Here is a 72,089-nt window from a genome sequence, read left to right as displayed (position 1 = left end):
AGAAACACTATTTCAGCATTACTGGACTCAGAAAGCTGTAAACTGACAATCTTGATCATTGAAGTCCTAACATTAGTTTTTGTGCATATAACTTCTAACACATTAAAAACTGTCTTACAAGCATTGCAGAAAACATTGTACTTCATAAGAAATAAGCTTGTTTCAGTTTGGCAAGATTTGCACTGAATACTGAATGAAACAGCTTTATCTAATAGAGAGAAAAGCTTTTGAGCAGATTTGGGCTTGATTTCACTTCATTTCAACAGAAACACTATTTCAGCATTACTGGACTCAGAAAGCTGTAAACTGACAATCTTGATCATTGCAGTCCTAACATTAGTTTTTGTGTATATAACTTCTAACACATTAAAAACTGTCTTACAGCATTGCAGAAAACATTTTATTTCATAAGACATAAGCATGTTTCAGTTTGGCAAGATTTGCACTGAATACTGAATGAAACAGCTTTATCTAATAGAGAGAAAAGCTTTTGAGCAGATTTGGGCTTGATTTCACTTCATTTGAACAGAAACACTATTTCAGCATTACTGGACTCAGAAAGCTGTGAACTGACAATCTTGATCATTGAAGTCCTAACATTAGTTTTTGTGCATATAACTTCTAACGCATTAAAAACTGTCTTACAGCATTGCAGAAAACATTGTACTTCATAAGGCATAAGCTTGTTTCAGTTTGGCAAGATTTGCACTGAATACTGAATGAAACAGCTTTATCTAATAGAGAGAAAAGCTTTTGAGCAGATTTGGGCTTGATTTCACTTCATTTCAACAGAAACACTATTTCAGCATTACTGGACTCAGAAAGCTGTAAACTGAGAATCTTGATCATTGAAGTCCTAACATTAGTTTTTGTGCATATAACTTCTAACACATTAAAAACTGTCTTACAGCATTGCAGAAAACATTGTACTTCATAAGACATAAGCTTGTTTCAGTTTGGCAAGATTTGCACTGAATACTGAATGAAACAGCTTTATCTAATAGAGAGAAAAGCTTTTGAGCAGATTTGGGCTTGATTTCACTTCATTTCAACAGAAACACTATTTCAGCATTACTGGACTCAGAAAGCTGTAAACTGACAATCTTGATCATTGAAGTCCTAACATAAGTTTTTGTGCATATAACTTCTAACACATTAAAAACTGTCTTACAGCATTGCAGAAAACATTGTACTTCATAAGACATAAGCTTGTTTCAGTTTGGCAAGATTTGCACTGAATACTGAATGAAACAGCTTTATCTAATAGAGAGAAAAGCTTTTGAGCAGACTTGGGCTTGATTTCACTTCATTTCAACAGAAACACTATTTCAGCATTACTGGACTCAGAAAGCTGTAAACTGACAATCTTGATCATTGAAGTCCTAACATTAGTTTTTGTGCATATAACTTCTAACACATTAAAAACTGTCTTACAGCATTGCAGAAAACATTGTACTTCATAAGACATAAGCTTGTTTCAGTTTGGCAAGATTTGCACTGAATACTGAATGAAACAGCTTTATCTAATAGAGAGAAAAGCTTTTGAGCAGATTTGGGCTTGATTTCACTTCATTTCAACAGAAACACTATTTCAGCATTACTGGACTCAGAAAGCTGTAAACTGACAATCTTGATCATTGAAGTCCTAACATAAGTTTTTGTGCATATAACTTCTAACACATTAAAAACTGTCTTACAGCATTGCAGAAAACATTGTACTTCATAAGACATAAGCTTGTTTCAGTTTGGCAAGATTTGCACTGAATACTGAATGAAACAGCTTTATCTAATAGAGAGAAAAGCTTTTGAGCAGATTTGGGCTTGATTTCACTTCATTTCAACAGAATCACTATTTCAGCATTACTGGACTCAGAAAGCTGTAAACTGACAATCTTGATCATTGAAGTCCTAACATACGTTTTTGTGCATATAACTTCTAACACATTAAAAACTGTCTTACAGCATTGCAGAAAACATTGTACTTCATAAGGCATAAGCTTGTTTCAGTTTGGCAAGATTTGCACTGAATATTGAATGAAACAGCTTTCTCTAATAGAGAGAAAAGTTTTTGAGCAGATTTGGGCTTGATTTCACTTCATTTCAACAGAAACACTATTTCAGCATTACTGGACTCAGAAAGCTGTAAACTGACAATCTTGATCATTGAAGTCCTAACATAAGTTTTTGTGCATATAACTTCTAACACATTAAAAACTGTCTTACAGCATTGCAGAAAACATTGTACTTCATAAGACATAAGCTTGTTTCAGTTTGGCAAGATTTGCACTGAATACTGAATGAAACAGCTTTATCTAATAGAGAGAAAAGCTTTTGAGCAGACTTGGGCTTGATTTCACTTCATTTCAACAGAAACACTATTTCAGCATTACTGGACTCAGAAAGCTGTAAACTGACAATCTTGATCATTGAAGTCCTAACATAAGTTTTTGTGCATATAACTTCTAACACATTAAAAACTGTCTTACAGCATTGCAGAAAACATTGTACTTCATAAGACATAAGCTTGTTTCAGTTTGGCAAGATTTGCACTGAATACTGAATGAAACAGCTTTATCTAATAGAGAGAAAAGCTTTTGAGCAGACTTGGGCTTGATTTCACTTCATTTCAACAGAAACACTATTTCAGCATTACTGGACTCAGAAAGCTGTAAACTGACAATCTTGATCATTGAAGTCCTAACATAAGTTTTTGTGCATATAACTTCTAACACATTAAAAACTGTCTTACAGCATTGCAGAAAACATTGTACTTCATAAGACATAAGCTTGTTTCAGTTTGGCAAGATTTGCACTGAATACTGAATGAAACAGCTTTATCTAATAGAGAGAAAAGCTTTTGAGCAGATTTGGGCTTGATTTCACTTCATTTCAACAGAAACACTATTTCAGCATTACTGGACTCAGAAAGCTGTAAACTGACAATCTTGGTCATTGAAGTCCTAACATAAGTTTTTGTGCATATAACTTCTAACACATTAAAAACTGTCTTGCAGCATTGCAGAAAACACTGTACTTCATAAGACATAAGCTTGTTTCAGTTTGGCAAGATTTGCACTGAATATTGAATGAAACAGCTTTCTCTAATAGAGAGAAAAGCTTTTGAGCAGATATGGGCTTGATTTCACTTCATTTGAACAGAAACACAATTTCAACATTACTGGACTCAGAAAGCTGTAAACTGACAATCTTGATCATTGCAGTCCTAACATTAGTTTTTGTGCATATAACTTCTAACACATTAAAAACTGTCTTATAGCATTGCAGAAAACATTGTACTTCATAAGGCATAAGCTTGTTTCAGTTTGGCAAGATTTGCACTGAATATTGAATGAAACAGCTTTCTCTAATAGTGAGAAAAGCTTTTGAGCAGATTTGGGCTTGATTTCACTTCATTTGAACAGAAACATTATTTCAACATTACTGGACTCAGAAAGCTGTAAACTGACAATCTTGATCATTGCAGTCCTAACATTAGTTTTTGTGTATATAACTTCTAACACATTAAAAACTGTCTTACAGCATTGCAGAAAACATTTTATTTCATAAGACATAAAGCATGTTTCAGTTTGGCAAGATTTGCACTGAATACTGAATGAAACAGCTTTATCTAATAGAGAGAAAAGCTTTTGAGCAGATTTGGGCTTGATTTCACTTCATTTCAACAGAAACACTATTTCAGCATTACTGGACTCAGAAAGCTGTAAACTGACAATCTTGGTCATTGAAGTCCTAACATAAGTTTTTGTGCATATAACTTCTAACACATTAAAAACTGTCTTACAGCATTGCAGAAAACATTGTACTTCATAAGACATAAGCTTGTTTCAGTTTGGCAAGATTTGCACTGAATATTGAATGAAACAGCTTTCTCTAATAGAGAGAAAAGCATTTGAGCAGATTTGGGCTTGATTTCACTTCATTTGAACAGAAACACTATTTCAACATTACTGGACTCAGAAAGCTGTAAACTGACAATCTTGATCATTGAAGTCCTAACATAAGTTTTTGTGCATATAACTTCTAACACATTAAAAACTGTCTTACAGCATTGCAGAAAACATTGTACTTCATAAGGCATAAGCTTGTTTCAGTTTGGCAAGATTTGCACTGAATATTGAATGAAACAGCTTTCTCTAATAGAGAGAAAAGCATTTGAGCAGATTTGGGCTTGATTTCACTTCATTTGAACAGAAACACTATTTCAACATTACTGGACTCAGAAAGCTGTAAACTGACAATCTTGATCATTGAGGTTCTAACATTACTTTTTGTGTATATAACTTCTAACACATTAAAAACTGTCTTACAGCATTGCAAAAAACATTTCATTTCATAAGACATAAGCAAGTTTCAGTTTGGCAAGATTTGCACTGAATACTGAATGAAACAGCTTTCTCTAATAGAGAGAAAAGCTTTTGAGCAGATTTGGGCTTGATTTCACTTCATTTGAACAGAAACACTATTTCAACATTACTGGACTCAGAAAGCTGTAAACTGACAATCTTGATCATTGCAGTCCTAACATTAGTTTTTGTGCATATAACTTCTAACACATTAAAAACTGTCTTACAGCATTGCAGAAAACATTGTACTTCATAAGACATAAGCTTGTTTCAGTTTGGCAAGATTTGCACTGAATACTGAATGAAACAGCTTTATCTAATAGAGAGAAAAGCTTTTGAGCAGATTTGGGCTTGATTTCACTTCATTTCAACAGAAACACTATTTCAGCATTACTGGACTCAGAAAGCTGTAAACTGACAATCTTGATCATTGAAGTCCTAACATAAGTTTTTGTGCATATAACTTCTAACACATTAAAAACTGTCTTACAGCATTGCAGAAAACATTGTACTTCATAAGACATAAGCTTGTTTCAGTTTGGCAAGATTTGCACTGAATACTGAATGAAACAGCTTTATCTAATAGAGAGAAAAGCTTTTGAGCAGATTTGGGCTTGATTTCACTTCAGTTCAACAGAAACACTATTTCAGCATTACTGGACTCAGAAAGCTGTAAACTGACAATCTTGGTCATTGAAGTCCTAACATAAGTTTTTGTGCATATAACTTCTAACACATTAAAAACTGTCTTGCAGCATTGCAGAAAACACTGTACTTCATAAGACATAAGCTTGTTTCAGTTTGGCAAGATTTGCACTGAATATTGAATGAAACAGCTTTCTCTAATAGAGAGAAAAGCTTTTGAGCAGATATGGGCTTGATTTCACTTCATTTGAACAGAAACACAATTTCAACATTACTGGACTCAGAAAGCTGTAAACTGACAATCTTGATCATTGCAGTCCTAACATTAGTTTTTGTGCATATAACTTCTAACACATTAAAAACTGTCTTATAGCATTGCAGAAAACATTGTACTTCATAAGGCATAAGCTTGTTTCAGTTTGGCAAGATTTGCACTGAATATTGAATGAAACAGCTTTCTCTAATAGTGAGAAAAGCTTTTGAGCAGATTTGGGCTTGATTTCACTTCATTTGAACAGAAACATTATTTCAACATTACTGGACTCAGAAAGCTGTAAACTGACAATCTTGATCATTGCAGTCCTAACATTAGTTTTTGTGTATATAACTTCTAACACATTAAAAACTGTCTTACAGCATTGCAGAAAACATTTTATTTCATAAGACATAAAGCATGTTTCAGTTTGGCAAGATTTGCACTGAATACTGAATGAAACAGCTTTATCTAATAGAGAGAAAAGCTTTTGAGCAGATTTGGGCTTGATTTCACTTCATTTCAACAGAAACACTATTTCAGCATTACTGGACTCAGAAAGCTGTAAACTGACAATCTTGGTCATTGAAGTCCTAACATAAGTTTTTGTGCATATAACTTCTAACACATTAAAAACTGTCTTACAGCATTGCAGAAAACATTGTACTTCATAAGACATAAGCTTGTTTCAGTTTGGCAAGATTTGCACTGAATATTGAATGAAACAGCTTTCTCTAATAGAGAGAAAAGCATTTGAGCAGATTTGGGCTTGATTTCACTTCATTTGAACAGAAACACTATTTCAACATTACTGGACTCAGACAGCTGTAAACTGACAATCTTGATCATTGAAGTCCTAACATAAGTTTTTGTGCATATAACTTCTAACACATTAAAAACTGTCTTACAGCATTGCAGAAAACATTGTACTTCATAAGGCATAAGCTTGTTTCAGTTTGGCAAGATTTGCACTGAATATTGAATGAAACAGCTTTCTCTAATAGAGAGAAAAGCATTTGAGCAGATTTGGGCTTGATTTCACTTCATTTGAACAGAAACACTATTTCAACATTACTGGACTCAGAAAGCTGTAAACTGACAATCTTGATCATTGAGGTTCTAACATTACTTTTTGTGTATATAACTTCTAACACATTAAAAACTGTCTTACAGCATTGCAAAAAACATTTCATTTCATAAGACATAAGCAAGTTTCAGTTTGGCAAGATTTGCACTGAATACTGAATGAAACAGCTTTCTCTAATAGAGAGAAAAGCTTTTGAGCAGATTTGGGCTTGATTTCACTTCATTTGAACAGAAACACTATTTCAACATTACTGGACTCAGAAAGCTGTAAACTGACAATCTTGATCATTGCAGTCCTAACATTAGTTTTTGTGCATATAACTTCTAACACATTAAAAACTGTCTTACAGCATTGCAGAAAACATTGTACTTCATAAGACATAAGCTTGTTTCAGTTTGGCAAGATTTGCACTGAATACTGAATGAAACAGCTTTCTCTAATAGAGAGAAAAGCTTTTGAGCAGATTTGGGCTTGATTTCACTTCATTTGAACAGAAAAACTATTTCAACATTACTGGACTCAGAAAGCTGTAAACTGACAATCTTGATCATTGCAGTCCTAACATTAGTTTTTGTGCATATAACTTCTAACACATTAAAAACTGTCTTACAGCATTGCAGAAAACATTGTACTTCATAAGACATAAGCTTGTTTCAGTTTGGCAAGATTTGCACTGAATACTGAATGAAACAGCTTTATCTAATAGAGAGAAAAGCTTTTGAGCAGATTTGGGCTTGATTTCACTTCATTTCAACAGAAACACTATTTCAGCATTACTGGACTCAGAAAGCTGTAAACTGACAATCTTGATCATTGAAGTCCTAACATAAGTTTTTGTGCATATAACTTCTAACACATTAAAAACTGTCTTACAGCATTGCAGAAAACATTGTACTTCATAAGACATAAGCTTGTTTCAGTTTGGCAAGATTTGCACTGAATACTGAATGAAACAGCTTTATCTAATAGAGAGAAAAGCTTTTGAGCAGATTTGGGCTTGATTTCACTTCATTTCAACAGAAACACTATTTCAGCATTACTGGACTCAGAAAGCTGTAAACTGACAATCTTGGTCATTGAAGTCCTAACATTAGTTTTTGTGCATATAACTTCTAACACATTAAAAACTGTCTTACAGCATTGCAGAAAACATTGTACTTCATAAGACATAAGCAAGTTTCAGTTTGGCAAGATTTGCACTGAATACTGAATGAAACAACTTTATCTAATAGAGAGAAAAGCTTTTGAGCAGATTTGGGCTTGATTTCACTTCATTTCAACAGAAACACTATTTCAGCATTACTGGACTCAGAAAGCTGTAAACTGACAATCTTGATCATTGAAGTCCTAACATAAGTTTTTGTGCATATAACTTCTAACACATTAAAAACTGTCTTACAGCATTGCAGAAAACATTGTACTTCATAAGGCATAAGCTTGTTTCAGTTTGGCAAGATTTGCACTGAATACTGAATGAAACAGCTTTATCTAATAGAGAGAAAAGCTTTTGAGCAGACTTGGGCTTGATTTCACTTCATTTCAACAGAAACACTATTTCAGCATTACTGGACTCAGAAAGCTGTAAACTGACAATCTTGATCATTGAAGTCCTAACATTAGTTTTTGTGCATATAACTTCTAACACATTAAAAACTGTCTTACAGCATTGCAGAAAACATTGTACTTCATAAGACATAAGCTTGTTTCAGTTTGGCAAGATTTGCACTGAATACTGAATGAAACAGCTTTATCTAATAGAGAGAAAAGCTTTTGAGCAGATTTGGGCTTGATTTCACTTCATTTCAACAGAAACACTATTTCAGCATTACTGGACTCAGAAAGCTGTAAACTGACAATCTTGATCATTGAAGTCCTAACATAAGTTTTTGTGCATATAACTTCTAACACATTAAAAACTGTCTTACAGCATTGCAGAAAACATTGTACTTCATAAGACATAAGCTTGTTTCAGTTTGGCAAGATTTGCACTGAATACTGAATGAAACAGCTTTATCTAGTAGAGAGAAAAGCTTTTGAGCAGATTTGGGCTTGATTTCACTTCATTTCAACAGAAACACTATTTCAGCATTACTGGACTCAGAAAGCTGTAAACTGACAATCTTGATCATTGAAGTCCTAACATAAGTTTTTGTGCATATAACTTCTAACACATTAAAAACTGTCTTACAGCATTGCAGAAAACATTGTACTTCATAAGGCATAAGCTTGTTTCAGTTTGGCAAGATTTGCACTGAATATTGAATGAAACAGCTTTCTCTAATAGAGAGAAAAGCTTTTGAGCAGATTTGGGCTTGATTTCACTTCATTTCAACAGAAACACTATTTCAGCATTACTGGACTCAGAAAGCTGTAAACTGACAATCTTGGTCATTGAAGTCCTAACATAAGTTTTTGTGCATATAACTTCTAACACATTAAAAACTGTCTTACAGCATTGCAGAAAACATTGTACTTCATAAGACATAAGCTTGTTTCAGTTTGGCAAGATTTGCACTGAATATTGAATGAAACAGCTTTCTCTAATAGAGAGAAAAGCTTTTGAGCAGATATGGGCTTGATTTCACTTCATTTGAACAGAAACACAATTTCAACATTACTGGACTCAGAAAGCTGTAAACTGACAATCTTGATCATTGAAGTCCTAACATAAGTTTTTGTGCATATAACTTCTAACACATTAAAAACTGTCTTACAGCATTGCAGAAAACATTGTACTTCATAAGGCATAAGCTTGTTTCAGTTTGGCAAGATTTGCACTGAATATTGAATGAAACAGCTTTCTCTAATAGAGAGAAAAGCATTTGAGCAGATTTGGGCTTGATTTCACTTCATTTGAACAGAAACACTATTTCAACATTACTGGACTCAGAAAGCTGTAAACTGACAATCTTGATCATTGAGGTTCTAACATTACTTTTTGTGTATATAACTTCTAACACATTAAAAACTGTCTTACAGCATTGCAAAAAACATTTCATTTCATAAGACATAAGCAAGTTTCAGTTTGGCAAGATTTGCACTGAATACTGAATGAAACAGCTTTCTCTAATAGAGAGAAAAGCTTTTGAGCAGATTTGGGCTTGATTTCACTTCATTTGAACAGAAACACTATTTCAACATTACTGGACTCAGAAAGCTGTAAACTGACAATCTTGATCATTGCAGTCCTAACATTAGTTTTTGTGCATATAACTTCTAACACATTAAAAACTGTCTTACAGCATTGCAGAAAACATTGTACTTCATAAGACATAAGCTTGTTTCAGTTTGGCAAGATTTGCACTGAATACTGAATGAAACAGCTTTCTCTAATAGAGAGAAAAGCTTTTGAGCAGATTTGGGCTTGATTTCACTTCATTTGAACAGAAACACTATTTCAACATTACTGGACTCAGAAAGCTGTAAACTGACAATCTTGATCATTGCAGTCCTAACATTAGTTTTTGTGCATATAACTTCTAACACATTAAAAACTGTCTTACAGCATTGCAGAAAACATTGTACTTCATAAGACATAAGCTTGTTTCAGTTTGGCAAGATTTGCACTGAATACTGAATGAAACAGCTTTATCTAATAGAGAGAAAAGCTTTTGAGCAGATTTGGGCTTGATTTCACTTCATTTCAACAGAAACACTATTTCAGCATTACTGGACTCAGAAAGCTGTAAACTGACAATCTTGATCATTGAAGTCCTAACATAAGTTTTTGTGCATATAACTTCTAACACATTAAAAACTGTCTTACAGCATTGCAGAAAACATTGTACTTCATAAGACATAAGCTTGTTTCAGTTTGGCAAGATTTGCACTGAATACTGAATGAAACAGCTTTATCTAATAGAGAGAAAAGCTTTTGAGCAGATTTGGGCTTGATTTCACTTCATTTCAACAGAAACACTATTTCAGCATTACTGGACTCAGAAAGCTGTAAACTGACAATCTTGGTCATTGAAGTCCTAACATTAGTTCCCTTTCGAAGGGAACTTCGACAATACGTCAACGACGCTATGGGGAACGCCTCAGGTGTGACAGGTGTCTGAAATCAAATATCAACTCACAGCAATCATGCTGACCGGCGACAGCCGTGAATCATCAGCTTGATTGATGAGCGTGCGACCTGGATATAAAAAGGGCGCCTTGAAACCATGACAATATCCTTTTCGTCTTCAGGGACTGTTTTGTCTGATTTAAACGTCTGCTTACAGCGGAAATGAAACGCACATCTAAGGCAAGTCCTAAAAGTTTTGTGAAATGTGCTGACCCGTGCCCAAGATATTTGTCGCCGGGTGACACTCACGAGATGTGTGTGTACTGTTTGGGTGAAGAGCACGCACGGGATGCTCTTGAGGGAGCGTCCTGTGCAAATTGTGAGCGTTTTCCTATGAGAACGCTCCGCTCTCGTCTGGCTCTCTTCTCGAGGGAAGAGAGTTCAGCGTCTGGTCCTCGCGGATCGGGTCCCGCTCGTGCCGAGGCAGAGCGGCGACGCGCTTCATGGGGCTCCCAGATGGAGCTCGCTGACAGTCTCGAGGGGGGCGTTAACCTCTCGGACGCGTCATCGGCTGACGAGAGTGAGCTGCAGGGGGATGACGGAGACTTTTCTCCTACTAATACTGCAGCGAGTGCTCTTCAGGCCGGGCAAGAGATGGCTGAGGAGGATGATTTAGATCCTCAACCTCGTCAGCCATCCTGCCCCGTGTACGCAGAGTTGGTGGAAGTTATGGAGCGCGCCACTGACAAACTTCAGTTGCCATGGCGGCGCGCTCAGGGAGAGATCGTTCGCGGTCGTTTGGATGATCGGTTTCTCCCTGAACATAGACCACCAGCTCAGCAGAGCCTTCCATTCCTTCCTGATCTCCATTCAGAGATCGAGAGGGCATGGAAGAAACCGTACTCTGCCCGTATTCATCGACATCAGCGGGGTAACTTCGCTGATGTTGAGGGGATCGGTGAGTACGGTTATGTGTCGATGCCGCCCGTTGACGAGACGTTTGCGAACTATCTCGTTTCTGGGCGGGTGTCGACACTAAAAGCTCCGACTCTGCCATCCAAGCCCCTTAAAACCACGGCTCGCTTGAATGGCAGAGCGTACACGGCAGCAGGTCAGGCTGGTGCTGCCCTTCATACCATGGCAGTGCTCCAAGCCTACCAAGCTGACCTGCTGCAGGATCTCGACCAGGGGGCAGGGCTGTCCCCTGAGGCGGTCGCTGAGCTGCGCCGGACCACAGATTTGTCCCTCCGGGCCACTAAACAGACTGCTGCCGCGATCGGCCGATCGATGGCGGCGATGGTGGCCACAGAGAGGCATCTGTGGCTCAACTTGGCTGATATCGGGGAGAAAGAAAAGTCCCTTCTCCTTGATTCACCAGTTTCGCCTGCTAAACTTTTTGGCACCTCCGTTGAGGCGGTGGTTGGGAAGTTTAGGGAGGCGAAGGCGCGCTCGGCTGCATTTAAGACCTGTATACCGCTGAGATCCGGGCCCCAGCCCAGGCAGGCGGGAGGACCTGGTCCGTCTTGGTCTGAGGACCGTAGGCAGGACCAGAGGTCTAGTGTCGCCTCTCGTGCCCCCCCTCCATGGAGGAGTAGGACACAGAGGAGGCGAGCCTCCCGCAAAAAGAGGGACTTAAGGGAGGTCATTCAGCACAAGCGCTGCAACGCTCAGCGGAAGTAGGGTCTGATCTCCCTGGAGGGCTTTTTCTACCAGCCCTCTCCCTCTTCTTGACTCCCCAGGCGTTTACGTTACACCAGCCCTGGGGATGGGCCTTATGATGAGAACTATGTTCTGATGGGCCGCCGTAGCAACTGGTTGATGTGAGCGCCTCTTTTAGGCATGTAAAAGTGGTGGACCCCAGATTCATTGAGAACTCTCTGGCGAGTCTTCACTCCGCACGCCGCAGGTGAACTTTTGGTTTGTAAAATTCTGTGTGTATAACTAACACTGATTGTATTTCTCTACAGACCCTGTTCCCTGTATAGACCTAGGGGGTCATTCTTAGAGGAGCAATTAAAGTATGGACTTTAGGGCCCTGAAGCCTCCCCCAGTTGGTGGCTAGAACGAATTAGGAAGAAGCTCAAAGAAGATTTGGCTTCTGTGCTGAGTATGTGATGGCCTTCCTGTCATAACATTTTATATGCGTGGTGGGCCACCGCTCATTTCTGTTTAGCCTCAGGGCTATTAGCCACCCAGAGGGTAGAGTAGTTGGTCTTCCTAGAGAAAAAAAAAAAAAAAAAACTTTTTTGCTTTAGGTTTAGACTGACGCTGGCGCTTCAGATAGATCTTCAGATAGATGTCCTGCCTATCGGTTTGTGACATTGGTATCCTGAGTACTCACTCCCCTGAGCTCTGTTGGGTTTCAGTAGGTTGAGTGTTTTCACGGCCTCTCAATCAAGTAGGCTGTGGCTCCTCCGAGCCCTCAGGTAGATCTATGCTTGTAGGTCGACCCTCATCCGGGCCGCCTCTGTAGCTGGCCTAGGCTATGCTAGGGATGTTGGAGGCGTGTTGCTAAGTATAGCTGCCACATTCATTATGTGTTAGGCTTCCTCCCCTTGATTTCAGCCTCCTCCCTTAAATGGGAGTTGTTGGCCAAGGCCCGCCCCTTTCTCTGCATTCAGGGGTGATAGAGTAATGCAGGGTGGTAGCTGAGGTAGGATCAGTCTGGCAGGGTTAGGCCATCTTTCGCTCTGCGAAGTGAGAGTTTGTCAGACCCTGCCGAACAGAGATGTTTTTGGGCCTCTAGAGCTGGCTCCACTCAGCCCGTTGAGCTAATCGCTCGACCGATGGGTTGAAGTGGGTTGGCTTGCAATTTAGCCCCCCCGCTCCCCTAGGCTGGGCGCAGGACAAATCCCTGTCACCCTTTGGAGCCACTTGCAGGCCTGTTCCCTGTCTAACATTGCAGGGGCATATGGTTGTTACTCCCCCGCTAACTCAGGGTAGTTTTGAGTAGTCCATTCTCAGCTCTGTATGTATCTACCTCACACCACGATGGCTCCGGTTGAGCAGGGAGTTCTAAACTACATTCCATTCCGGTTTTTGGACTCCGCTCCCTTTGAAGCCAGAGCATTGCCATGGGCTGATGCCTATGCATTTAGTAGGTAGGCCCCTAATGGGGCCTCCACTAGGCAGAATGGCGTATGTTGTACTCCCCTGCTATAAGGGTATTGCTATTTGCTGAGTACACTGCCTCTGGCAATGTGATTAGGTACCAGGATGCTGTAGCAACAGATTTCTGCCGCGAAGGCTGCAGTTGGGTAGTAGGCCCCAGCAGGCCTCCTTGACGGAATAGCCCCCAATAGGGCTCCTAGGCCAGCTCACCTTCGATGGTTGGCCCTGGTAGTTCGGGCAGAAGGCTCACTGCTGATTAGTAGGCCTTAACAGGCCTCCTCTGAGGTGGGTCGCAACATTGTGGAACATACACTTGGACAAAACTATAGGAAAAGTTTTTAATAGTATGGTTCCAGCAGTGTTCGGTAAAGTAGCAGAATAGACTCGCTATCAGCTAGCAGGCTCGCCCAGGCCTCCCTGTTAGGCGAGTCCCCAGCAGCAGTTACATCCAGCTGATTAGACTGTTTCAGGTAGTAGGCCTCTTCAGGCCTCCCTGAAGGTGGGCTCCCACATTTTGTGGTGGTCAGGTAGTAGGCTTTACTAGGCCTCCCTGAGGGTTTGATCCCACATACTGTGGTTACTAGGTGGCAGGCCCCACAGGCCTCCCTGGAGTTGAATTCCCGCTTCTTTGAACTGTCAGGCAGTAGGCCTCATAAGGCCTCCCTGAAGGCAAAGCCCCAAAGACAGTCAACTGGACTGCCAGTCTGGCTCCCTATCAGCTATGGTTTTCAGGTAGTAGGCCTCTCCAGGCCTCCCTGAAAGTAAGCTTTCCTGCACTGTGTTTATCAGGTAGTAGGCCTCACTAGGCCTCCCTGAAGTTGAGCTCCCACATACTGTGGTTGTCAGGTGGTAGGCCTCACCAGGCCTCCCTGGAGTTGAGTTCCAAATGACTTTCAGTTTCCACTTAAGGTGGTTATCTGGTAACAGGTAGTAGGCCTCTCTAGGCCTCTCTGTAGGTGAACTCCCACATATTGTGGTTATCAGATAGCAGGCTTCACCAGGCCTCTCTGAAGGTGAGCTCCCACATACTGTGGTTGTCAGGTAGTAGGCTTCTCCAGGTCTCCCTGGGAGTAGTTTCACGGTGATGCTGGGTTTCGTAAGCTAGTGGCCACTTACTTTCAGTTTAGCAGTCCTTATCAGGCAGCTACTGGAGGTGAGTTTGCGCCCTGGCTCGGCTCAAGTTTTTATTCTCTGCTACGGGTTCCCTCCTGGAACCTTTTTATCCTGCTACAGCCTGGTTGCCTACCAGGTAGATCTTATGCTCCCCTCACTGAGGGTCAATGTGAGTATGTGGTCTCCTGAGTCTGGTCCGTCGGTCGTAGGCCTCTCATGAGGCCTCCCAGTTAGATCAGTCCTAAGGCCCTCACAGGCCTCCTCAGTGTTTTTGAAACACAAACACTGGGTAGATCCGTGGATCGAGTAGAGAAACTCCCCTCGCTGGCAAGGGTTGTAAAGCACTACGCTGAGTCATACTCTCCAGGATATCCCGTCTCTGAGATCCGGGCCGAGTGGTTCACTGCCTGCTCCGCAGTTCCTCGGGCTGGATGCCTTCCTAAAGGCAAGTGTCCAGAGGCTCTGTCTTCGGACAGACAGGAAGTGGCCAGTCTGTAGTGTCTTATGTAGTGACACCAGGTCAGGCCTGCCTGGTGGCTTTTCAGGTGGTACATTCCCCTGAATAGTGACTGGCTGGGGTTCCCTCGGGTTCCCTAGCCACATTCCCTAGAAGGGACCCCTTCTAAGAAGTTGAAGTTGTGGTCCTAGGCCCTTGAGCAGGCCCAGGTAGACCTTTCACTAAACTATGTTTATGGAGGTTTTCTGTGGTATCATATAGCTTGGGCTATGACCGTAGGGAGTGCTGTCACTGACAGCCCTGTGTGACCTGAGGGTGAGTGGTTCTAGCGTTCACTGAATGCTGGTTCTGACAGTTGTCACTGCCATTGGGCATGCACTCCCTTTAGCATGGCGGCGTGGGTATTTCGTTCCCCATAGCGTCGTTGACGTATTGTCGAAGTTCCCTTCGAAAGGGAACGTCTCAGGTTACAAATGTAACCTTGGTTCCCTGAGAACAGGGAACGAGACAATACGTCTCCCAGCCATGCCTCAGGGTCTGCCTGCCAAACAGTCCCTTCAGACGAAAGGATATTGTCATGGTTTCAAGGCGCCCTTTTTATATCCAGGTCGCACGCTCATCATTCAAGCTGATGATTCACGGCTGTCGCCGGTCAGCATGATTGCTGTGAGTTGATATTTGATTTCAGACACCTGTCACACCTGAGGCGTTCCCCATAGCGTCGTTGACGTATTGTCTCGTTCCCTGTTCTCAGGGAACCAAGGTTACATTTGTAACCTGAGACGTTTTTGTGCATATAACTTCTAACACATTAAAAACTGTCTTACAGCATTGCAGAAAACATTGTACTTCATAAGACATAAGCTTGTTTCAGTTTGGCAAGATTTGCACTGAATACTGAATGAAACAGCTTTATCTAATAGAGAGAAAAGCTTTTGAGCAGATTTGGGCTTGATTTCACTTCATTTCAACAGAAACACTATTTCAGCATTACTGGACTCAGAAAGCTGTAAACTGACAATCTTGATCATTGAAGTCCTAACATTAGTTTTTGTGCATATAACTTCTAACACATTAAAAACTGTCTTACAGCATTGCAGAAAACATTGTACTTCATAAGGCATAAGCTTGTTTCAGTTTGGCAAGATTTGCACTGAATACTGAATGAAACAGCTTTATCTAATAGAGAGAAAAGCTTTTGAGCAGATTTGGGCTTGATTTCACTTCATTTCAACAGAAACACTATTTCAGCATTACTGGACTCAGAAAGCTGTAAACTGACAATCTTGATCATTGAAGTCCTAACATTAGTTTTTGTGCATATAACTTCTAACACATTAAAAACTGTCTTACAGCATTGCAGAAAACATTGTACTTCATAAGACATAAGCTTGTTTCAGTTTGGCAAGATTTGCACTGAATACTGAATGAAACAGCTTTATCTAATAGAGAGAAAAGCTTTTGAGCAGATTTGGGCTTGATTTCACTTCATTTCAACAGAAACACTATTTCAGCATTACTGGACTCAGAAAACTGTAAACTGACAATCTTGATCATTGAAGTCCTAACATAAGTTTTTGTGCATATAACTTCTAACACATTAAAAACTGTCTTACAGCATTGCAGAAAACATTGTACTTCATAAGACATAAGCTTGTTTCAGTTTGGCAAGATTTGCACTGAATACTGAATGAAACAGCTTTATCTAATAGAGAGAAAAGCTTTTGAGCAGATTTGGGCTTGATTTCACTTCATTTGAACAGAAACACTATTTCAACATTACTGGACTCAGAAAGCTGTAAACTGACAATCTTGATCATTGCAGTCCTAACATTAGTTTTTGTGCATATAACTTCTAACACATTAAAAACTGTCTTACAGCATTGCAGAAAACATTGTACTTTATAAGGCATACGCTTGTTTCAGTTTGGCAAGATTTGCACTGAATATTGAATGAAACAGCTTTCTCTAATAGAGAGAAAAGCTTTTGAGCAGATTTGGGCTTGATTTCACTTCATTTGAACAGAAACACTATTTCAACATTACTGGACTCAGAAAGCTGTAAACTGACAATCTTGATCATTGCAGTCCTAACATTAGTTTTTGTGTATATAACTTCTAACACATTAAAAACTGTCTTACAGCATTGCAGAAAACATTTTATTTCATAAGACATAAGCATGTTTCAGTTTGGCAAGATTTGCACTGAATACTGAATGAAACAGCTTTATCTAATAGAGAGAAAATCTTTTGAGCAGATTTGGGCTTGATTTCACTTCATTTGAACAGAAACACTATTTCAGCATTACTGGACTCAGAAAGCTGTGAACTGACAATCTTGATCATTGAAGTCCTAACATTAGTTTTTGTGCATATAACTTCTAACGCATTAAAAACTGTCTTACAGCATTGCAGAAAACATTGTACTTCATAAGGCATAAGCTTGTTTCAGTTTGGCAAGATTTGCACTGAATACTGAATGAAACAGCTTTATCTAATAGAGAGAAAAGCTTTTGAGCAGATTTGGGCTTGATTTCACTTCATTTCAACAGAAACACTATTTCAGCATTACTGGACTCAGAAAGCTGTAAACTGACAATCTTGATCATTGAAGTCCTAACATAAGTTTTTGTGCATATAACTTCTAACACATTAAAAGCTGTCTTACAGCATTGCAGAAAACATTGTACTTCATAAGACATAGGCTTGTTTCAGTTTGGCAAGATTTGCACTGAATACTGAATGAAACAGCTTTATCTAATAGAGAGAAAAGATTTTGAGCAGATTTGGGCTTGATTTCACTTCATTTCAACAGAAACACTATTTCAGCATTACTGGACTCAGAAAGCTGTAAACTGACAATCTTGATCATTGAAGTCCTAACATTAGTTTTTGTGCATATAACTTCTAACACATTAAAAGCTGTCTTACAGCATTGCAGAAAACATTGTACTTCATAAGACATAAGCTTGTTTCAGTTTGGCAAGATTTGCACTGAATACTGAATGAAACAGCTTTATCTAATAGAGAGAAAAGCTTTTGAGCAGATTTGGGCTTGATTTCACTTCATTTCAATAGAAACACTATTTCAGCATTACTGGACTCAGAAAGCTGTAAACTGACAATCTTGATCATTGAAGTCCTAACATAAGTTTTTGTGCATATAACTTCTAACACATTAAAAACTGTCTTACAGCATTGCAGAAAACATTGTACTTCATAAGACATAAGCTTGTTTCAGTTTGGCAAGATTTGCACTGAATACTGAATGAAACAGCTTTATCTAATAGAGAGAAAAGCTTTTGAGCAGACTTGGGCTTGATTTCACTTCATTTCAACAGAAACACTATTTCAGCATTACTGGACTCAGAAAGCTGTAAACTGACAATCTTGATCATTGAAGTCCTAACATTAGTTTTTGTGCATATAACTTCTAACACATTAAAAACTGTCTTACAGCATTGCAGAAAACATTGTACTTCATAAGACATAAGCTTGTTTCAGTTTGGCAAGATTTGCACTGAATACTGAATGAAACAGCTTTATCTAATAGAGAGAAAAGCTTTTGAGCAGATTTGGGCTTGATTTCACTTCATTTCAACAGAAACACTATTTCAGCATTACTGGACTCAGAAAGCTGTAAACTGACAATCTTGATCATTGAAGTCCTAACATAAGTTTTTGTGCATATAACTTCTAACACATTAAAAACTGTCTTACAGCATTGCAGAAAACATTGTACTTCATAAGACATAAGCTTGTTTCAGTTTGGCAAGATTTGCACTGAATACTGAATGAAACAGCTTTATCTAATAGAGAGAAAAGCTTTTGAGCAGATTTGGGCTTGATTTCACTTCATTTCAACAGAAACACTATTTCAGCATTACTGGACTCAGAAAGCTGTAAACTGACAATCTTGATCATTGAAGTCCTAACATAAGTTTTTGTGCATATAACTTCTAACACATTAAAAACTGTCTTACAGCATTGCAGAAAACATTGTACTTCATAAGGCATAAGCTTGTTTCAGTTTGGCAAGATTTGCACTGAATATTGAATGAAACAGCTTTCTCTAATAGAGAGAAAAGCTTTTGAGCAGATTTGGGCTTGATTTCACTTCATTTCAACAGAAACACTATTTCAGCATTACTGGACTCAGAAAGCTGTAAACTGACAATCTTGATCATTGAAGTCCTAACATAAGTTTTTGTGCATATAACTTCTAACACATTAAAAACTGTCTTACAGCATTGCAGAAAACATTGTATTTCATAAGGCACAAGCATCTTTCAGTTTGGCAAGATTTGCACTGAATATTGAATGAAACAGCTTTCTCTATTAGAGAGACAAGCTTTTGAGCAGATTTGGGCTAGATTTCACTTCATTTGAACAGAGGCACTATTTCAACATTACTGGACTCAGAAAGCTGTAAACTGACAATCTTGATCATTGAAGTCCTAACATAAGTTTTTATGCATATAACTTCTAACACATTAAAAACTGTCTTACAGCATTGCAGAAAACATTGTATTTCATAAGGCATAAGCATCTTTCAGTTTGGCAAGATTTGCACTGAATACTGAATGAAACAGCTTTCTCTATTAGAGAGACACGCTTTTGAGCAGATTTGGGCTTGATTTCACTTCATTTGAACAGAGGCACTATTTCAACATTACTGGACTCAGAAAGCTGTAAACTGACAATCTTGATCATTGAAGTCCTAACATAAGTTTTTGTGCATATAACTTCTAACACATTAAAAACTGTCTTACAGCATTGCAGAAAACATTGTATTTCATAAGGCATAAGCATCTTTCAGTTTGGCAAGATTTGCACTGAATACTGAATGAAACAGCTTTCTCTAATAGAGAGACAAGCTTTTGAGCAGATTTGGGCTTGATTTCACTTCATTTGAACAGATGCACTATTTCAACATTACTGGACTCAGAAAGCTGTAAACTGACAATCTTGATCATTGCAGTCCTAACATTAGTTTTTGTGTATATAACTTCTAACACATTAAAAACTGTCTTACAGCATTGCAGAAAACATTGTATTTCATAAGGCATAAGCATCTTTCAGTTTGGCAAGATTTGCACTGAATACTGAATGAAACAGCTTTCTCTATTAGAGAGACAAGCTTTTGAGCAGATTTGGGCTTGATTTCACTTCATTTGAACAGAGGCACTATTTCAACATTACTGGACTCAGAAAGCTGTAAACTGACAATCTTGATCATTGAAGTCCTAACATAAGTTTTTGTGCATATAACTTCTAACACATTAAAAACTGTCTTACAGCATTGCAGAAAACATTGTATTTCAGAAGGCACAAGCATCTTTCAGTTTGGCAAGATTTGCACTGAATATTGAATGAAACAGCTTTCTCTATTAGAGAGACAAGCTTTTGAGCAGATTTGGGCTAGATTTCACTTCATTTGAACAGAGGCACTATTTCAACATTACTGGACTCAGAAAGCTGTAAACTGACAATCTTGATCATTGAAGTCCTAACATAAGTTTTTATGCATATAACTTCTAACACATTAAAAACTGTCTTACAGCATTGCAGAAAACATTGTATTTCATAAGGCATAAGCATCTTTCAGTTTGGCAAGATTTGCACTGAATATTGAATGAAACAGCTTTCTATATTAGAGAGACAAGCTTTTGAGCAGATTTGTGCTAGATTTCACTTCATTTGAACAGAGGCACTATTTCAACATTACTGGACTCAGAAAGCTGTAAACTGACAATCTTGATCATTGAAGTCCTAACATAAGTTTTTGTGCATATAACTTCTAACACATTAAAACTCTCTTACAGCATTGCAGAAAACATTGTATTTCATAAGGCACAAGCATCTTTCAGTTTGGCAAGATTTGCACTGAATATTGAATGAAACAGCTTTCTCTAATAGAGAGAAAAGCTTTTGAGCAGATTTGGGCTTGATTTCACTTCATTTGAACAGATGCACTATTTCAACATTACTGGACTCAGAAAGCTGTAAACTGACAATCTTGATCATTGAAGTCCTAACATAAGTTTTTGTGCATATAACTTCTAACACATTAAAAACTGTCTTACAGCATTGCAGAAAGCATTGTATTTTCATAAGGCACAAGCATCTTTCAGTTTGGCAAGATTTGCACTGAATATTGAATAAAACAGCTTTCTCTATTAGAGAGACAAGCTTTTGAGCAGGTTTGGGCTAGATTTCACTTCATTTGAACAGTAGCACTATTTCAACATTACTGGACTCAGAAAACTGTAAACTGACAATCTTGATCATTGAAGTCCTAACATAAGTTTTTGTGCATATAACTTCTAACACATTAAAAACTGTCTTACAGCATTGCAGAAAACATTGTTGTTCATAAGGCATAAGCATCTTTCAGTTTGGCAAGATTTGCACTGAATATTGAATGAAACAGCTTTCTCTAATAGAGAGACAAGCTTTTGAGCAGATTTGGGCTTGATTTCACTTCATTTGAACAGATGCACTATTTCAACATTACTGGACTGAGAAAGCTGTAAACTGACAATCTTGATCATTGAAGTCCTAACATAAGTTTTTGTGCATATAACTTCTAACACATTAAAAACTGTCTTACAGCATTGCAGCAAACATTGTATTTCATATGGCATAAGCATCTTTCAGTTTGGCAAGATTTGCACTGAATACTGAATGAAACTGCTTTCTCTATTAGAGAGAAAAGCTTTTGAGCAGATTTGGGCTTGATTTCACTTCATTTGAACAGATGCACTATTTCAACATTACTGGACTCAGAAAGCTGTAAACTGACAATCTTGATCATTGAAGTCCTAACATAAGTTTTTGTGCATATAACTTCTAACACATTAAAAACTGTCTTACAGCATTGCAGAAAACATTGTATTTCATAAGGCACAAGCATCTTTCAGTTTGGCAAGATTTGCACTGAATATTGAATGAAACAGCTTTCTCTATGAGAGAGAAAAGCTTTTGAGCAGATTTGGGCTTGATTTCACTTCATTTGAACAGAGGCACTATTTCAACATTACTGGACTCAGAAAGCTGTAAACTGACAATCTTGATCATTGAAGTCCTAACAAAAGTTTTTGTGCATATAACTTCTAACACATTAAAAACTGTCTTACAGCATTGCAGAAAACATTGTATTTCATATGGCATAAGCATCTTTCAGATTGGCAAGATTTGCACTGAATACTGAATGAAACAGCTTTCTCTAATAGAGAGACAAGCTTTTGAGCAGATTTGGGTTTGATTTCACTTCATTTGAACAGATGCACTATTTCAACATTACTGGACTCAGAAAGCTGTAAACTGACAATCTTGATCATTGAAGTCCTAACATAAGTTTTTGTGCATATAACTTCTAACACATTAAAAACTGTCTTACAGCATTGCAGAAAACATTGTATTTCATAAGGCACAAGCATCTTTCAGTTTGGCAAGATTTGCACTGAATACTGAATGAAACAGCTTTCTCTAATAGAGAGAAAAGCTTTTGAGCAGATTTGGGCTTGATTTCACTTCATTTCAACAGAAACACTATTTCAGCATTACTGGACTCAGAAAGCTGTAAACTGACAATCTTGATCATTGAAGTCCTAACATAAGTTTTTGTGCATATAACTTCTAACACATTAAAAACTGTCTTACAGCATTGCAGAAAACATTGTATTTCATAAGGCACAAGCATCTTTCAGTTTGGCAAGATTTGCACTGAATACTGAATGAAACAGCTTTCTCTAATAGAGAGAAAAGCTTTTGAGCAGATTTGGGCTTGATTTCACTTCATTTGAACAGAGGCACTATTTCAACATTACTGGACTCAGAAAGCTGTAAACTGACAATCTTGATCATTGAAGTCCTAACAAAAGTTTTTGTGCATATAACTTCTAACACATTAAAAACTGTCTTACAGCATTGCAGCAAACATTGTATTTCATATGGCATAAGCATCTTTCAGTTTGGCAAGATTTGCACTGAATACTGAATGAAACAGCTTTCTCTAATAGAGAGACAAGCTTTTGAGCAGATTTGGGCTAGATTTCACTTCATTTGAACAGATGCACTATTTCAACATTACTGGACTCAGAAAGCTGTAAACTGACAATCTTGATCTTTGAAGTCCTAACATAAGTTTTTGTGCATATAACTTCTAACACATTAAAAACTGTCTTACAGCATTGCAAAACAATTGTATTTCATAAGGCATAAGCATCCTTCAGTTTGGCAAGATTTGCACTGAATATTGAATGAAACAGCTTTCTCTAATAGAGAGAAAAGCTTTTGAGCAGATTTGGGCTAGATTTCACTTCATTTGAACAGAAGCAGTATTTCAACATTACTGCTCTCAGAAACCTGTTTTTGTGCATATAACTTCTAACACATTAAAAACAGTCTTACAGCATTGCAAAACAATTGTATTTCATAAGGCATAAGCATCCTTCAGTTTGGCAAGATTTGCACTGAATATTGAATGAAACAGCTTTCTCTAATAGAGAGAAAAGCTTTTGAGCAGATTTCGGCTAGATTTCACTTCATTTGAACAGAAGCAGTATTTCAGCGTTACTGCTCTCAGAAACCTGTAAACTGACAATCTTGAGTATAGAAGCTCAAACATAAGTGTTTGTGCATATAACTTCTAACACATTAAAAACAGTCTTACAGCATTGCAAAACAATTGTATTTCATAAGGCATAAGCATCCTTCAGTTTGGCAAGATTTGCACTAAATATTGAATGAAACAGCTTTCTCTAATAGAGAGAAAAGCTTTTGAGCAGATTTCGGCTAGATTTCACTTCATTTGAACAGAAGCAGTATTTCAACATTACTGCTCTCAGAAACCTGTTTTTGTGCATATAACTTCTAACACATTAAAAACAGTCTTACAGCATTGCAAAACAATTGTATTTCATAAGGCATAAGCATCCTTCAGTTTGGCAAGATTTGCACTGAATATTTAATGAAACAGCTTTCTCTAATAGAGAGAAAAGCTTTTGAGCAGATTTGTGCTAGATTTCACTTCATTTGAACAGAAGCAGTATTTCAGCATTACTGCTCTCAGAAACCTGTTTTTGTGCATATCACTTCTAACACATTAAAAACAGTCTTACAGCATTGCAAAACCATTGTATTTCATAAGGCATAAGCATCCTTCAGTTTGGCAAGATTTGCACTGAATATTGAATGAAACAGCTTTCTCTAATAGAGAGAAAAGCTTTTGAGCAGATTTGGGCTAGATTTCACTTCATTTGAACAGAAGCAGTATTTCAGCATTACTGCTCTCAGAAACCTGTTTTTGTGCATATCACTTCTAACACATTAAAAACAGTCTTACAGCATTGCAAAACCATTGTATTTCATAAGGCATAAGCATCCTTCAGTTTGGCAAGATTTGCACTGAATATTGAATGAAACAGCTTTCTCTAATAGAGAGAAAAGCTTTTGAGCAGATTTCGGCTAGATTTCACTTCTTTTGAACAGAAGCAGTATTTCAACATTACTGCTCTCAGAAACCTGTTTTTGTGCATATAACTTCTAACACATTACAAACAGTCTTACAGCATTGCAAAACAATTGTATTTCATAAGGCATAAGCATCCTTCAGTTTGGCAAGATTTGCACTGAATATTGAATGAAACAGCTTTCTCTAATAGAGAGAAAAGCTTTTGAGCAGATTTGGGCTAGATTTCACTTCATTTGAACAGAAGCAGTATTTCAACATTGCTGCTCTCAGAAACCTGTTTTTGTGCATATAACTTCTAACACATTAAAAACAGTCTAACAGCATTGCAAAACAATTGTATTTCATAAGGCATAAGCATCCTTCAGTTTGGCAAGATTTGCACTGACTATTGAATGAAACAGCTTTCTCTAATAGAGAGAAAAGCTTTTGAGCAGATTTGGGCTAGATTTCACTTCATTTGAACAGAAGCAGTATTTCAACATTACTGCTCTCAGAAACCTGTTTTTGTGCATATAACTTCTAACACATTAAAAACAGTCTTACAGCATTGCAAAACAATTGTATTTCATAAGGCATAAGCATCCTTCAGTTTGGCAAGATTTGCACTGAATATTGAATGAAACAGCTTTCTCTAATAGAGAGAAAAGCTTTTGAGCAGATTTCGGCTAGATTTCACTTCATTTGAACAGAAGCAGTATTTAGCGTTACTGCTCTCAGAAACCTGTAAACTGACAATCTTGAGTATAGAAGCTCAAACATAAGTTTTTGTGCATATAACTTCTAACACATTAAAAACAGTCTTACAGCATTGCAAAACAATTGTATTTCATAAGGCATAAGCATCCTTCAGTTTGGCAAGATTTGCACTGAATATTGAATGAAACAGCTTTCTCTAATAGAGAGAAAAGCTTTTGAGCAGATTTCGGCTAGATTTCACTTCATTTGAACAGAAGCAGTATTTCAACATTACTGCTCTCAGAAACCTGTTTTTGTGCATATAACTTCTAACACATTAAAAACAGTCTTACAGCATTGCAAAACAATTGTATTTCATAAGGCATAAGCATCCTTCAGTTTGGCAAGATTTGCACTGAATATTTAATGAAACAGCTTTCTCTAATAGAGAGAAAAGCTTTTGAGCAGATTTCGGCTAGATTTCACTTCATTTGAACAGAAGCAGTATTTCAGCATTACTGCTCTCAGAAACCTGTTTTTGTGCATATCACTTCTAACACATTAAAAACAGTCTTACAGCATTGCAAAACCATTGTATTTCATAAGGCATAAGCATCCTTCAGTTTGGCAAGATTTGCACTGAATATTGAATGAAACAGCTTTCTCTAATAGAGAGAAAAGCTTTTGAGCAGATTTGGGCTAGATTTCACTTCATTTGAACAGAAGCAGTATTTCAGCATTACTGCTATCAGAAACCTGTTTTTGTGCATATCACTTCTAACACATTAAAAACAGTCTTACAGCATTGCAAAACCATTGTATTTCATAAGGCATAAGCATCCTTCAGTTTGGCAAGATTTGCACTGAATATTGAATGAAACAGCTTTCTCTAATAGAGAGAAAAGCTTTTGAGCAGATTTCGGCTAGATTTCACTTCTTTTGAACAGAAGCAGTATTTCAACATTACTGCTCTCAGAAACCTGTTTTTGTGCATATAACTTCTAACACATTACAAACAGTCTTACAGCATTGCAAAACAATTGTATTTCACAAGGCATAAGCATCCTTCAGTTTGGCAAGATTTCCACTGAATATTGAATGAAACAGCTTTCTCTAATAGAGAGAAAAGCTTTTGAGCAGATTTCGGCTAGATTTCACTTCATTTAAACAGAAGCAGTATTTCAACATTACTGCTCTCAGAAACCTGTTTTTGTGCATATAACTTCTAACACATTAAAAATAGTCTTACAGCATTGCAAAACAATTGTATTTCATAAGGCATAAGCATCCTTCAGTTTGGCAAGATTTGCACTGAATATTGAATGAAACAGCTTTCTCTAATAGAGAGAAAAGCTTTTGAGCAGATTTGGGCTAGATTTCACTTCATTTGAACAGAAGCAGTATTTCAACATTACTGCTCTCAGAAACCTGTTTTTGTGCATATAACTTCTAACAAATTAAAAACAGTCTTACAGCATTGCAAAACAATTGTATTTCATAAGGCATAAGCATCCTTCAGTTTGGCAAGATTTGCACTGAATATTTAATGAAACAGCTTTCTCTAATAGAGAGAAAAGCTTTTGAGCAGATTTGGGCTAGATTTCACTTCATTTGAACAGAAGCAGTATTTCAGCATTACTGCTCTCAGAAACCTGTTTTTGTGCATATCACTTCTAACACATTAAAAACAGTCTTACAGCATTGCAAAACCATTGTATTTCATAAGGCATAAGCATCCTTCAGTTTGGCAAGATTTGCACTGAATATTGAATGAAACAGCTTTCTCTAATAGAGAGAAAAGCTTTTGAGCAGATTTCGGCTAGATTGCACTTCATTTGAACAGAAGCACTATTTCAACATTACTGGTCTCAGAAACCTGTAAAATCACAATCTTGAGCATTGAAGCTCTAACATAAGTCATACATCATTAGAAAGAATGGCATCTACGCTAATATTAGTCTGTTTCTCTCTCATTCCGATGTCACTCTAGCCACCAGATTCAGTGTGTATCCAGATCAGAGGGTCACTGCAGTCACCCGGATCCAGTACGTATCCAGACCAGATGGTGGATCGGCACCTAGAAAGGACCTCTACATCCCTGAAAGACAGTGGAAACTAGGACAACTAGAGCCCCAGATACAGATCCCCTGTATAGACCTTGTCTCAGACGACCACCAGGACAAGACCACAGGGACAAGACCACAGATGATACTTCTGCACAATCTGACTTTGCTGCAGCCTGGAATTGAACTGCTGGTTTCATCTGGTCAGAGGAGAACTGGCCCCCCAACTGAGCCTGGTTTCTCCCAAGGTTTTTTCCTCCATTCTGTCACAGATGGAATTTTGGAATGTTAATGATTGTTGTTCAGTTGCTTTGACGTAATGTATTTTGTTTAAAGCGCTATATAAATAAAAGTGACTTGATTTGACTTGACTCAACAACGACCTGTTCGTTATCTGGCTCGGCTCGGTGTTCATCTTCAGTTCTCTCTTCACAGCAGTTCCGTCAGTGTACTGTTTGAGTAAATGAATTACTTCGGGATATTTGTTTGTTTGAACTCAGATAGAGTGTCAGCCACATTAAAAAAGTTAACAGCTTAAGTCATTTGTGGATTAATGCGTATTGGAGATGCGAACCATTTAAAACGATTCAGTTCGATTTGTTGAACTGGCTCAAAAAGATACGGTTACATTTGAATGATTCGTTCACAAACCGGATAGCACAATCTGCCTTGTTTTGAACTCTCTCACAACAGACACGAAGAGAAGACAATGCTGATTAAAGTCGTAGTTTTTGCTATTTTTGGACCAAAAAGTATTTCCGATACTTAAAAAAATTCTAACTGACCCTCTGGTGTCACATGGACTACTTTGATGATGTTTTTCTTACCTTTCTGGACATGGACAGTAGACTGTAGACACAGTTTCAATGGAGGGACTGAGAGCTCTCGGACTAAATCTAAAATATCTTTAACTGTGTTCTGAAGATAAACAGAGGTCTCACTGGTTTGGTATGACATGAGGGTGAGTTATAAATTACATAATTTTGATTATTGGGTTAACTTACCCCATTAAGTAACAGTAACATAGGTGTGTTTTCTGTAAATACACTAAAACGTCACTAAAAGTATGCTTATATGGTTTCTCGCAAGGTTTTTTTCTCCATTCTGTCACCGATGGAGTTTGGGTTCCTTGCCGCTGTCGCCTCTGGCTTGCTTAGTTGGGGTCACTTCATCTACAGCGATATCGTTGACTTGACTGCAAATAAATAAACATACACTATTTAAACTGAACAGAGATGACATCAATGAACTGCCTTTAACTGTCATTTTCCTAATGAATGTTGTTCAGTTGCTTTGACGCAATGTATTTTGTTTAAAGCGCTATATAAATAAAGGTGACTTGACTTGACTAATATTTAGTATATTCCTTAAAAGTGAAACAAGGAATATAATTATTAACATAGTATTTCTACTACACTTTTTATGAATATATTAAAGCATGCTTGTGTTTAGCATATTCCTTAAAAGTGTAGCTAAGCATATACCAAAGTGTTTCAAGTAAACTTTTTAGAAATACATTAAGAGTATGCATGTATTTAGCATATTTATTAGAAGTATAACTAAGCATATATTTAATACATAAGTACAAATACACAACAACATTTACTATTTTTAACATTTTTCCCCCTCATGGGGACTGCAGGCTGGTCCCCACAATGTAAAAATTTAAAGTTTTATTATCCATACATTTGGCACACACACATATAGTGTTTGTTTTAACATTGTAAACTGTATGTCTTTGCTATTTTTATTCAGATGTGTCACCAACCCATTTTACCATGTTTGTTATAAGGTAAGATGTATTTCTATAATAAAGATAAATACATTATATACAAAATGTTTGTGAAAATTGTTTGAATGCAGATCTACAGTGTATGATGACCACATGAAAAACTAAACTTTACTACAGTATTTATTACAGTTTATCAGTTATTACTATATGCTGTAGCATTCATTAAATTGTTATAAAGACTATAATTTATACAGAATAAAAAAATGTATGGTCCAAAAATACTACAAACTTACTATAAATTACTGAGCTTGTAACTATATTTTAATAACTTTATGAACCGTAATCAGAACCGGAACCATTATGTGGAACCGGAACCGGGAAATTTCTAACGATTCCCAACCCTATCCAGTACATAACTTTACTTTGATGGTGCTTTTTGATCATTCTGTTGACAATAAGAAACGTTATACTAGTGAGATATCAAAATAAACTGAAACCCATTCTCTTTCCTTATACAGCCATTTTCGGAGATTTACTAAATTAGCCTAGGCCTACTATATTTTTTAATAGTGCTATATAGCTGTGTCATATATATATATATATATATATATATATATATATATATATATATATATATATATATATATATATATATATATATATATATATATATATATATATATATATAAAAAGAACTATGGAGAAGGTTGTGTTCAGATTAAGCTTCTATATCTACATGCCCTGAACGTTATCTACGTTTTTTAAACCAGAAGTGTAGGTTATCCAATAACCTATCTCTGTAAAGTTACCCGGATACTTAAGTTTTCACAACTTGTAGTGAGCTATGTGTCATAACCAGGAGGGTATTCCAGAAAACAGGTTATGTGACATAAGCTGCTTTCTGGAATACCCTCCTGGTTTTGACACATAGCTCACTACAAGTTGTGAAAACGTGCGCGAAGGAAATGATTATGGGATTAATTGCCGCTAAATAATGTAATGGGAGTCAGTGCGTGTGAGTGCGTGGGGTGGGGGCGCTCCTCCTACTGCAGGCATGTCCCACGCACACAACCAAACCGCTAGTAAAACACACGAAAGCAGGAAGGATCCAGCACGAGTCATTTTCAGTGGTAAACATTGCATGAAGTTGATGAAGTTAATGGATATAGACAGAGAATGATCGCTGTCTGCTTCACGACAGGATTCACGACGTTCATTATATCTCCCAGCTCTTCTCTTTTCGACGCTTTGTGAAGGTAAAATATATGCTTTTGTTTTGCCTTTATTGAAAAGTCGCATCTATGCTTCGATTTACATTAAACTTTTTGTCTAGATAAATCAAATTATAGGAGTTTGTACTACTAAAGTACAAAATGAGAATGAGAAAATGAGAAACTTACTCTTTACTGCATTTATTTGAACACAGACTTTTTTTTGTTAGAGTATACTAGTGAAGTCGTGTGCAATTAAAACACATCCAAAGTGTTGTGCAAGATGAATCAAAGCCATCAGATACAGGATCCGAAAGGCGTCCTTTCAAGTTTCCTCTAGGTTATTGCGTAATGTTAAAGCACTGGACAAAGGATTGTAGAGGGCTGTAGGGTGACTCGATGGTGCAAAATTGCGGCCAGTTGATACTTTGTTGTTGTGCCTTTGTGATGCTGAAGAGAGTTAAGGGTTCGTCTCTCACCTCAGCTGGAGCCATCAACTCCACACTGAGCTTTCAGCATAACAAAGACCAGACAGGCGTCTCATTAAAACACCCAGCCAGATCACACCATGCCATTTACTTTTTGAAACAACATTACTTGATATTTTACAACATCATATGAAATTACAGATTGGATTAATATAGTCTTATATTGACTTGCACAGCACAAGTTTGTGTCCATTTACAGTTGCAACAAAAGATTGGCATGCCAGCCACAGTGGAAGAATCACTTAAAGGTGATTCAGAAGTGACCCCCCCCCTTTATTTCTACACACTGCCACCATTCTTTTTCAGTGTTCTCTGTTGTTGGTTTCTTAGGTGTGTGCCTGGCAAAAAAAAAAAAAAAAGTCACAGTCTGGATTTAAATAAGCAAATACATATGATTTCAAGATTTAACTTTACTCCAGTGATTTATACTGTATGTTTCATGTGTATGTTTAGCAACAGTTATTTTAACACTAACTAGTGCAGCTCATAGATATTTATTTCTCAGACAACCATTTTCCTGGTTGACAATACCAAGATTCACCAGGCTCAGTTTGTGAAAGAAGTCCTGGGGCCCGTTTCACTAAGGAGGTTCAACCAACTCTGAGTTTAAACTTGTACTCTGAGTTGACTTACCCTGAGATGGGAAACTCTGAGTTTTCGGTTACAGAACAGCTGAAATTAGTTGGTTTAATAAACTCTAAATTGACTGACTCTGATGCTAATTACAGAAAAAATGTACAGTGAAAATCGTGATATATTCTATTTACCATGTAAAAGTAGCAGTTCTTTGCAACAGGCTAAGTGTAAATAATTAGATGCTAGTTATACTTTATACTGGCAGATACATACTAGGCCCATGTGCACCTCAGTATTGCTATACATTAACAGGATGATTACATTGTAAATAATAATAGATTGTAAATGATTATATTAATTACAATTATAAATAGTTGTATCATTTTTAAACACTCGTTAGGCACTTTACTTTCATTTTTAGAACATTTTCTTAATTTTTATTGGAAATATATTCTAACGTGACGTGATGGGAAAAGTGAGAAGAACGAGCTCTGCAAAAACCAGACTCTAACCTAATCAATCATGTTAAAAGCAAGTTTTCCGCTCCCAAACATTACTGCCTACGCCATTGAAGCCATTATTCACATGTGTAGAATTCAACCTTATGTGTCGATGGAGGGTGAAGCTACAGTAGATTTGCACTTAGTAATGGACACTCCGAATAATCTTGTTTTACATTTCCATTTAGATTATTTGTATTACCACACTGATATATATAATTTTACTTAAGTAAAATTCACTTAATTTAGACCCCCCCCCCCAGGAAACAAGACTAAGTATCTTATATAGTTTTCTTATATAGAAAATCTATCTTTATTTAAAAAAAAAAAGAAAAACACACTTAGTAAGAATAGCATTTTTCCAGCATGCATCAATGAAGTGTTTAAAAAGGGGGAGGAGACAGAAAGAAACTCTGGGTTTACCGAAGAAAACCTGCTCCTGAACAGGTTAGGTTTATAGAGTTAGTTACTACGGTAACTGACTCGGAGTATAAGTTAGCTCTCTTTCAGAAATGGTCTTGACTTACCTTGCTTTCTCGGGTTTGACAAACCTCCCATTCTGAAACAGAAAACCTAGAGTTTCCCTCATTCAGGGTTAACATATTCAGAGTTTTCACTTAACCTCATTTGTGAAACAGGCCCCTGACCTTAACCATGTTGAAAATAAGGGATATACTGGAGCAGGCTTTTGACTGTCCCTGTCATAAGTTGCACATAATAATATTTTGTTTGGCTGCCTTTACCTTTGATTTTATTGTACATTCATTGCGGCATCATTTCGACACAGCTGCAGCTTTTTCTTGTGATGGGAGAGTTTTGTGGAGTTGAGGCAGTGCTTGCATCGCGATCTCAGTGATTCCTCATGGAACGTAAACTAAATAACCTGTGAAATCTAAATTGAAGGGTTCTGAGAATGTTCAAAATCTGTATTTATTTTATTGCTTTACAATCGTTTTGTTGTCTTTAGGAATCCTGCAATAACTTTATTTTACATTGATATAAAGCAGATGCAATTTTCTTTGTTCAGATCAAAATGTTATGACAATTGTAAACTTAGACTGTGAACCTTTAAAGTAGGGTCTAAAAATATATGGTATTTTTCTAAAATACATTTTCTACATAAACATTTAACTAAAGAATCCTGCAAGCACTTGAATTTTCCCCCCTTTACTCATACTGCACAAAAAGTGGTTCATTAACATGGAATGTAACAGGGACTGATTATTGCAAATGCAGATGCCAGTTTGTTCTGGTTAAACAATTTTTATTTATTTATTTTTTGCAAATGTTTGCATATGGTGGTGTGTTCTTAATGTCAGCTTTCCTAAAAATATATCCTATTCCCAAAATAAGAAATATCCCAGTATATCACCTTGCTTACAGTATCGCAGTGTATTGCAATATATCGTATCGCAACCCCTGTATTGTGATGCACATTAGCCCCTTTCACACTGCGATTCCAGCAAATACATGGGTGAAGGGTTCCGGATTTTGTTCCCGGGTCATTAGTTTTTGCACTTTCACACTGCCAGTGATTACCCGGGATATGTGCGTGCTTTCACAAAAAACCTGTAAAGGTCCCGTAATGACACGTGACATCACGGCGTGACATGTAATGTAGTCGAAAACATAAGCACGTTATACTTTCACTGAAGCTGGTGAACGATCTCAGTGTCAGCGCAGAAAGCGAAGAACTAACTGATCTCTGCTTCATTACAGTTTGCACATATTTTTTTTGTCGCGAACGTTGATCTTCCTTCAAAACAGCCAGTAAAGAGTCGCACGCTAACGTGTGTCATCCCTATAACACGGCAGTAGATCTGGCTTTTGTTCACACGGCGCTCGTCCCAGGATTGAACCTGGCAATGTTACTAGGTCCCTGACCCGGGTTCAATGCCGGAATCAATCCCGGGATGTGTTTGCTTTCACACAGAAGGCTACCCGGCAATGTTCTGGCAATTTGCCGGGTCCGACATGCAGTGTGAAAGGGGCTATTGTATCACCAGATTTTTGGTGATACACATACCTAGTAAAGTCGACTCCAGCACATCCTCAAGACTTTCAATAGAGTATAGCTCAGGATTCTGTGGAGGCCAGTTCATACATGAACATGATACGTTAATGCTTACTGAACTAATATTTCACAAATTAACCTTGTTGAATCTTGGTATTGTCACCCTGGAATATGAACATAGGTACATCTTCGAAAATGTCTGTTTAAAGGGGGGTGAAATGCTATTTCATGCATACTGAGTTTTTTTACACTGTTAAAGAGTTGGATTCCCATGCTAAACAAGGACAAAGTTTCAAAAATTAAGTTGTATGTTTGAAGGAGTATTTCTGTTCCAAAAATACTTCTTCTGGTTTGTCACAAGTTTCGGAAAGTTTTTGTCGAGTATGGCTCTGTGTGACCTTAGATGGAGCGGAATTTCCTTATATGGGTCCTAAGGGCACGTCTGCCAGAAGAGCGCACGCTCCCGTAGAGCAGAGCAATGAGAGCACAACAGACGTTCACTGATCAGAGCGAGAGCGTCGCGAAATGTCACAAAAGGAGTGTGTTTTTGGTTGCCAGGGCAAGACAACCCTGCACAGATTACCAAAAGAGAAACAGCATTAAGGGACCAGTGGATGGAGTTTATTTTTACAGAGCATCAACGGAGTTGTGCAAGTGTTTGTGTTTTTTCCCCTGCATTTCGAAGATGCTTGTTTTACAAACAAGGCCCAGTTTGACGCCGGATTTGCACATTGTTTATTTCTTAAGGATAATGCAGTCCCAACGAAAAAGGGTCACGATCGTGTGTTGGAACCGCATGCGGTGAGTAAAACTGCTTCAAATATCTCTGTGTTGTTAACTTCGCTATCAGCGTGTAAGCACATCAAGTAAACAACATGCGATGTTGTCATCAAACTGCACTTTCCACATGTACAGCTTAAAAAAAAAAAAAAAAAAGACGACAAACTGGAACTTAGTCATTTTCCAAAACCGCTAAGCAAATATATACAGTTTCAGTACATACCACATAAAGACGTTGTTGCTGATGCTGCTCTTGTTAAATTTCAGCCTCTGGATTTGATTCTGGATCATAAATATACGCTGAATCTGACTGTTAGCCATGGTTTGTTTTGTTTGGTTTTGTCCTCACGGTAATGTCACAGCTTCCAAACGCTCTCAACGCAAAAGCCTACTGGCGCTCGTGATTCTTTAGCTCTGCCCACACGTCACGCCTCCAGCCGGTCGTGTTTTTCTGGGAAAAATCGGTACAAACTATCTCTCTCTTATGAATATGATTAAACTAAAGACTTTTTGGAGTTATGAAGGATGCAGTAGTACTCTATAGGTACTCAAGATTAACAGGATATTGAGTGAAAACGAGCATTTCACCCCCCCCCCCCCCCTTTAAGGAAAGAAAAGGGTTTCAGTTTATTTTGATGGTCCATTTATCTCACAAGTTAGTTGACTTGTTGGTGCAACGTTTCTTATTGTCAACAGAGTGATCAAAAATGACCATCAAAGTAAAGTTATGTACTGAATAGGGTTGGGAATCGTTCAAAATTTTCCAGTTCTGGTTGCACCTAACGGTTCTGGTTCTGATTCCAGTTCCATTAAAATTATTAAACAACTATTAAAAATTAGTAGTAGGGAAAAATGCACAATACTCAACTACTCAGTGCTCAATACTGTTTATTACTTATTGTCAACTAAGTTTGGCAATGTCAAAATGCAACATATATTACAGTATATAGATCTTCATAAATAGGGTTGGGTATGGTAAAAAAAAAAAAATGGTTCTGGTTCCATTTAAATGAACTGTTATTATTATTTACATTTTTTTACCTTAGTTGAATGTAGTGTTGCCGGAAGGTAGTAAGTAATGTTATCAAAGGCGTGAGTGCACATACAGTTGAGAGAAACGATGTGTTCGGTAGTTAAAGACGCGATGGGGCACATCACATCTATGGAATGAATGTCATTGGAATGAAACTGCTTAGTAATTAAAGATGCAGGGTGGTGTTTCTGTTATTTGCTTTGTGACATCCTTTATGGGAAATGCCGAAATGTCAGAACACCGGTGGAAGGCTGCTCACAACGCTTGGTCACGTCTTGCACCAGAACCATTTTCGGAAATGAAACTTAAAAATTGCTCACAGTTCTGATTCTTTTCAAAGAAGTTCTGAATAAGAACCGGTTCTCGGTTCCCAACCCTAGCACTGGATCAGTTACTAAATCACTGCAATAATGGTCCAATCATAAACCCATTCGATTGGGACTTTAGATTGATGACGAAAAATGCATTCATGTGCATTTCAAATGTCAGAGTGTACATTCTTAAAGGGGTCATATGATGCGATTTTAATTTTTCTTTTCTCTTTGTGCATAAAGAAGATCTATAAATTTCCAAAGACTAAAGTCTCAAATCCAAGGAGATATTTTTCATAAAATTTAAGCATCAACCATGGCTTATTTTAACATGCCCCTAAATGTCTACATCACGAAGATTTGCATAACGCCGCCAAAATGTTCACACAAAGAAAGTGCACTCTAGAGTAGCACTTGTTGTTTGTCGTTTCTCTGATCACAAATGGATATATGGTTTTATGTTTAGGCATAGCAACGCATAAAAAGACAGCATGTCATTATAATAAGTAATTATGTCCCCACTGGATGCAAGAAATGCAAAGTTTGTAATGGGTTTTATTGGTTTTGTCTCGTTGAGTTGGGACACAGTATGTTAAGGGGAGTAACATTTCCGTCATACACTTGAGGCATTCAGCCAATCACAACACACTGGATAGCTGGGGTGAACCTCACTATTCAGAAGGATGAGCTTTGTAAAAATCAAATGCGTTTCAGAAAGACGTGTCATAGAGGAGCAACAATAATGTACATTATGTGGAAAATGTGTTTATTGAGCCTTAAACTGAATAAACACATTGCATTACACCAAATACACAAATTAATGTTCTTTTTAGCAACATCATATGACCTAGGGCTGCATAATTATTTGTATTTCTAATCACAATAAAATTATGGATGCCGAAATTACATAAATTGCTGCGTTTCCACTGTCGGGCTAAAAGCGGGCGTGCTAGTGCGTGCCAGGGCCAGTCACTTTCCCACTGTCACTTCTGGGGCTTGATCGTGCCGGGTCGGGGCTTCCTCGGGGCCAACGGCCAGGGTTTTTTGGCCCCATGAAAACCTTGGGCCAAAGCGGGCCAGATGGGGCTAGATGAGTGGTTCTGAACAAAGGAGGAGTATCTCCACATCTGGAGAGCGTCAGCCCGCGGATCATTTCAGAAAGATAACAGCTATAACACCAGCAGTAAAAATGTTTTTAAATAACTTGAGCTCAAAACTCACTTTCAGTCAGCAGAGAGTGTATGAAATAACGCGATCCAATTCGATGTGGATAATCACCATAAAAGGCAGAAATATTTGCAAATGCAAAAGTGATGCAAAAGACTCATGTATCACTTATAGTAAAACATTGATGCCTTAGAATTTAAATATTTCACAAAGCATGCAAAAAAAAAGGCTGCTGTTATCATGTTCATTTAATGATCGCGCATGTTCCAGTGATTTATTTCTTATTAGTTTTCTGATAACTTCTCTTTGTTGGTGAAACTATTTGGTTGCGTGACATTGTTCCTGAGAGGCATGTAAAGGGCGGGTCTGCGCTGTTCTGGACTCAGTGCTACCGACTCGAGGCTATTAGCTCCGCCCGGCCCATTTTTAGCCCTGGCTCGCACTGGCCCGACAGTGGAAAAGCGTCTAGTGTAACTAGGGCCAATTAATTGTCCAAGGTCTGCTTGTTATTATGCAAGCTTAAGATGCATCATTTTTTTTTCTTTCTACATTTTATTGTAAAGGTTTTTCCCAGGATTTTAATTTTAGTATAACATAATACCAATCATATATATATTTTTTTTATAATTTAAAGAATAATAATTTAAAGAAAAAGTGCTGTTTATTACAAGTGTAATTATGCAAACGTGGCAACTTGTCACATGTGACTTTGAACTTGAAAGAAATAGGATTTTAATTTTAAACAAGTCAATAATTGATTCAGTGTTGACTCCTTTTGAGAAACAAAAACTTTAAAGGGCATTTTACACTTGAAATATTTGACCCTGGGTCATTTTAAACCCTTGGTAAACAGAATCCTGGGTCATTTTTTCTTCATGTTTCACAATGCTTATGCTTTGCCCAGGTTTAAAAGTTGTTCCTGTATATTTATAAGCTGCTTCACACTAGTGTTGGCCGATATGGTCATTTTTCAAATCATCATATCGTCAGCCGGTGAGATCTATACTATGGTAAATGATATTATCGTTTATGGGTGGAGTAAGAGAGAGACTCTTTGTTCTTGTCAAAGCATAACTATTTGGTGTTTTAAACCACGCAGGTGCGCGCGAGAGAGAGCCTATGGAATCATCAATAACTGAAAAAAATATACATTCCAACATACTGATAAACTAATGTTAAAAATAAAAAGACTATTTAAAACAGCTTGTTCATATATAGTCGAAAGATACTGTCATATCGCACGTCCTGTGACAAATTGGCAGTATCTGCACATGGAAGTTATTAGTCTAAATGTTCTGCTGAATCAGTCAACGGTGAAAATCAGTAGTTTCATTTAAAGTCCAACAGTTTAACACTAATATTAGACCTAAATGAACATGTTAAATATAAAGTGTTCAAAACAGGTAAGTTCATATATTTGGAGTAAAATTCAATTGAACTGATGCATCAGTCATACAGCGCTCCAGACCGTGCACCCCATGACGAACCCGACGCAGCACCACAGAAAAAATAATGAGATGCATTCTGACATAACTGTGGCATTAAACTCGGGCTGTTTCTCATTATGCATTCTTTAGCGATCTTGCTTCCTTGTCTTCTCGCTATACGTCATCATTAACCGTCGAAGTTCAATTACAATTCTCAAGAACGCAAGTACAGAGGATGCATGAAAGTGCCCGGATGTGCTCTTGATATCGAGGATGCATCGAGTGCAGACTTGAGAGAATCGAGCTGTTAGAAATCCCAGAAGACACTCCGGACGGCCGGTGTATCGAAACCTGCAAGCTTTAAACTCGCTCTTCCAAATACTTGATGGCTCTTGGGAGTAAAAATTTATCGTTTTGTTTTACTTAATTTTAAAGTTGTATGAACCAGAGTCTGCAGTAATTTTATTGGCATATTAAAATGAATCTTAGTCATAGTTAAACAAATAACTCTGTAAAAGAAGATGATATACAATATACACGGTATGTAAATATTATCTATAATAGTTTGCAATGTTTTAATAATAATATTACATGATATGCTGTGATTATGTGGTCAATTTAGCAAGAAGGCAGCACATCTCAATACTCATAAGGGTGTGTTCTCACTTCCTTCCAAGTTCTTCCGTCCAGTCTGAGCACTGCCATTCCGGCAAATTCACGGGTAAAGTGTTTCGGCAATTGTTCCCGGGTCGCTAGATTTTGCACTTTCATACTGCCAGTGATTACCCGGGATATGTGCATGCTTTCACACAAAACCCGTAAAGATCCCGTAACGACACGTGACATCAGGGCGTGACGTGTAATGTACGAGTCGAAAACGTTAGGCATGTTATACTTTCACTGAAGCAAGCAAACGATCTCTGCGTCAGCGCGGAAAGTGAGGAACAAACTGATCTCTGCTTCATTATAGTTTGCAAATTTTTTTGTCGCGAACGTTGATCTTCCTTCAAAACAGCTGGTAAAAGAGTCGCGCGATAACGTGCGTCATCACTTTGACACGGCATTAGATCTGGCTTTTGTTCACACAGTGCTCATCCTGGGTTGAACCCGGCAATGTTACTAGGTCCCCTTTCACACTGCACGTCGGACCCGGCTTATTGCCGGAACATTGCCGGGTCGCATGCTGTGTGAAAGCAAACACGTCCTGGGATTGATTCCGGCATTGAACCCGGGTCGGGGACCTAGATTTAAGGTATTTCACTGCACTTTAACGAGTAATCTGAATGGCATATATATATGTGCAATATTTAAAATGAGCCTTCATTGACTGAGGCTGTTTCTCAATTCCAAGAACGTAAAGAACGGACTTGTGTTCATGGAGACCGGTCTTGCCAAGCTTCCTTGAGCCCCTTTCACACTGCACGTCGGACCCGGCATATTGCCGGGTCGCCTTCTGTGTAAAAGCAACCACGTCCCGTGATTGATTCCGGCATTGAACCCGGGTCGGGGACAGAAGCCCCTTTCACACTGCCATTCCAGCAAATACACGGATAAAGTGTTCTGGCAATTGTTCCCGGGTCGCTAGATTTTGTACTTTCACACTGCCAGTGATTACCCGGGATATGTGCATGCTTTCACACACATCCCTTAAAGATCCCGTGGTGTGACGTGTAATGTACAAGTCGAAAACATTAGGCACGTTATCCTTTCACTGAAGCAAGCAAACGATCCGGGAATCAGCGCGGAAAGTGAGGAACTAATCGATCTCTGCTTCATTACAGTTTGCACATATTTTTTTGTTGCAAACGTTGATCTTCCTTCAAAACAGCGGGTAAAAGAGTCGCGCAATGCACAACCATCACAAAACACAAATACAGTCGAGGATCATCAGGTAACAGAACACAGTATTAAGAACCAAGGGTTCCCAAACTTTTGAGGGGGTTATTTTAATAATTTCAGCAATTTTTTGTTTGTTTTGTGGACTAAATGTTCATATCTTTTATGTACAATATCTTACTCGGGACAATACTAAATAAAAAATAACATGCATTTAGTATGATCCCTCTTATTTTTTGAAAATTACTCATTTTTTCACAGATTCTGCAAGGGGTGACCAAACTTTCGAGCCCCACTGTATTTTGGTTTAATACATGAATAGAAGAATGAGCCTAATATCTTCTTGACTATCGACAGAAACATCTGCTATCATCTATCTCGTCGATACACGATACTATTCGTCTATCGGTACAGCCCTACTTCACACTGCACATTCTTAAACCCTGGGTTAACATTCCTATTTACATATTTGATATGACAGTGTCATTGATTGGACAAATGCACCATGAGACATAATGGGGTAAAAACCCCATTTCTAAAAGTGTGAAACCTATCCTGTATGAGAAAATGAGTTATTAGACCATTCAAAAATGTTATTAGAGCAAATATTCAGGAATTTTTTTTTTTTTTCAAAAAATCTTCAATAAAGGGACTTCTTTTATCAGTGGACACAGAAGCCAGACATATTTATTTTCAAAAATGTTTGATTTGACCTAGAATGAAAGCACTAACAGATGCAGGTAATCACACACTCTCTCTTTGAAAGAAATGAATAAATGAATGAGAGAATGAACGATTTACTTAAATAATACTTTATTGTGTATTGCCATACACACAAAGCATTTTACAATCATGTGGGGGTGGGGTTGTCTCTCATCACTACCAGTGTGCAGCATCCACCGGGATGATGCGACGACAGCCACAGTACAATGGCACCAGTGTGCTCACCACACACCAGCTACAGGTTGAGAGAAGAGAGAGTCATAGAGCCATCATCTTTCTTTGTCTTAATACTTCACTCCATAATATCCTGATACTAGCCGCATCTGTTTAACTTAAATGGCAGAGTTTAGTCCATGGAAGTAAGTACTGACTTTACTCAAGTCACAGAAAGACAAACAGTTATTGAAAAAAAGGAACAAAACTGGAGTCTTTAACTCTATGGTGTCAGCTTTGCTATAAGGAGGATGCCAGAAGAGAGGAGTGTTAAACAAACTTTGAGAGTTCAGACAAAAAAATAAAATAAAGTCCCAAACCAGCTTGAGACATAAGGGCAGATGAACAGGAGTAATGCAGCAAACTGTGCAGAGGCAGTGTGAGAGCTGATCAGACCAACAGGAGTAAAGTCCAATACAAAAGGCAGGAGTAAAGTTGAGTTCAGTTCAACAGCCTCTGGAGATGTACTGGCACTGCTGACAGATGCTGTGTGATAATTCAGAGTGTTTATATATATATATATATATATATATATATATATATATATATATATATATATATATATTTAAATATAGTTATATATATATATATATATATATATATATATATATATATATATATATATATATATATATATATATATTTAAATATAGTTATATTTTAAACCTTGAATAAGTACTAATTGGACAGCAACATGGTTTATTACAGTTATGGTGTCCACATCCAGATCTTTACTCTACAGTTCCTTCCTCCGCTCAGAAACTTTGCAGCTGCTATTTCACAGTTGGATAAAGTGTGTAATTTGTCCACCCTGTCTGAGATGGAGAGCGAGGGTGAGCAATCATTTTTCTGTGCACTGTAATCTGGCTGTCAGAAACAGCTGGCGGTGTGGCTAGAACAATGCAAGGGAAAGAAAATAGAGAGAAGGAGAGCAGAATGAGGCTAGTAACGAGCGAGAGGATCGTTGGTTGGCAGAGCCCTGAGGGGAGATAAGATTTTAGACATCAGCATTTAGGGCAGATGGAGTTGTGTGCACACATATGGCTGCACGTCTGAGCATGAAACACAGGTACGACTATCTTACATGTTATCTGACTGTCATGTGTGTATGTTAGACTTTTCATGTGTTTGTTGCATGTTGACATGCTTGTAAGTTTTGGGTCTTATCTGGATCAATCTTTGTTTGATCTGATTCATCTGCGTCTTTCTGGCAGTACAGGCCTGTATCTGTTCTTTACTGAAAGCAGGTGGATTTTTCCTAAAAATAATCAAGATAAAAGGCAGATAAAAATAATCAAGTGCATAATCAAGTGCATGATAAAAGATCTTGGAGCCAGATCTAAAAAAGACTTGTGCTCTGGAGAGTGGCTATTGATTTCTGTACTGCCCCTAGTCTGTCTGCATTTGCTACCAGTAACCCTGGGATAAAAGTCTCACTCTCTTTTTAACTGTTGCTTCTCTGCTTTAGCCACATTCATCTATAATGCTAGAATGACTGCTATAACTGGATATAGAATATATCTGTCAATTCAGTTGGTTAAAAGAATATAGAAGAAGACTAATATTAGTCTACATGAATAATTAAATTACACTTTTTGTGAGAACCAGAATTGGTTGTATTGTATTGTATCATGTGGGAAATCTACTGTTGAATAATGGATTTAGTTTAAGTAAAAAATTGTGTGTTTATGCAAATATGTTACAAAATAAGATGTTCATTTAATTTCAGAAATTCTCACCATCATTTGCCCAACTACAGCATTTCAATTGGCTATTAAAATTTTTACTTTTTAATAGTAATAAGTTGTGAACTGTTTTTAAGCAATTCATAGTTTCACTTCCTGAACAGTGTAATCAGTCACAATGGCCATGTTTACACCTGGTATTGACATCCAAGTTGTATCATATGCAAACATATAGAGTGAATGTATCTATGCTATACATTATTAAACTTGCAATAGAGCAAACAAACATCTTGTTCATGTACTCATATTTTCATCCTTTCTTGTCTCCTGATTTAAAAAAAATAAGTAAAAAAAATGGTTTTATAATTGGCAGGTTGTTTGTACAGACAGAGCAATAACAAGTCAAGTCAAGTTACCTTTTTTTATACAGCGCTTTAAACAAAAAAGATTCTGTCAAAGCAACTGAACAACATTAATTAGGAAAACAGTGTGTCAATAATGCAGAATGACAGTTAAAGGCAGTTCATCATTGAATTCAGTGATGTAATCATCTCAGCTCAGTTTAAATAGTATCTGTGCAATCATTTGCAATCTAGTCATCGATAACGCTGTAAATGAAGTGTCCCCAACTAATCAAGCCAGAGGCGACAGTGGCAAGGAACCAAAACTCCATCGGTGACAGAATGGTTAAAAAAACCTTGGGAGAAACCAGGCTCAGTCGGTGTCTTTCAGTGCTGTAGAGGTCCTTTCTAGGTGCTGATCCACCATCTGAGCTGGATACGTACTGGATCCCGGTGACAGCAGTGACCCTCTGATCTGGATACAGACTGGATCTGGTGGCTACGGTGACCTCGGAATAAGAGAGAAACGAATATTATAAAACATTCTTTTAATGATGTAGCAAGTACATCGAGTCTTATGGGAAGTGTTCCTGGTTCCGGTTTACCTAGTGTAGGTAATCTTGCATAAAACCCAGCTGTGTGTCTGAGTTTTGTCCTCTGATTATTGCAGTAGCATGTGGTCTCTGTGTAAATGAACAGGCACCAGGGCTGTTACTATAAGTGCATTTGTTGACTGGGCACAAGGCATCTATCTATTAGCATGTTCTGTAGATATTGAAAGCCATGTGTGTTAGAGCCCGACCGATATGGATTTTTGGGGGCCGATGCCGATATTAACTCGAAAAGAGCCGATTTATATGCCGATATTTTGATTTTGAAAATAAACTGGATATTAGACCCATTTCCTATAAACTGCACTTACACAACATTCAATAGCAAAATATCTGCCTGTTCTATGTATGTGGTCTGTATAAACCATTTTCCAGAAGGGATTTATGTTTAAAAAAAAGCCTTAGATTACAGTCTCAATGACTAAACAATTGCACATCAAAAGTATATATTTTTTTAATGATCAAAAAACAGTCTGATTTTAAACATTTAACACTTTTACTTTCTTCCAGTTGAAGCTGGTTTTAACAGTATGTGTGTGTACTGTAAATAAATAATAATACTAAAGTTAAAGTATTTGCAGAAGTAGTCCCACACTTTGCTGCTACAGCATTCACCTTTTTCAGCCATCTGTAGGGCAGAAAGAGAGACAGAGAAAGAATAAGCATGTGTATTAATAATATCACCATGTATCATTACTCATGTCATCATTAGAATTATAATAATAATAATAAACAGACATCTCCTACATAGGCAAAAATTAGAATATATATATATATATATATATATATATATATATATATATATATATATATATATATATATATATATATATATATATATATATATACATACACACACACACACACACACACACACACACACACACACACACACACATATATATATATATATATATATATATATATATATATTTGTCAAGCAATAGGTATTACTTATATTTAACAATATTATTACAACACTTTCCTGTTATGTCTGTAAAGCTGCTTTGAAACAATCTATAAAAAAATTAATTTAAAAAAAGCGCTTGTTCAGCTCACATTTATTTACATGTCCCCTCTGGTTTAATAATTTCTGACGCACCTACTGTAGTTACTGTAACTACACTATATTTGCTCTCACAGACACAATCACAATGGACCCGTATATCTTCTCTTTGTGCAGTCTGAATCAAAACATTGTAATGCGCTGGTGAACGTAAAGTTAGCCTACCGTTACCGGAAGATTACGGAATCAGTTCGAAGTTGAATGGTTAACGTTAGTGTCATGAACACACCGCTGTCAATTTTGAGAAGAACCACCTTCAAACAAGTTAATGCACGCTGTACATAACTTCATAACTTCTAGTCATTGACTGATTACACGCTCCCCCCTGCCACAGTTACCCGGTCATTATGTGGGAAACACTGCAGATATATTTAGAATAAGTTAAACGCTAACGTTATAGTTTGACCTCTTATTAACGTTCACACTCTTCCACTGATAAACATGGAATTAGCTTTGTGGCTAATCTAATATAGCAATGCATTAGTGGCTGTAAGTGATGTTACAGAATATTTAGAAGTGATAATGATAGGACCGTTAGCTAGAACTACCACACCGTTTTTATATACAGTGTATAAACGAAATCATTTCACATGACGAACGACATACTCACCGTCAAAACAGTACAGTACATCTCCGTGGCTTGGCTGATCGCTTTCTTCTATAGTGGATTTCTGGCGCTGTTGTCAACTGCAGAGCTCCCTCTGGTGGGCAAACTATGCAACACTCATAACATGAGTGAAGCATGAGACTCTGTTTCTCATGTTTCATCTGCCGTTATAAACGCTGATGCCGATTTAAATGCAATAAGCTCATATCGGCCGATAATATCGGCTGGCCGATATATCGGTCGGGCTCTAATGTGTGTGTGCACAATCGATTTTTTTTCTTCTTGTAACCGTGTAAACAACTTAAAGCGTTAGTTTACCCAAAGATGAAAATTAGACCACAAATTACACACCTTGAAATCATTCTAGGTGTATACAACTTTCTTCTTTTCAGATGAATCCAGTCAGAGTTATTAAAAAAATTGACCTTTTTTTTTTAAAGCTGTTTGATGCCACTCAGCAGATGTTGCACTGCATCAGTCCAAGGAAAATGTAATAAAAAAAGCAACCATTAAGAAAAACGGTCTCACATGGCTCCCGGGGGTGAACAAAGGCCTTCTGTAGTGTAATTTTTTTAAAGAAAATTATCCATATTCAAAACATAATAATTTATTGTAGCTTACACGAACAATTGATCATGAGTTCGGTGCTGCGCATGTGTCGCTGTGTCTCGTGGAAACCAGTGTTTGTTAACCGGGGCAAAGGAAGGCAAAGTTTCTTTACTTTAGCAAAGGAAAAATCAGTCTCCTCTGAACTTCGTTTACAACAGTGAGCGCAACCTAGATTCAAGTGATTATTAAGTTTTGAATATGGATATTTTACTTACAAAAATTTATCGATTTGCTACAGGATGCCTATGTTCACTCGAAGCCATGTGAGACACTTTTTATTTTTAATGGATTGCGCTTTTTATTAAACTTCTCTTGAACTGATGCAGTGCAACACCCACTGAGTGGCATCAAACCGCTTGAAAGATCAAAGATAATTTTTTAAATAACTCAACTGAATTCGTCTGAAAGAAGAAAGTCATATACACCTAGGATGACTTCAGGGTGAGTTATTTATTGACTTATTTCGATTTTTGGGTGAACAAACCCTTTAAAACAAAGAAAAAGGATGCTCCTTCTGCTGTCTCGGTTTATGTCAACTATGTGGATTGTGTTATTAGGGGGAAGTCGTGGCCTAATGGTTGGAGATTCGGACTTGTAACCCAAAGGTTGCTGGTCCGAGTCTCAGGCCGGCAGGAATTGTAGGTGGGAGGTAGTGAATGTACAGCACTCTCTCCACTTTCAAAGCCACAACTGAGGTGCCCTTGAGCAAGGCACCATACCCCCAACTGCTCCCTGTGCGCTGCACCATAAATGGCTGCCTAATGCTCTGGGTGGGTGTTTACGGTGTGTGTGTGCACTTTGGATGGGTAATTTGCAGAGAACAAATTATGAATAAGGGTCACCATACTTGGCTGTATGCACGTCAGTTTTCACTTTACAAAAATAACCAATATTCAGTGTATTGTAGTAGGCACATATTTTTTCCTTTTAGGTTTGTTAAATTTACTGTCAATTAGGTAAGTAAAATATATTTAGTGTTGGTCTATTTATCTCATTCCAGTTATCTAATATAATTTTATTCAGATTTTCTCCATTCACCGAAGTGCTGCAGGTACATGATGTGTGAATGCTCATTGTTTATCCTGCTATTTTTACATCTAAACAAAAAATATATATTTTTAATTGGTCACAGAAATGTATTAATTCAATTCTAATTTTGTAAGTTAAATGATGGTTAAAGGGGGGGTGAAATGCTATTTCATGCATACTGAGTTTTTTTACACTGTTAAAGAGTTGGATTCCCATGCTAAACATTGACATAGTTTCAAAAATTAAGTTGTACGTTTGAAGAAGTATTTTTCTTCCAAAAATACTCCTTCCGGTTCGTCACAAGTTTCGCAAAGTTTTTCCCGAGTATGGGTCTGTGTGACGTTAGATGGTGCGGAATTTCCTTACATGGGTCCTAAGGGCACTTCTCCCGGAACAGCGCATGTGCCCGTAGAGCAGAGCAAAAACATTCACTGACCAGAGCGAGAGAGCGAAATGTCACCAAAGCACAGCACAACAGTTTCAATACATACCACATAGAGACGTCCTGCTGTAGTCGTTGCTGCTGCTGCTCTTGATCAATTTCAGCCTCGGGATCTGATTCTGGATCATAAATATACGGCTGAATCTGACTGTTAGTCATGGTTTGTTTTGGATGATGGTTTTTTTCTTCACGGTAATGTCACAGCTTCCAGACGCTCTAAACGCAAAAGCTTACGCGCGCTCGTCATTCTTTAGCTCCGCCCACACATCACGCCTCCAGCCGCTCGTGTTTTTCCGGGAAAAAACGGTACAGACTATCTTTCTCTTATAAATATAATAAAACTAAAGACTTTTTGGAGATATGAAGGACGCAGTACTACTCTATAGGCACTCAAGATTAACAGGATATTGAGTGAAAATGAGCATTTCACCCCCCCCCCCCCCCTTAATGATCATTTAACAAGCCACAGTTGCCCACAAATTCAAAATGTACTCTTTTCGTGAAACCCTTTTTTTTCTTTTTTCTTTTTTTTTTAAGGTGAAAGTTTGTGATGTTTGTAACACTGTAATCATGTTTTGTTGTTTCTCTGATCTTTTTTCTTTTAGGTCAGTGATGATGCCTATTTTCTTCAGGCCTGTAATGTTAAGCAGTAAGATGTTTCTGCTGTTGACGGTCATGTTGGTTTCACCTGCTGGTTGTATGAAAGGTAAGACTGACAAGCAGTTAGTTGGTGGTTTTACTATATATTTTCTGTGTATGACTGGGCATTTATAAACTGCTAAACTACTTTTATTTAAAAATGTAATTTATTTCAGTGATAAAGTTGATACTAGTCTTCATTGTCACATAATCCTTTAGAAATCGTTCTAATATTCCGATTCGTTGTTCAGTTACTATTGCTTCCCACACATATACTTACTTGGTTTGTTAACGGCCGTCCAGGTATGTATGGAGAATTTTTTTTTTTTTTTATCCTCATACTTTTTTATCCACCCAGAATAATAAAACCACCCATGATCGATTAACTAGTGTTATATCTCCCTTTGCTCTACATGTTTCGTGTCTCCTTGTTCTGTGTGTGCAAGAACTGTTTACTCCTGCTGATGTTACCAAATGCGTTGCAGAAATGCCATGGATATTTAACAGACATAGGGCTAGACAGTGCGGCCGCTTCAGTCACAAATAAAAATAGATTTGCGCGAACTATAAAATGTTTTTAAGGAGCACGTGTGTGAATAAAGCAAAATCCCTCCGGATGAGTTTTCTTAAATTTACTGCCATAAAAATTCTTCAATACATGCAAACGGTATGGTAAAGCAAATGACTTTAATGATCATTTTAAATCATCTTATATTTTGGGGATTGAAAAACATAAATCCCGATCGATTTCCAGACAGCGAATCGATTATTAAACTTCAAAATGATTTCATAAAAAAAAGTGCTGCACGTTGCAGTGTCACAAGGTGGCATAGTTGCGTGTTAAACAGACTCAACAGTGCTTAGTTCAGACTGCTTCAAAGTGATTCTCAATGTATGGCGCACATTTACAACGTGATTGCGTTAACGGGAGACTCTTATCGGGCGATTAAAAAACAAATATCGCCATTTAAACTATTCTCAAAGTTGTGTTGAGAGTTGGGTCTATACTAGACGAGCTATGATGACTTTCACCTTGATATTTTATCGCGGATGTATGCCTAACCGAATTGCACTGTAGGGGGACGGGAACAAGTACTGTGCCTACTGTGAAATTACCACATCAGACGTGATGTGCTAACATGGATGCAGCTGAAGCCACCGGTTTGCTTCAGGGAATTATATATTTTTCAAGAAGCTTCTCAATAGAAACCTCAACAAGACGCACGCCTGTTTCACACATAATCCATCTGCAGTCCGTGTGCGTTACGTATGTGGTGCTGAAGCAGCACGGGCTTATACCCGTTGTGCTTTTTTACACAGGACGCGTTTGCAGTCCGCTACTCAGTACGTAAACGATCGCTGCACTGCTGCAGACGCACCATTCCTGGAACGCACTGACGGACCGCAACAGCGAGAATGCTGTGTGTTTTTGTTTTTCTGGCAATTATTTGTATTTTGGTTACACAATTAATTGTATTTACTTTTTAAATTGTATTTCCCCACAGGAAGAAAAAGACTAAGAACATTATTTCACACACGCACACACACACACACACACACACACACACACACACACACACACACACACACACACACACACACACACACACACACACACACACACACACTCACACACTCACACACTCACACACATATATTAGGACTGTAGCTACTGAATATTTTAGTAATCGAGTATTAGTAATTGTATTCTACCAAAAATTACATGGATTAATCGAGTAATCGGATAAAATGTGTTTTTGCTTAATTGAAGTGCAATATTAATTATGCAAGAGAAAATAAGACTCCTGGGTCTCTTAAAATGAACAACTTAGTTTCCTTTTTTAGAAAAAAAAAAAAATTGTATTTTTTAAATGCATAGAATGCAATGCATACATAAAAAAAAAAAATAATTATGACCCATTGTTTCTCTGTCTGTACTTGTACTGTGAACATTTAAGTGCCATCTCAGTTTCTGAGATGCACATTAAACATTAAACACATAAAACATTAATTTATCTTTTAATTATTGAAAATTAAGCAAACTTAACTTTTTGGTAAACAAAGGGGATTTACTATTAAAAATAAGACATGGAAGAAATGTTGTGTGATTAAACCTAAAAAAAAAAATATTTTTTTTTAGTAGTAGGCTATGTACATTCTGATGAACAATAGTAATACGTATCTGGCAAATACTTATCTTTAAACCTGATTTTTATTATGACGGGTTAATGTACCTTTACAGTTCTGTGTATGTGATGTGACGCTAGTTTTACTCAAATCAAATGGTCAAGTGACTGTCAGAGCAGTTCTGGAGATGTTGTTCACATGTTCACACGCTTCAGTGTGTGTGATAAAGGAAGTCACAGTTCTTCTTCATTCATTAACAGAGACACGCAGAACATGCAAGATTCATATTAAATAATAGACTGTTCTGGCTTAATATTTACAGATATTAGTCCATATCGTGATTTGATATAAGTGCAATGACCAAATTTTGATTAATTCATTAAAAATTTAGCAAATTCCGTGCCATTCTGCGTTAAACTGTAAATTCAGTTTTTATGACTGGATTCTACGATTCCCTCCGCGTTTTCTGCATTGCAGAAATCACATGGCCCTAGTTGTGGTATGCCAACTCTATCTTGCAATGGACACACACCACAAAGTTATCTTTACGTTTGCCCGCGCCTTCAGATCAAAACACTGCTGACTCCTTGCAGTATGCGATTTTGGACGCAGCGCTTGTATCTCCTTCCGCTTTGTGAGTGACGTAAATGTGTGTCACATAAAAAAAATAATTGCGAAAGAACCTGATGTAAGATCTAAAATAAATTAAAAGAGGCTTCGAGTCAGAGGAATTTGCCTCAATCATTTTTTGTAATCGAGTTACTCGAGGAATAGTTTCAGCCCTAATATATATATATATATATATATATATATATATATATATATATATATATATATATATATATATATATATATATATATATATATATATATATATATATAATGTGTGTGTGTGTGTGTGTGTGTTACTAATATAGGTAAAATCTCTGTCCCATTCACTGAGAGACACTATATGACAAAGGAGAACTCTTCCATTTAAATGATGCAATTTTGCATAATTTACAACTAATATAATAATACATAAAATTAGTATGTAATTAAATGTAATAGAAGCCTATGTAATTTAAATGAATTTCAATAAATGAAAATTTTGAAAAAAATCACACATTATTTGTAATTTGTCACATATAGTAGACCATTTTGTGCTGCAGGTAATAGGAGGATTTTCCACCAAGCTACCACCACAAGTGCAGGTGCATCTCAATAAATGTTGTGTAAAATTTCATTAATTTCAGTAATTCAACTCAAATTGTGAAGCTTGTGTATTAAATAAATTCAAAGCACACAGACTGAAGTAGTTTAAGTCTTTGGTTCTTTTAATTGTAATGATTTTGGCTCACATTTAACAAACCCACCAATTCACTCAACAAATTAGAATACTTCATTAAAAAAAAAATGAACTTTTTAATGAATTGTTGGCCTTCTTGAAAGTATGTTCATTTACTGTACTTGTACGCATTTTGCTTGACGATCCTCATAAGGCTGCGGTTCTCTCGGTTGGTTGTGCATGTTTTCCTTCCACTTAACTTTCTGTTACCATGCTTGGATACATGCCTTGTGAAGGGTGTTAATGGTTTTCTTCTGGACAACTGTTAGATCAGCAGTCTTCCCCATGATTATGTAGCCTAGTGAACCAAACTGATCAGACCATTTTGTAGGCTCAGGAAACCTTAGCAGGTGTTTTGAGTTGATTTAGCTGAGTGGCATGTCACCATATTTTAATTTGTTGAGATAGAATAGGTGGGCTTGTTAAATGTGAGCTAAAATCATCACTATTAAAATAATCAATGACTTAAGCCCTATTCGGACGGGACTAGTTTTACAGGGGGTCGTTAGAGAAATCTGCGTTTCACAGACGTACTTGGTGATTTTAATCCCGTCCGAATCTGCCACGTCTGTGTTTTTCTCACACAACCTCTGTGATAATTCCGGAGCAAATTACCTACCGTTTTTCAGCAAACTCAGTGATCCTCTGAGAAAACTAATCCCGTCCGTACAAGTACAATAGTACAAATAATAAAATCAAGAGCAAGATCGCGTAAACTGTTAATACCGGCTATTGTAATATCAGCATCAGGTAAGATTACTCACGTTCATTTATGTACCCAGTTACATAATGTTTTAATTACATTTAATTAAAAAAAAAGGAAAATAAGTTAAACTAAAGGAACCACAAATTAACATGGTTTTGCTATACTAGCCATTAGTATTTATTGTGTAATAATACTAACGCAATCATTCTGAATGAATGCAATGCACGCATACAGAGCGCGTGATCTCTGTGACGCCCAGATGCACAAATCAGACCCTCCCACCTCTGTAATAAACACAGAGATGTTAGTCCCCTCAAACGTAGTTTAGAAAACTAGTCCCGTCCGAATAGTGCTTTAAACTACTTCAGTCTGTGTGCATTGAATTTATTTAATGCACGAGTTTCACAATTTGAGTTGAATTAACATCTCCTAGTGTGCTACGGATGATTGAACAAACTTGACAAAAAAAGACAACACCCCAAAAGATCATTCATGACGGCAAGTGATTTTAACCACACTAACCTAAAACCTTCCCGCACTCCCACCTCAGTTGTTACCGAGATGCAATAGGCATGCTGACATAAAGGTGCTGTAGTTGAAGAAAGAGGAATATCCATGTGTCTTGGCTGAGCATCTCATAATTGTAAATGAAAGGAAATGTCTTGTGTGTTTTCTACAGATAAAGGCAGCACTGGTGACGTTGAGTGTGTTTGCGAGGGGTTATCATGCGATGATGTCCAGCATTGTTTGGGCTTGCAGTGTTTCTCCTCCCTGTCTTCCGAGAACGGGACAGCCTTTCAGCAGAAAGGATGCATTGTGGGTAGTGAAGAAGTGGCAATGCGCTGCAAAAACTCCCAGACTGTGGACATGCTGATGCACTGTTGCAAGGAAACATTGTGCAATATGAATGTTACATTGGAGATGCCAAGTACAGGTGAATCATTTAAGCAATAATTGTTTATTTGTTTAAACCTCACACCTTAAATGTACAGAAATGTACAGAAGTGTATGATGTGTAATGATGAGAGGGTAAGTACTCCACTCATGCTATTTAAAGGGTTAGTTCAGCCAAAAATGAAAATTTAAGCCATACGTTACTCACCATGAAAATTCAGTTGGTGTTATTTTAAAAATTGTCTGAGGTCAGCTTTGTGCATGCGCGCCTCAGAAGTGACGCACGTGGAAATGCAGCAGAGAGATCAAAACAAAACAACAGTCACTAATTACAGGTGCATCTGAAAAATGATAATATCATGGAAAAGTTACTTATTTTTTTGTAATTTAATAAAAAAAGCAAACTTTCTTATATTCTAGATTCATTGCACACATACTGAAATATTTGAGTTTTTCTTTTATATTAATTATGATGGTTATGACTTTCAGTTTAGGAAAATGTAGAATTCAGTAACTAATTAAATGCACTAACACTTGAAAAGAGACAGAAATGTAGATGCTTTTGGAGGGATGCTCGTTTTTAAATCATACCCTATTTATTGCATCAAAGTTTGTTAATACGTTACTATATTTATGGGGTTGATCATTTTATCATGCAAGTTGCAACCATACATATTGCTGTTATATTTTTTATTTATAACCATTATATAGCTAATAACTTTGTCTAGTGCTCTTATGAATGTTTATAGCATGATTTGTGAAAGTTTAACTACTATACTGAATGACTTAGCATAGACTTAATGGCCAGTATTTTGTGTATTTAATTTAACTGTACCCTAATATACGTGTTCTACAGATCTGTGCACTAGTGTTAGACAAGGTTTTGATAGCATTGATAATGTGGCGTAGAAGGAAAAACGTATGTCATATGTATTTTGATGTGATCGACCCAGGTTCGAATCCGCCTTTTGGCTAACTTTTTTCTCCTTTCTGAAATTTCAAATCACATCAGAAAAGGATTTATTTTCAATGAAAATGAAGTAATAATCAAAAAGCTGAAAATGAAGTTTTGGTAAGAGTAGGTGTAGGGAGGGCTTTATTGTGGCATCCATTCACACTCAATAAGTTATTGCATACTGTTTTATAATGTTCTACAATACTGAGGTGCATATAATTGCCATTATTTGAAATAAGTAATATAAATAGCAGAAAATCCTGCTATTTTAACATAGTAAAAATCTAATCTATAGCTATTTGCACTTAGTGTAAATAGCATATCACAAAAAATGCTGCAATTTGCAGTTATTGTAAATAGCTGCTGACTTTTTTGATTACTGACAGACTAATGCCGGTGATGAAATGTTGCCAGATATTGCTATTAAAATAAACAAAAACCTTTAAATAAATAAACTGAAATTATTTCAAATATTTTGGAAATTAGATCAAATGAAGTTATCGCTGATCCTAAACCTCAACTTTCTACTTTATTAACTTTCTAAAGTGTCAAATTAAGTGGAAAAACAAGTCAAAAAACGCTTATAATAGCTGGATCTGGCTGTGCCTTGCGCTCTCGCCCATAATTTTCTGAAGACTCGTTCACTTCGGAAGCATCTCGCAGCTATTCTTTTCATACCAAGGACGCTAAACATTCACGAATTATACATGTAGACATTCATATGAGGATTTTAGAATCAAATTAGTCAATCAGAGAACAAATTGTATTTTAGAACATGAAAAATTTACAGAGGTCCAGACCTTGGTGACCTCATAGCTAGCTACGGGCCTGCTTGTGAACTCTCCCAAGTTCTTGAATAGGGTTTTCCTGACAATCTTCCCAAGGCTGTGGTCATCCATGTTGCTTGTGCACCTTTTCCTACCACAATTTTTCCTTCCAGTCAACATTCTGTGAATATATTTTGACCTTCTGTAGCTTACCCTCCTTGTGGAGGGTGTTGATGATTGTTTTCTGGACCATTGCCAAGTCTTGTAGTCTTTCCCATAATTAGGTTGCATGTTCTAAACTAGCCCAAGAGGTACCCAGTATTTATACTCAAAATTAAATCAAACTAATTAGGCTAAAAATTTAATATTGCACAGTTGCTGTATTAAAAATTTTCCTAAGCTGTAGTCCTAACAATCAAAAAAAAAAAAAAAGGAAAAAAAAATGCTATATATATATATATATATATATATATATATATATATATATATATATATATATATATATATTTATATTTCAGTTTGTGTGCAATGAATGTAGAATATAAGATAGTATTTTTTGTAATATAATTTAAAAAAATCTAAAAGATCTTTTCCATGATATAATTTTTTTTTTAATGCACCTCTTGATGTACAACACAAGGATTTGTAAATAAGAATGTCGGAGGATTTCGATATCGAAGCCAAAAAGTTTTCCTTTGACAAAGTAAGGAAACTTTGCTACCTTTGCACCTGTTAACAAACATTGGTTTTCACGAGACTCGCCGGCGCATGTGCAATGCTGACTTCATACATCGTCCTCGTGGAACTGCTTTCGTTTTACTACCGTGAGCGGAAGCTAGATTAAAGTGATTTATTACGTTTTGAATATGAATATTTTTCTTACAAAAAAAAAAACGCATCGATCTGCTACAGGAGGCCTTTGTTCATCCTCCGGAGCCTTGTGTTTTTCTTAATGGATGAGCTTTTTATTAAACTTCTCATGGACAGATGGAGTACAACACCCACCAAGTTGCATCAAAATGCTTGAAAAGTCAAAGACTATTTTTTTAATTAACTCCAACTAAATTCAAAGAAGAAAGCAATATACACCTTCGGGGATGACTTCGGGGTGAGTAATTTTTGGCTTAATTTACATTTGTGGCTGAATTTGCCCTTTAAAATAGGTGAATCTAACAAAATTGGACAAACGCATGTCTGGATCACATTTCACCCCCAAAACAAATGGAAATTTGCATTAATGTGCATACATCTGTTTCAAAGTACTTACTCATTTAGCCTACTGCCCAAGATGCTGGAATACACTCCAGGATACCTGCAGCCCAAAATGAGAAAAGTGGTTTTAATAACGGATGGATGTAATGAATGACTCAGTGACACAATACAAGCAAAAAATAAATGAATAAAATGTCAAACAATTTGCACTTACAGCAGGTAAAATAAGTATTGAACACGTCACCATTTTTCTCAGTAAATACATTTCTGAAGGTGCTGTTGACTTGAAATTTCTGGCATCCTGGCTAAATTCGCCCACTGGCCTCTGTCCATCATGTCCTCCTTTTAATCCCCATACACTCATTGACTTCATCACTCTGTCTCCTCTCCATCATTAAGATGGTGCCTGGTGGGCGTTCTGGTGCAATATTGCTGCCCTCTAATCATCCAGGTCGATGCTGCACACTGGTGGTGGATGAGGAGATACCCCCTGACAATGTAAAGCACTTTGAATGCCTAGAAAACCACTATATAAATGTAAAGAATTATTATTATTATTATTACTATTATTATTATTATTATTATTATTATTATTATTATTATTATTACAGCCAAAGTAATCCATCCCTACAAAGAAAACAAAACAAATAAATTCATAAATTAAGCTATTGTGTAATAAAATGGAATAACACAGGGAAAAAGTATTGATCATGAGGTGTCTTGAATCTGTCATTACCAACTAAGGCTTTTGTATGATGTTTTAACCCTCTGAAGTCAATTAACGCCTATACGAATCATGAGGCATTTTCTCGTGATAACCCCGAAAAGAACTGAAATTACACTTTCAGTTTTGATCGTACAGATAAGAGCAATACATCAATCGAATCTCTAAAGGGTTTACTTTTTTTGTATACAGACATAATAACAACAGAACTTTGTGCACTTTTAAAATAAAGATAACAAACAAGGTGTGCTGTCTGCAGCCTTTGTCTGCCGTGATCTTCATTTACAAACATGTAATTAAAATGAACTGTAACTCATTGAATACTCAACGAAGAGACATGAGAGAGATTTATAAAAAGCCTGACATGTCTACTTTTAAACTAAACAAGTGCTGCCGAAAACAGATATTCTGTGATAAAGTAATCAATATGAAAACAATGCAATGTCAGTTTTTCACGTCTCCCTTCATTATCTACTAATGCGACCACACCCCTGCGCTGAACGCGCTATTCAGATTCTAATGTTTCACTGAAGCGCGTGGCTTGAATATGCCACACAACAGAAGACAACACAGCAAGACTGTTCTTCATGATTTATTTATTTTTATTTACTTTTTGCTTCGCGATGAGAGGAATAAGACATGATTCACCCCAAAAAGATGTGATGTGGTTGAGGATTTGAGATGTGGACTTCCTCAGAAAAAAAGAATGAAACACTTTATTCAGCGTGATCATAAACATTAGTAAGTCTCTTTTTATTTATTTATATACTTGTACTAGTTTTCACATAACATGTAAACATTTTACATGTTAGACTTTTTCCAAAGACTTTTTCCAAACTATTATTCCTGACTTAATGTATAATAAAGTGAAATATTATGAAGTTTAAATAACACTATACAAAACTATACCATTCAAAAGCTTGACGTAAATAATATAAATGTAACAAATAAATGTAACTGTAAAAAATGTAAAAAACAATGCCGTTCTTTCAATGTATCCCCCCTAAAAATACAGAAAATGCCGCTCTTTCAACATTAATAGTAGTAATAATAATAATAATAATAATAATAATAATAATAATAATAAATGTTTTTTGTAGAAAATAAGATTGTTAAAAGGATTTCTGAAGGATTGTGTGACTGGAGTAATGATGCGAAAAATTCAGTTTGAAAGTCAGCTTTGATTGTTCCTAATAAACTGTTTAATTGGACTCGTCAGTGGATATTAAATTTTGTTCTGGGATAATTAAATATATTCAAAATAAACTACAAACATAAAATTATATAGATTTATTTTGTCCTCACATTTTTTCTTGTAACTCCTCCCTCTCAGTGACGAACCTGACTGAAAGGCTCATTATGCAGGCCTTTGTCTTCTCAGGTGTATATCGCAATGATATTCATGATAGTTGACGCCTACTCGCATATGACTTTTACCAACAAAAAGTGTCTGTTAAAATTTAAATCAATATATTGTTTTCGGTAAGTGAGTAAACGAGATGATTTTCACATAATTTAGAAAGAAAAATTCTAGGCTACAAGCTCCAGTTTTCAAAAGTCCCGGGATCCAACGTTCTGTATGTGTTTTATGGCCTTACTCAAGTGATTTAACATTTTGAGTTTTTCACTAACCATGCATAACATTTTTTTTCTTCTCAAAAACACAATCATGTACATACATGCTGCTTGCATATTATTATAGACCAGTATGTGCTGATTACAGTGAAATTAGACTTTAGCCATTTATATGTGTATAATAAACTGAAAAAAGCACAAATGTAAGGGCATGACAAAACTTCTCCAGGCCCCCAAAATACCCTTAGACTTCAGAGTTAAATACATTTCAGTAGTTCAATACTTTTTCCTTGTCATTACATTTTATTACACATTATTATTTTTTTATTTTTATTTTTTATTTGTTTTGTTTTCTTTGTATGCATGAATTAGTTGTTACCGACATCTGGTGAAAGTTTCATATCAACTGCACCTTTAGAAATACATTTGACCTACTGTATATCTGTTGGATTTCTTTTATTTTATTGTGCATGATTCAAATAAAAAAAGTAGAGTGTTGAAAAAAAGTAAAAAAGTTGAATTAAGAAAATAAAAAAGGTAGCCATTGCAGTTTTATTAAGGCAATGTTTTTATTTGATTTTTTATCTTCTCTTCTGTCTAGATGAGGAGTTAAGGGTAGCACCTACAGAGCATGAATGTGTGTGTGAGGGTCGATCATGTGCAGCAGGGGACCGCTGTAAGGGTCAGCAGTGTTTCTCCTCTTTGACACTGAGTGATGGGACACCAGTGTCACAGAAGGGCTGTTTTAAGGTGTATGAACAGGGAAGGATGACCTGTAAAACACCTCCGTCACCTGACCAGATAGTGGAGTGCTGTCAGGCTCATCTGTGCAACATGAACCTCACTGTGAGACTTCCTGTACGAGGTAACAGACATTAAGCTCTCACACCTTCACCTCCATGTGTATACACCTTCATGTGTATATGTATACACATGTATTTTTGATTATTATTATTTTTTTTTTACATATACTTCTAGGTTCCATCCATGTCTTATATTGTATGTTGGTATTTTAGTATCAGTAGCGTTCTGTGGCTTGACATTACAATTATTTGTTTATTGTTCATTTAGTAATAGTTTTTATGTAACTTTTATGTTTAGCTCCGTTGCTAATCAAGCCCACTTAAAAAATCTAAGCAGAGACTTCCGAACTGCTTGAACGGTACATACAAGTGTGTTTAAATAGAGGTGGAGCTTCTTTTTTTAACTCTACAGGACAATGGCCCAGCCCCCCCCCCCTCCCCCATCCCTGATCTAAACATTTTACATATATTAAATATCCATGATTTGACACAATTTTAAAACTCCCTGTTATTTCTGGGGTTTCCATGACAAGAAGTCATTGTAATGAAAGAAAGAATTACAGTGAAAGTTAAAATGTGCGTAATGTCATCAGCTGAATTTTGTATTTTATTTTATTTTTATTTTTGAGATTTTCTTCAAGGTAAAATGGTTTCTTTTTAAATCTCTGTGTGTCTCTCAGTGGTGGAGGGCCCCAACTATAGTGTGACAACGCTGACCATTGTGATTGTGGCTCCAGTCTTCGTTCTGATATTCCTGTCTGGTGTAGCTATCCTGATCTTCCGTTGTATTCACCATCACCAGATGGAGCATCTGACTGCTCATGATGCAGAGTATGGCCCCATCGATGGTCTGATTGCATCTAATGTGGGAGAGAGCACACTCGCGGTGAGAAAAACCTACACTTACCAAAGTCTGTAATCAGTCTGTGATTTAAGCAAAGTAAAGCTGTGATCAAGTAAAGCTTTGCTTTTTTGCTCTTGCTGATAAAAAAAAGTGAGACCAAAAAAAAAAAAATGGATCCGGGGGGTTAATAAAAGTTAATAAAGTAGAACTTCACTTCAGAAAGCCTTTAATAACCTCCCAGAGAGCACCCTTTAATGATGGATTTATACAGTTTATTTTTTTATAAAATTGTATTGGTTCATAAGAAGAAAGTCATATACACCTAGGGTGGCTTGAGGGTAAGAAAATCATGGGTTAATTTTATTTTTTTGTTGAACTATCCATTTATCCATTGCCACAAAACCAGCACTAAGGGTCAATTGTGTTTTATACATCATCTGAAAGCTGAATAAATAATTTTACATTTATGTAGGTTTGTTAGGACAATATTTTGACTGAGATAACCATTATGAGAAAATCATCGTCTATAAAGATGTCCATACCAAGTTCTTAGAAATGTATATTACTAATAAAAAAAATATGTTTTGACATTTTTACAGAAGGAAATTAATAAAATATCTTAATGGAACATAATCTTTACTAAATATCCTAATGATTTTTGTCATAAAAGAAAAATCTAAATTTGTATACATACAATGTATTTTGACTATTGCTAAAAATATACCCATGCTACTTATGACTGGTTTTGTGATCCAGGGTCACATATGTGGTTACACTTCCAAAAAAAATAAGGACATGTGCCATAATAATACAATGCTATTTTTTATTAATTTACATACAGGTAAATGCTTTTTTTAGCTTATTAATTAATAAAACATCTGATAAATCCGTGCAAAACTTTACAGAAATGTAACATCTGGAAACTAATTTGTTTTGTGTGTTTTAAATGGTTTCTAATATCAACAAGACTTTGTTTATGCTGACATATGATAAAATCATATCTTTCTGTTTAAAAAAAATTTAGACAGAAAAGTTTCAGGGTTTTGGTGAGTTTGTAAGTATTGTGATGTGTATTTGCTGAGCTGCCTCTTTGGTTGCTGTTGTTGGATCATTTTCAAGCTATTTTCAAGGATCTTTGTGGAGTGCTTGGCAACCAAAGCAAATATTTAGCGTTCTAATGTTTGCCTGAGAATAATTAAAAGTCTGTGCCAGTGCTGGGAATGAGATGTTATTAAAATACTTAAAAAAATCTGTTCTCCGAAGCCTAGGAGGTTACTGCTTTGATCCACTAAAATTGTTGATTAATGTGTTCAGACCGTGATTCTAAGGATCTTAAGGGTGGCTAGCTCTGAAGCTACCATTTTTTTTTTAGGATCGTGCAGTAATTATTCCCAGTGTTTTGCAATTCTGCTCTCTAACAGTATCTCTCCATGATGCAAACATATGGTTATAATGGCTCTTGTGGTCTGGGCCTCTGGTGCACATTTTGGAATGTGGCTGTTCATGGAGTGCTCTCTAGTGTATAAGTGTGTGTATTGCAGGGTCCAAATGTAGCTGTACTAGAGTTAATGTATAGCTGTATATATTTTTTATTTTTTGCCTTTCTCTCTCAGGATCTGTTGGATCATTCCTGTACATCTGGTAGTGGCTCTGGACTACCTTTCCTGGTTCAGAGAACAGTAGCCAGACAGATCACTCTCAGCGAGTGTGTTGGTATGTGCTCACACCATCTTTCCATCATTCTTTGTTATGTTTGTGTGCATAGAGCGTTTCTTAGATTTTGTTGTACAGGTTAGCAGCTCATTTTAAACGCCAAATTACTCTGTTACTTACATATATTTTACAACCTCACTTTTGAGAGTATGTCCTCAAATGTTTGTGTGTTTTCCTTCAGGTAAAGGTCGATATGGAGAGGTTTGGAGAGGTCAGTGGCAGGGAGAAAGTGTGGCTGTTAAAATATTCTCATCCCGAGATGAGAAATCCTGGTTCAGAGAGACCGAAATCTACAACACTGTCCTGCTTCGACACGATAACATTCTGGGTAAATAATTTTATAATGAAAGATTTTATTCCCATAGAAATTTCCATATTTTCCAGAATATAAGTCCCAGTTCTCTTCATAATTTGGCTGGTCCTGCGACTAATAGTCAGGTGTGACTTATTTATCAAAATGTATTTGACATGAACCAAGAGAAATTAATCAAGAGAAAACATTACTGTCTACAGCCACGAGAGGGCGCTCTATGCTGCTCAGTGCTCCTGTAGCCTACACTGAGCAGCATAGACTACCCGCGGCTGTAGACAGTAATGTTTTCTATTGGTTCTTGGTTCTAAATAAATGCGACTTATATAGAAGTCACACTGGACTATGTTTTTTTCCTTATCATGATATATTTTTGGACTTATACTTAGGTGCGACTTATAGTCTGAAAAAAAAATTTTTTTTTTGAAAAAATATATATATATATATATATATATATATATATATGAAGTTTATTTGCAAAAACAGATATTTTCAAAAATAATGTTTTTAATTTTGTTGTTTTTATTTTAATGTGTTAGTTTGATTGTTATTAATTGGAATGCACAATAAAAAGTACAAAAATGAACATGATCTGTTTTGCAGATTAACTCTTCATATGCTTTCTTTAGGACCCTCAGTTTTTTAACATAAAACGACAATAAAACATGTTAATTGCTCAACCATAACTTTACCTTAAATCATGTTTACTTTGTATTTTTCAGGCTTTATTGCATCTGATATGACATCGCGTAACTCCAGCACTCAATTATGGCTAATCACACATTTTCATGAGATGGGCTCTCTCTATGATTACCTGCAACTCAGCATGCTGGATGCTTCTGCTTGTTTGCGAATGGCACTCTCGATTGCCAGTGGCCTGGCCCATCTGCACGTGGAGATATTTGGCACACAGGGCAAACCAGCCATTGCTCACAGAGACCTAAAGAGCAAAAATATTTTAGTGAACAAAAACGGCCAGTGCTGCATTGCAGACCTTGGTAAGAGTAACTTCTGGGTGAAGCAGTTATTGCATGCATGCTGTTGTTTCATATGCCATTCATATTAGAATATTTAAAATATTACTGTGAAGTGTATTTTGGACAACATAAAAAAAAAAAAAAACACCATGTGATAAGGTTATGTGTTTTGATGGCAGAGTTGTTTCACTTTTTAATTTAATTTCAGTTGTGCATTAAACTGTCAATAATCACAGTAGGTATAATCAAAATAATAACACATTATGGTTAAAGTATGCACATGTTTATCTCAGGTTTTCAACAAAAATAAATTTTTTGTTAGAAGTACTTTCTTACTACACCGATTTAGTTCAAGCATAAGTGATGAGCAATTGTCATGTGGTGAGCAAATCTGAAACCATTTTCTAAATATTCAGTTACCCCTGAAACCCCTTACTCAAACCAAAGCCGTTCAACCTAAAGGACCATTTATATTTATGCTTATATAAACTTTATATTTTCTTTGAAAAAAAGATTATTTTTATGTGTATATTTATATTGATTCAATGAATCATAAATCATACAGGTTAGATTAATGGACGTTTATGACCATTGAAATATCCAAATATTTTGTTTCCTTCCATCAATCTGTCACTTGTTGTTCAGTTTCTAATAATTAAAATCATTTGTTTGTTCCCTCAGTATTTACCTGTTGAACATGTTGCCCTTTATATACAAATAAATAGAAAGCAGAAGCAGGATATTTGCTCGTGGAGGATGGACACTTTAATTTATTTCTTTATTAAATTCACTTTACTCACTCACTTAGTTCCTGAGTCCATTTCTGTAACACCAGGCTGTTTATTAGAAGAGATCACTGTTGTTTCCCCCAAAACCTTAACGAAAAACCCATTAGGTAGCTTTCAGCTAACACAAACTCTTCTGTACACAGGAAGTGGAACACAAGATGTGTTTTTTGTAGAGCACTTCAGACTACATAAAGCACATTAACAAAATGAGCATGTTGTTTTTAGAACATCGATTTGAAAACATGTTGCCCTCATGGGACTAGACATTTTCACTTTGCAATTTTTTTTTCTTGAGACTCAAAGACATGTTTTTCAGTTACTAGACCTTTCTGGGTTGTTCAAGTTTACTTATTATCTCATAAAAATATTATATTTAATATTTTATATTAAATATAATATAAAATATGGGAAGTCGTGGCCTAATGGTTAGAGGGTTGGACTCCCAATCGAAGGGTTGTGGGTTCTAGTCTCGGGCCGGACGGAATTGTGGGTGGGGGGAGTGCATGTACAGTTCTCTCTCCACCTTCAATACCACGACTTAGGTGCCCTTGAGCAAGGCATCGAACCCCCAACTGCTCCCCGGGCGCCGCAGCATAAAATGGCTGCCCACTGCTCCGGGTGTGTGCTCACAGTGTGTGTGTGTGTTCACTGCTCTGTGTGTGTGCATTTCGGATGGGTTAAATGCAGAGCACAAATTCTGAGTATGGGTCACCATACTTGGCTGAATGTCACTTCACTTTTTTTTTTTTTTTTTTTTTAAACTGAATTTTTGTATATCCCCACAAGAGGGTGCAATGCAACATTTAAAAAGCAAATGTACTTTTCCCATCATAATTTCAGCATATGCATCTCCGATACATCTCAGCATTTTAGATGACGTTCTTAACCGTGTACAAATGTAGTTAAGCAATAAAGTGCTTTCTAAAATGAGAGCCCCTTTCCATAATCATAAATAAAATTTGTAAATTATTTCAGTAGGAAGGAATCAGGCAAAGGGAAGATGTGAAAAACCCTTCCATGGGATCTTTTAAATTTAGAATGTACGCAAAAAGTGCTGTACCAATACACAGGTTTTTAATCCAGGGACCGAATTCCTTAAAAGGGTATGCCTTGCCCTGAAATGATTATTAATTCTGCATTACGTGGCTTAATCTGTATTGTGCAAAGATACTGATAGATCCTTTACTATATGATAATTATACATATGGTCACACATTTATCTTCTTCAGGTCTCGCCGTGATGCATTTTCAGGACACAAATGAGCTGGACGTAGGGAATAATCCTAAAGTTGGGACCAAGCGATACATGGCCCCTGAGGTTCTGGATGACTCTATTCAGACAGATTGCTTTGAGTCTTACAAACGAGTCGATATCTGGGCCTTTGGACTTGTACTGTGGGAAATTGCTAGAAGAACAGTTAGTAATGGTAAGAAAAAATCTTACACCTGATTCACTATAACACCTGTCACTTGTTCCTTTTTTTTTAAATGTATCTCTGCTGTTGCACTTTGAGATGGTTTCAATATGGAGAGTCAAATGATGCAAGGAGGAAAAGATGGTGCTCTGTGTCACTTAGCAAAAATTATCCGGTTATATTATTATAAGGCCTAAACACTCAAAATGTCTATGAACAATAGTGTGTGAGATGAATGTTTGTGTCCCCAAAACCAAGGCACACAATGAATACATGCTAAGTGCCAAACACAAGTAAATGTTCTATTTTGCCAGATCACTATGGTGGATGATTATGTTACTGTTGATTAGTTAAATATGTGCTCTGTAAGTAAAGTAGTGTAGTGAAAAGTCCATATTGAAACGGAGTAATAATAATATTATTTTTATTTTTGATTAACAATGATGGTTTAAAAAGCCCTTTTAACTACACCATTTATGTAGTAACCTAAATTAATGTATGACATTAAAATCAAATTGTTGGATCCAAATAGGGCAAAGAAATAAAAAGTTGGCAACCCTGATGCATTTTAATTTTAGTTTTTCTTTTTCTAATTATGACTTAAGATGTTTCAGTGGCTAAGAAGAGTCATGTGAAATTGAGGAGTTTGATTCATGGCTTCAAGCATATAATCAGTGATTGTTATGTAACCCACTGAGGACTGACCTTTGGGCGTAAACTGGAAAGATATTCTGTAATGATGGTAAAAGCATATGCTTCCTTTTGTAAATTTGGATGGTATGCTGCTTGCAGCTAGGCAGTATTGTATTTTAGTATGATGTTATATATTTGGAGGCTTTTGAATCTATATGGGAGATATTATACATTTTGTTGTCCTGCTCTACACAATATATTCTATTATTATTATTATTATTATTATTATTGGATATTAGAGTCACTTGTGTCTTGTTCTGTTCTTGCAATTATTATTTTAGATATTATTTTCATGCGTGGGTTTTTATGGAAATAACTTCTCAGTATAGGCATTGTTTATATGGATGGACATTTAATTGTTCTGTTACAGGGACCTGATTTTAAGAAAGCACTGAAAACTCAAACTAAGATGTATGAGAAGACGACATGCAGCTGTGCCCTTTGCAGAACATATTACTTGGTGTTTTTCTACCCTGGCCCATTTCAGTGAGGCAAACAGGGTATATGGTGCATTGGCATATTAATTTTCCTCATAAGATTATTATATTAAGTGTCAGTTTTGATCCATTAATGCAATAAGTTTAAAGGAATATATGGAGGTGGTTAGCACTAAATGTGTTTAATTATTTTTTTATTTCTACCCTGCCACCACTACAATGTTTGCCCATTAAATTACCATTTTTTTTTTTTTTTTACATCCATAACCAAAGATTGTTGGATGTATCCCACATATTGTTATCAGAACTTCATGTTTTCTATGGCAGGAGTGTATAGAGCAGGGTATATTGAAGTAAGGAGTTGTTTATGAGAATAACCGTTTAAAATTATTTAACCAGATAACCCAAACTAGAACCTATAATCAAATGCAGTTTTGTAAATATTTGTTGCCGAGACTTGTTGCTTGTCTTCTTGACAAGCTATAGAAAAATATAATATTTTTTCCAGAGTACCAGCAGCATTGGGTAGAGGGTGTTAGACTTACAAGAAGTTTACTACATATTGCTAATGGACAAAACGAGGTGTAGATTCCATTCCGCTCTAAAAACTCTTGGGCTCAGGGATTTGAAAATTAGCAAATAGCAATTAAGAATGGATCAGAATTTGGCAAAATTTTGGAAAATTTTGGAAAATTTCTCATGTTTTATCATGCATAATTACTATTACATACAATTATATACATAATTATACTATGCATAATTTTGGGATACTGCAAATGGCACAGGTAATAAGGTTACTTAGGAACATCACATTACTATTAGTGCAAAGGGAAATTATGCATGGGGAAGTTGTGGCCTAATGGTTAGAGGGTTGGACTCCCAATCGAAGGATTGTGAGTTCTAGTCTCAGGCCGGCAGGAATTGTGGGTGGGGGTAGTGCATGAACAGCTCTCTCTACACCTTCAATACCACGACTTAGGTGCCCTTGAGCAAGGCATCGAACCCCCAACTGCTCCCCGGGCGCCGCAGCATAAATGGCTGCCCACTGCTCCGGGTGTGTGCTCACAGTGTGTGTGTGTGTGTGTTCACTGCTCTGTGTGTGTGCATTTCGGATGGGTTAAATGCAGAGCACAAATTCTGAGTATGGGTCACCATACTTGGCTGAATGTCACTTCACTTCACTTTTTTAACATACAGTCAATGTCCTGTTTTGTAAAATGTTTGACTAAAAAACATTATAAAAAAGTGTAGTTAGTTTAGTTAGTCCCACATATGGCTTACATGCAGGTCTAAAGTTCGTGAGATGTTACAATTACAATGACTTGGGTCAAAACTGCGCACATTTTAGTTTGACTTTGTCTGTGTATGATTGTAGGTGCACATCATTCGACATCTGCCCCCTTCACACTGAAAGGGTCATTACAGTAATGTCTTCAGAGGCTTGTCTGATGCCCTCTGTGTGTCTCGTCTAAAATGGGTCCCTATTGCTCCCTTTGGTGTAATAGCTTGTACTCTATATATAATCTGCACTGCTGGCGTTCTTGATGAAGCTGAATTTTGTACAGACACATTACAGTTGGCACAATTGGTGCTCAGTGATTATCGGTGTAATTTGATAACCAGTTTAATAACTTCTGAAATTAATGGCTGGTCATTTTTTTTTTGGTTGAGTTCCAAATGTGTTTTGTCTACACTCACTGTGCAGGTATTGTTGAAGATTACAAGCCCCCATTCCATGACGTAGTGCCGAGTGACCCAAGCTTTGAGGACATGAAGAAAGTGATCTGCATAGACCAACAGAGACCAAATATCCCAAACAGATGGTTCTCAGACCCGGTCAGTACCAGCTCATATACCTTTACAAATTAAGTTAATCAGTCATTATCTTTGAAAAACATTATACCAGGTCCCAACCAGATCCAGTGGCAAGCAATGTATCTTCCACATTGAAAGTAAAATTTTAATCAGTTTGAACATATTGAATAGAAATGTCATAGTTATTGTTAGTTTGGAAAAAAACTCTTAACGAGGACAACAATGTTGTATCGCTTTTTGCATTATTGTCAGACATCTAGACAGTGTTAAAGGGTGGTGGGTATTAAAGGTATAAATCTTCACAAAAACAAAACAAAACAAATGAACGAAAAAAACCCAAAACAGTTCAATCACAGAACAATTCTCAATGGATCGTGTCCTCCAAAACATCACAATAATCCACAAGTAGTCCACAATACTCCAGTACACTGAATAATATCTTATGAAGTGAAAAGCTGCACAAAACTACGTAGAACTATTTTGACACATTATGTCACCAGTTTACAATCCTTTTAAAGGGTCTCACCATCTTGTACAGCTGCCTTTCAGCACCCACACACACAGTGGATATGGCTATTTGAAGTAGCTGCCTGTTAGTCAGTGAGGTTGGATAATTTTTTTTTTTTTTTTGTGTGTGTGTTTTTTGAGTGGACTTCACAGCAAACAGATATTTTTCCCCCTACCCCTAGGTGGTATGATAATATGAGTAATATGTCCCTGTAAATGTACACAAAATAGTGAATTTTGCTGGAAATTAAATGTGAACATGGGTATTATTTTATAAACATGCAGTGTTATTATCGGATAATTTAATTAAATACTTTGCATGTGAAAGGTATTTAATTTGATTTCAATTTTTTTTACTCTCTTTTTATTTAAGGACACAAACCAAAAGAGAAGATTAAAAATTGCTAAACATTTCTAAATTTAAATATAACAAATACATTTATTAAGTAAAACTAATATTATTAACAAAACATTTCTGTTATTCTTATAATGTTACTTTTAGTTTCTACTCTAAATTCTTATTTAGATCTTGAAATGCTGAAGCTCACACCACAGTTGAATTTTTTTATTTAACCTTCATTTAACCAGGCAAGTTCTTATTTTCAATTACAGTCTGGCAATATCTATTATATGAACCCATGTAACCTTGTGTAAAGAAGAAAATGATTGCTCTCTAACACCCACAAGGATATATCCACTGCAGTTATAAATATTATTTAGCAAAATCTTCATTGTTTTTTACCTCCCTTTACTTGATATCAGTCTCTTGTTTTGTTTTTATGTTTCAGACTTTAACATCAATCGTTAAACTTATGAAGGAATGCTGGTACCAGAACCCATCAGCCAGACTTACAGCATTACGCATCAAAAAGACTCTGACAAAAAATTCTTTGGACAAAATCAAAGCGGACATATGAACTACTGCCTTATGGGAGACCTTAAAAGCCTTTTTACTGCGCCCAGTTGATGTCTCATCTGGCAAACCAACCAGGAAAAAAAAGATAATCTGGGCTTAGTACTCTTGTAGAGGCACATCATATTTATTTTGAACTTAAAGTGGGGCATATTTGGCATCCAAAAGACTGAAAGACTGCAGACTGCTTTTCATATGGGAGTTATTTCTTTTAGCAGATAGGATTTTTGAAAAATCACGTTCTGTCACATTACAACAGCTGGGCATTTGAAGAAACTGCTTTAGAGTTAGTTCACTCAAAAGTTGACAAACTTACACATCAGACAGTTCTAGTTCATAATACAGCAACACTACTGCAGCCCTACAAATGATTTGACTGCAACCCTACAAAGAAAAGAGAAATAGCTTTTCATTTTGGCTCTCTATCACTGTCATTTATAGTGTAAGTAGACCATAAACACAATACTCAATCAGTCTGTCATGAACAAATGATGAGTGTTAAGGTTGCACCTCAGTCTTTATCTTGATCCACCCTCTGTTGTCCAATGTGTTAAATCTGAAAAGTTTTTTATCACTGCACATTTAGCATTATGTATTTGTTTTTTTGTTTGTTTCATATTGTCTGTAAATAAAGATGCTTAAGGAGTAAAACAACTTAAATAAACCTACAAGATCCCGAATTCAAGAAACAGATATCTGCAAATCGTTTTTGTTTATCAAATAATTCACACAGTTATTCGGCAGACATATACTTGGACCAGCCTAGTCTCCTCTAGATCTTTTTTTATAGATAATTTAATTGAATTGTATGGAAAATGTATATATTTTTTAAACATTGAATAAAAAAAATAGGCAGAATAGTTTAAGAGAGTTACAGATTAAGGCTAAATTAAGTTGTTACTACTAGTTTGGTGCCAGATGTGTGTGTGTTTGTAGTTATTGATCATGCATATGAATATACTTTGTGCGTATAAAGGCTCCAAATGTTACTTGTTGTGTATCACTTTTTCTTTTAATTGGTGGAAATGCAATCAGTTTTTAGTCCAGTTAAACATTACATTTTGGGTTACAATTTATTGAGATTATTTAATTGCTGGATATATGGAAGGCATATCTCGTCTTGCAGTGAAGTGAAAATATATAATTTGATAGCAATCTTTCCTTAGAAAGCCACGTTTCTATCGTTTGTAAAACTGCATTTTTCCATCTCAAAAATATATATAAATTACGACCTATGCTCTCAATGTCAAATGCAGAAACATTCATTCATGCGTTCATGACCTCAAAGTTAGATTATTGTAATGCTTTATTTGGGTGGTTGTTCTGCATGCTTAATAAACAAACTCCTGATAGTCCAAAATGCAGTAGCTAGAGTTCTTACTAGAACCAGATTAGCCCGGTTCGGTCAACACTGCACTGGCTCCCTATCAAACCTTTTATGGATTTTAAAATCTTGCATATTACTTCTAAAGCCCTGAATGGTTTAGCACCTCAGTATTTGAACAAGCTCTAATTGCACAATAGTCCTCCACATCCACTGTTCTCAAAAAAAAAAAAAAAAAAAAAAAAAAAAAATTCTATTTAGTACCCAAACTCTGGAATAATCTACCTAACATTGTTCAGGAGGTAGGCACAGTTTAAATCTAGATAAAAAAAAAAGAAAAAAGATCCACCTCTTTAACCTGGTTTACACATAACACATTCATAATATTCAAATCTGTTAAAGTATTTTTAGGCTGCACTGATTAGGAAAACTGGAACCTGCAACCCTTCCGATAACACACAATGTACTTGCTACATGGTTAGAAGAATGACAACTATGCTAAACTTGGCTTGACTTGGCTTGAAGTATTAATGTATTTTTAAGTTTAAAAGTGTCAATACATGAAGCAGTTTTTACAACATTTCCGGTCTTCATTTAAATGTATTAAATTATCAAAACAAGAAAACAAGTACTAAACGTAGAGTCTTTAGCATGCTCAAAAACGTTTCAGGTTACGAATGTAACCATGGTTCCCTGAGTAGGGAACGAGACACTGCGTCCTCTAGGTGTCGCTATGGGGAACACCTCACCATTTAGGATTTTAGAAAGAATGCAGAGCACTAGTGTGTGAACTAAACACAGTTTAGATTTCAGAAAGTGGGCAAAGACTTCACGTGCACACTTAACATAACTTCAAACAGCTCTACATATGCAGGGCAGGGGGATTGAGAGGGCTCAGCCTCAAACATCTGCTCTTCTTGGGTAAAAAGCCAGCAGAGCACTAACCTCAGTATCTGAAAGTGTTAAAG

At 36.7% G+C, this 72,089-nt stretch overlaps 1 protein-coding gene across 4 annotated transcripts; it reads left to right on the top strand.

The window, feature by feature from the left end:
* Positions 1-30,026: 30,026 nt before the first annotated feature.
* LOC127964628 (activin receptor type-1) lies at positions 30,027-70,488 on the top strand. Of its 4 annotated transcripts, none has more exons than XM_052564891.1 (11): positions 30,028-30,243; positions 48,262-48,362; positions 53,135-53,389; positions 59,184-59,447; positions 60,066-60,271; positions 61,843-61,942; positions 62,124-62,270; positions 62,975-63,250; positions 65,247-65,444; positions 68,268-68,398; positions 69,673-70,488. In XM_052564891.1, the coding sequence occupies exons 2-11, from the start codon at positions 48,269-48,271 to the stop codon at positions 69,799-69,801; spliced, it is 1,800 nt and encodes a 599-aa protein (XP_052420851.1). In that variant the 5' UTR covers positions 30,028-30,243; positions 48,262-48,268; the 3' UTR covers positions 69,802-70,488. The 4 variants fall into 4 exon arrangements, with proteins under 4 accessions (XP_052420853.1, XP_052420851.1, XP_052420850.1 ...); XM_052564890.1 differs by lacking the exon at positions 30,028-30,243 and adding an exon at positions 34,508-34,577; XM_052564893.1 differs by lacking the exon at positions 53,135-53,389 and having other exon boundaries at positions 30,027-30,243.
* The last annotated feature ends 1,601 nt before the right edge of the window (positions 70,489-72,089 follow it).

Source organism: Carassius gibelio, chromosome B9 (genome assembly GCF_023724105.1).
Source record: "Carassius gibelio isolate Cgi1373 ecotype wild population from Czech Republic chromosome B9, carGib1.2-hapl.c, whole genome shotgun sequence".
Taxonomy (NCBI): Eukaryota; Metazoa; Chordata; class Actinopteri; order Cypriniformes; family Cyprinidae; genus Carassius; species Carassius gibelio.
The sequence above is the reverse complement of the archived record's forward strand: the minus strand, read 5'-3'. Positions and strand labels throughout refer to the sequence as shown.

Coding starts and splice junctions, on each gene's coding strand:
- LOC127964628 (XM_052564890.1), top strand. CDS start 34,528: ATGCAGTCCCAACGAAAAAGGGTCACGATCGTGTGTTGGAACCGCATG. Junction 34,578..48,261: donor GTGTGTTGGAACCGCATGCG/GTGAGTAAAACT, acceptor TTTTTCTTTTAG/GTCAGTGATGATGCCTATTT. Junction 59,448..60,065: donor TGTGAGACTTCCTGTACGAG/GTAACAGACATT, acceptor TGTGTCTCTCAG/TGGTGGAGGGCCCCAACTAT.